This window comes from Brachyistius frenatus, unplaced genomic scaffold (genome assembly GCF_029030835.1).
Source record: "Brachyistius frenatus isolate BFR_SWC_R1_liver_20210118 unplaced genomic scaffold, ASM2903083v1 Contig_158, whole genome shotgun sequence".
Taxonomy (NCBI): domain Eukaryota; kingdom Metazoa; phylum Chordata; class Actinopteri; family Embiotocidae; genus Brachyistius; species Brachyistius frenatus.
Window position 1 is genome coordinate 500,109 of NW_027210757.1, and position 72,089 is coordinate 572,197.

A 72,089-nucleotide genomic window follows, 5' to 3' on the forward strand; every position below is an offset into this window, starting at 1 on the left:
TTGTCTTTGGCTTTCAGCCGTAATGATTAATGGCGCTCGGTGCGCCGGTGCGACCGCTCACCCCGAGCTCAAAGGATGCGGGAAACGTCTGGGTGTTTTGTCTCCGCCCCCCCCCCCCTCCCGGCCAGACGTTTTGACTTAAGATTTCCCCGTCAGGCGTGTTACTTATCCCGTTCGCTGTTTAGCGAAAGTGGAACACCTGTATGCATGCGGGGCCCACCGCGTCGGCTTTTCAAAGAAGAAAAAGGAGGTTTTTCCACAGAGAGACGACGATGAAAGCTTTTCATCTGTGCTGCTTGATGAGAGACTGCGGGGATTATGTAAACAGGCAACAAAGACGAATACAGTATGTCAGTAATCTCTCATTCTCCAGCTTTTGCCGGTCATGAGTTGCTGTATTGTTGTCGGGAGCGGAGGCTGCTTTCAGAGCTGCCTGTTTGTAGGCGCTGGCTTTTTTTTTTTTTTTTTTGTCCAAAATTTGAATTGAACTTTTCAGTCGATGCTGCATTGCGAGAGATAGAAGGGTATAATTTTTTTGTTTTTTTGTGTGAACTCTTTGAAATTCCTCCTTGTGTAAAACGTGCATTCATAAAAGTGCATTCACTGCTTTTGAGAGCTGTATATTGAATGTGTCCGTGCCCCTTTTTTTTTTTTTTTTTTTTGAAATGCTTAGTCCCTGAAAGGCCCATGAATGCCCCCACTCGCCCGCGTCGCCCCCGCCCACGTCCCCACCTGCTGCACTACACAAATCCAAACCTCCGCGGCCTTGTTCAACTCAAGTTGTGTTTGAACTGTTGCCAGTAGAGAGCATAAACTTCAACAGGCTGGCTGTCACAACATCATCTCAAACCAGCTTTGTGATTACTGCTTGTTGGCATTGTGGGAATCCAAAACTATATAGGAGCTATAACTAAGATTTATGCGGTGCCCCCCCCCTCCAAAAAAAAAAAAAAAAAAAAAAAAGCACAAAGTGATCATAATGTATCTGCTGGAGGATGATGGTGTTTTACATCAATACCAGTGGCTCAGTCAAACGCAGCTTGGGGGGGCCGTTGGAACTAAAAGGAAAGGTTACGACTGGAACTCCGGTTCTATGACTGATGTTGAGATCTATGTTGAGATTGTCATGAACACAGTTTTTAATGGATTAGACTTAAATTACCATTGATTGAGGCTTTTAGCAACCGGCCATTAAAGGGCGGGTAAACCTTTTTTTTTTTTTTTAACTGGTTTGTATTGCAGTAACTATATGCCATGTATTGTGTGTTGAGTGGTTGCTGTGATACGATGTTGTTAAAGCAATATTAGGCCCGCTAAATCAAGAAGGTTCTTGCCATAGTCGTGGTCCATTTAACGTGACATTCCTTCCACGTCAGCGTTTCCTATTGGCAGAAAGCCTTCGGAGGCAAGATAGGTAGCTAAACTATGTCAATAAATAGCAGTTACTGGACATAACTGCAGTTCTGAGTACGTTCATATTTTGCATCCCACCCAAGACATAGATGTCCGCTTGATCTGGCTAACTTCAAATGTTTCCTCATGTTCATTTCATTTCAGCCACGAAGGCTCTGAACAAAAGACTCGTGAAAATATTATTAACAGACTTTGCTTTTTAATCCGTCTGTTACCCGTGTTAATAAGTATAGTTCTTTAATGCACTCGGGTAACTAACTCCTATCTGTTGCAAAAGTATAATGTTATTTTGTTTGGATTACGGGTTCGCAGAAGTCTTTCCAAAGAACTATTGGTGTTCCTTCGACAACAAAAGATTTAAGTAACCGTTTGAAATAATGTGAATTGACTCAATCTGCAAAGGAAATCTCACGTAGTTCCAGGAAAAACCAAATATCAACAACTGTTCTGCATGTGGCAGTTTTTAGATAACTGTAAATGCTTGTAAAGAGTTTGAGTTCAACCTTTAATTGGAAGGAAATCAACGGGCATTTTCTTCCCTCGTACGTTATGCAGTGTCACCGTGAGGGCAGCTGCTTGGTGAAAGTTTGAAGGAGGGTTTTTCCGAAGAACCAAGATTGGCCAACAGAAGTCTCTCCTGGATAAAATTAGCATCTCTAAAGGAGCAGAACTTGTAGCTAAAAAAAAAAAACCAACAATATTCCACTGATAATGTAGCAGTAATCTCGCACAGCCAGACCGACCTCCACCGGGCTGTGCCAGCACCGGAGATTGGTCTGGCTGCTCCCATATGGCATTCTGGGGAGAATGTATTTCTTTGAACCAATCACAGTCCACTTGGGCGGGGCTAAACTTAAGTATGCAACAGAGATGAAAAAAAAAAAAAAAAAAAAAAAGCATTGAGGGCAACTTCTTTAGGTTGAATGTTTGGACGTGGGGAGGTGAGGCCTGTTGTTGGTATCACGGCAAAACGTGAAACTGTCACGCCTAGAGAGGCCAAAGCGTGGCTACCTCATGTTTCGCCGTAGCATATAGGCGTGTCTATTGTACGCTTCGCCGTGATACTGGGTTGGATCGCGGAGGGGGGGGGCGAGAGCGTCTGAAACAGTCGGGCAACGGCAGGTTTACGCCAACTTTTGAAGAACGTCTCTTCTGAATTGTCATGCTTTTTTTTTTTTCTCTTCCTGTTCCCAGTTTGAACAGCGCTCCTTGACTGTAGCAGCTCCAGTCAATCTAATTTGAAAGCCGGCGTGATGAAGAGCTCTGCGCGGCTGCACTAGTGTCATTATAAAAAAAAAAAAAAAAAAAAAAAAAGGATGGACAGATTTAAATACCCCTTTGTAAAAATTTCTCCGAGAGGCTGCCACTTGGCTGCCTCCGCACCCAATCACGGCTGGCACTGATCCCCAGAACTTGACTATTTATGCTTGTACCGACGCCAGTTTCCCAGAACAGCAATTAACATTTGGAGAATAAAAACATTCTGACAAGATCTGCTCTTAAAAAGTCTCACTCGGGCGCTCGATGAGAGCGAGTTAACGTGTCCAAATGCAGATTCGAGCTCATACAATCGGTCAAAGACTGTCAAACAAACTGTCAGGTGAGTCCATTACATAGAATTGAGGTGGTGTTTCCACTCTGCAATCAGATTATAATTAGGGAAGTAATCCATGAAGCAAAAAGTTGGCATTAAATTAATCTCTTTCCTACTGAAACAAGATTTTTTTTTCAGGCTTTGTTTTTGTTTTGTTGCCAAAGTCATATGATTGAGGATATTCAATTTAACTTTATTTATATAGCAATAAATCACAACACAAGTCATGCAAGGGTACTTTATACGAAAAAAGATTTTGAAAACGCACCTTTTTTTTTTTCTTCAGGTTTGTCCCACTAAACTGGCATTTTCAGCCATCACAAAGATTTTATCTTCAAAGTGGATATTTTTTGAAAATCTAAGTCTCGTACTAAAGTTGTAGAGCTCAGAGACTTGTCGACAAAAAAAAAAAAACCTAATGCAACACCGTCTTGGGATAACTTGGGATACTGTGATCGTTTAAAGCCCAACATATGTGATCAGAGAGGGAGTTGAAAGTAAGACGTCAGCTGCACAGCCCTGCCAGGCTTGCAAAATAAATCTGTTACGAGTCTTGCGAAGATCTTTCATCCCGGGACGAGCTGTGGGGAAAGAATCTGAATTACATTTTTTTATTTGACGAGCTGAAAAAAAAAATGGGCCGGTTTTCAGTGCATCCGAAACAACGAATCAGCTGATCGCTCGGTAGTTTCTGGCTGCCTTAGCCCTAATCACAGACATATTTTTGCTTTAAGTGTGTTTCTGGAATGAAAGCCGGCGAGCACGCTCGTGGCTCTCAGCCAATCGGGTTAAAAAAAAAGGAAAAAAAAAACCCTTCAGGAACAAGCTGGCCGCGACTGTCGCCGTGTTTGCGAATAACTTGTAGCGCGGTATCCAAAACAAGGACATGGGTGGAGGAGAAGAAGCAGATGTGGCCGCTGGCAGACGGTTCGCTGTCCGAGCTACGTGACATCAGCGCCATATGGTTTCCTCATTAACACCCTCCCTCCCTCTCTCCCTCTCTCTCTCTCCACACAGACAGAAAAGACTCAAAAAGCAGGTCCAAATGTTTTACTGCTCGATTGTGCATCTATTCCCTGAATGTTGGGCGACAGTAATTAGACCGAATTAGTCTCAGAAAACAACTTCGTCCAGACTTTACTCTTTGATCCGAAAGCTAAAATGCTGCTTGTTCGGTTAAATGTTGTTTTTTTTTTTGTGCAGTTTATTAAAATGCATTTTTTTTTAAAAAAATTTTTTTTTTTTATTGAAACGAGCATAATTCATCACTACAGGCCTTTTGCTGCAGCATTTGATCGTGAAACCATATCTAAGTTTGATCTTTTGCTCTTGCTTCCCACTCTCGAACTAAGTTGAACTGAGTGAACTGGAAAAGGGAAGAAGAGGGGTGTGTGTGTGTGTGTGTGTGTGGGGGGGGGGGGTGCGCTTGGCACACGTGTCTACTCCACTTCAGTTTGATCCATGTGTTGTGATGCCTGCAGTGTCCCGGTTTGGCCCTCAGCATGAAATGACCAACAGCAAAGTAGGTTGAACTGAGTGAAGGCTGCGGTTTTTAAAAAAAACAAAAAAACAACCAAAACACTGAAGTGAATTTTTTTTTTTTTTTTTTTTTTTTAAGAAAACAAGAAGAAACAGATATAAATGGATATCTGTGAGGACCAAAAAGAAATCTGTGTTAGTGCAGATTTTGTCGGTTTCTGGCAGTTTCACCGCCCCATCAATCACACATATTTCTTTTAATAGCCATTTTTGGTCTCCGTCTTCGGAAAGGACGCAGACGTCCCCGTTGCAAACGCGAGCTGACGGCCTGGAGTTTGGAGGATCTGGCACTTTGACCAGGAAAATATCTCTTCAGTATAATTTAACAGACATTAATTCAAATGTCCATCATAAGAAGGAACTTTGACGACTACAATATGAAGTTATCGCGCTCCTCAGTGAAAAAAAAAATGTATAAGATGTCTTTTTCAGCAGTAAAGCAAATATGTTTATTAAGCACTTTAATATACATCAGAAAAATTCCACTTCATATAATACAGGAATTTTTTTTTTTTTTTTTTTTTTTTTTTTAAATGAAAGTTGAATGTACATGGGAAGCTATTTACAATCCAATCACTGACAAATCAAACCAAAGAGATGACAGACGCAACACAGTCAAGACGAACGAAGAGAACTGCTTCATAAGACTATACAGTATGTTTTTTTTCTAGACCCGATCCTGCCTGCAATCCTTCCGCCGACCCGTCACCGGCACACCTTGGGAGCTACTGTAGTACTGAAGAGCTTGAGAGCTTTCACTGGGGCTTTTTTTTCTTTTTTTTTCCCATAAGTGTTTGTGCATGCGATAGCTTTCTACCCCCCCCCCTCCCTCCCTCCCCCGCCTCCCACCGATTCAGGGTTCTTGGCAAAAAATAGCTCACTGTTAACATTATGAAAAAGCCTGCACAAAATATGACACAGCCTTGTAAACGCTAACGCAGCTCTCCGCGCCGTTCATGAGAAACAGATGTTTCGGTTCCCTCGGTGTCACAGCCGGAGCACCTCCTCCTCCTCCTCCCTCTCCTCCTCCTCCTCCAACCGCTCCGTCTCCAGCGGGGGTTTAAGTCCCGTTGAACCGACACTCGGCTTCTCGCCGGGAGGAGGTGGGACAGAGTGTGCCGTTTCAACTTTGGCTTTCACAACTCTGCCTTTTCAAACAATATCGCAGCAACAGCTCAGAGTTGTCTTCAACGGCCGACCCCCCCCCCCTTTTTTTTTTTTTTTTTTTTTTTCCATGCCCCATGAAAAATCCAGCAGGAATAAGTGAAAACGAACCACATGACACTTAAGGAAACAAAGCTCGGATTTTTGTTTCTTGCACTGCAGAAGGTTATAACACTGCGGACATATGCGTGTTTTCTTTTTCTTTTTTTAAATCACCGCTTTCGCTTGAAAATTGCTGCGTTTTAGCACCGAACCTTTGCTTGATGTTACACGATGGGTGGTTTAAATATTCTTAATGCGCACACAAAAAACAGAACACACAACACAACAACTGAAAAATCCCATAGGGACAAAAATGAACTGGTTTTTTTGTTTTGTTTTTTTTTTACATTTTTTTGCATTAACTTCCCTCTTTCTGGATAGTTGTAATAATACACAAACGCACAAAGCCAACAAAATTGGGAGTCCAAAAATAAAAATAACTAACTGCAGGCAACTTCTGAACACAGCACCATGGTAGAATGAAATGCAACACAAAATGCAACGAAAGTGGCTTTTTTCCAAAAACAAAAATAAATACGCTCGTATATACCTGTGAAGTAAACTGCCATAGCTATTAACATATTACACACAACGTAGGTTTAGCACACTGATCGGAAGTCAACACAGATTATTTGGGGTCTCTAGAAAGAAAGACTATCAATGCGCTTGAATTCACACCATGGCATCAGTTACTGTTGTGTCCTCTGATTGGTGACAATGTACAGAGCGGTACATCGCTGTCAGTGTGCAAAAAAAAAAAAAAAAACGATAGAGAGAACAAACATAATATAAAATAATAATAATAATGAAAAAAAAAAAAGCATTGGTATGTTTCTCTCAAACAGTTACTTTGATAAAACATGGATGGGATACAAAGTGAATAGAACGAATGCGTGTCTGTCTTTTTTTTTTTTTTAAAAGTGCATACACTGTTTATTAAATAGCATTACATTAAATTAAAATGATAGTTGCATGAATAACATGAAGAAGGCTGTAACAGATGTAGGCACATCGAAGTATCAGTTCACGTAAGCCTTAGGCAGCGATCAACAATCTTCCCTAGGTATTATTATGAGGTCTCCCACCGATGGAAAAAAAAACAAAAAAATTGAGTATTTTTTTTTTTTTTTTTTTTAAATGCAGATGAAAACAGTTGCTTTGGCACATTTCCTCCAACGTCTGCATGACGAATGGCATTCAAGACATCTGAAACAGTACAGCAATGATTTTGGTTAATGTTTAGTTTTGGGTGGTGCTCATCCAGATTGAGGCATTCTTCATGCAGGTCCGATTAAACTCAACTCGTAATGGTTCTGTTGTTCTACAAACCCAGAATCAACTATGTGTCAAGTCATGTTGCCTCTCTGTATTAGTCACTGCAAAGGAAAAAGGCAAGACAGAAAGTGTGTGTCGTGTGCTGTCACGCTGGCCTTGATTTCAACTTCTAGACATACGCTTGATGCATTTCAACAAGAGCACACACTGAAGGATTATTTTGAAGTGTCTCTTACCAGCTATAATGGAGTCTCCTTTTTGTAGTTAAACCCGGGGTCTGATCCTTCAATCTGCAGTTTCAGGGCTTGTTTAAGGCTTAGCTCTGTTTCCCCTATGGGATAGTTCTCTAGCACATCCTGGTGCCCCCTGTTCTGCACAGTCCGAGGAACCGACACCCTACCCAAGAAAACTTGATTACCCTGTAGATGGTAGTTGGGGTTGGTCATGATACCGTTCCTCTTCTTCTCAGCGATGCTCTGCTGCTGGAGGAAGAACTGATCTTGGCATTGCCCCCTTTCCTGCTGAATTGAACCACCGATCATGATCTTACAGTGAGGATCCTTCACTGCGATGTTAGCTACTGATTTGTTGAGGGCGATTCTCTTGTCAAACTGGGTCATCTCGTACTCCAGAACCTGACCTTGGTTGGATCCGCTGTTCTTGGTTTTCTTCTTGTCTCCCAGTGCTCCTTTGCTATTCGACGTCCCATTTCCGGTCTTCGTTCCCTTTGTCGACTTCAGACCGGGTTTCAGCTGAGACCAGTCGAAGTCGTTGGATGGAGACGACGGCTGCTGACCGATGGACTTCGTCGTAGAGGAAGGGGACACGATAGACTGTCTGCTCCGGCTGCGAGGCAACGAGTGCTGCTGAATCTGCTCTGTGAACGTCAGCCCGTGAAAGCTGTCGATGGGCACGGTCTGCGCCGTGGCTGTAGACGACGTGGTTCTCAAGGACGAATTCTTCGAACTCTTGAGGGAGTTATTGGACAGGGAGGATTTCTGCCGATCTACAGTGGAATCGGGAGACTCTGACGGCGAGCTGAAAGCATGGACGGGCCCGTTGGGTAGACCGCGTCCAGACGACTGCACGTCTCCTGCCCCGGTGCTGCCAGAACTGCTTGACTTGATGGTGAGGGACTGCATTTTACCAGTCACCGCCAAAGGTTTTTTTTCTTCCATGGTGTGTACTGGGGAGGGGTTGCAGCCATTTAGGGTCGTGGCTCCATATTTGTCCAGAAGCTTTATGATCATCGAATGGCCGCCTTTTGCTGCCACTCTCATCGCTGTGCGTCCGAACTGGTCGGCGTGGTTGGGGTCGGCGCTGTTTTCGAGAAGTATTTGCACGACGTCGATGTGACCCTCCTGGGCGGCTATGCCGAGTCCTGTCGCTCCCTGGTTGCACGTATGATCCACGTGGGTGCCGTTCTCGATCAAAAACTGCACGACTTTTGTGTGGCCTTGCCACGCGGCAGACTGGAGGGCGGATCGCTTCTCATTGTCACAGGCGTTCACGTCAGCGTGATAGTTAATCAGCAGCCTCACCATTTCGACATGCCCTTGCCAGCAGGATACGTGGAGGGCCGTTCTGCCCTCGGTGTCGCAGGCTTCCACATTCGCTCCATTTTCAAGGAAATACTCTGTCATGGCCAGCTGGTTTTCAAGGGCCAATATGTAGAGTGTCGGGCGCCCGTCTGCATCTTTGTGATCTATGTCGGCGCCGTGGCTCAGCAGCAGTTCAACAATGTCCCTGTGACCTTCTAGTGCAGCTACCCTGAGAGCATTCCTGCCGTCGTATCCCCTCTCGTCAATGCATGACTTGTTTTCAAGAAGAATTTGCACACAGTCGTAATGTCCCTCTTGTGCAGCTAATATCAGCGGTATTCTACCATCGTTATCTACCTCCGTGCAACGAGCGCCTTGTTCGATGAGGGCGTCGCACACTTGCCGGTGGCCCTCGAACGAAGCCATGTGTAGCGGCGTCCAGCCTGCGTCGTCCCTGTGGTTCTCGTCCAGACCTCTGTCCAGCAGAGTTCGGACCACCTCCACGTTACCCTGAGCGGAGGCGATGCTCAGCACAGTCCTCCCCTCGCTGTCGATGCTGTCGACGGCGGCCCCCCAGAAAAGCAAAGTGTTGACAACGGATGCGTGGCCCATCGACGCGGCAGCCAGAAGAGGCGTGCGACCGTTGTTGTCCGTGTGATCCACGTCGGCTCCACCTTCCAAAAGCAGATCGACCACGTCCACGTGTCCTTCATAGCCCGCCACGAGGAGAGGAGTCATGCAGTCTTTGTCACAGTGGTCGACCTCCGCTCCCCGGTCGATCAAGAGGCTCACGACCGACGCGTGGCCTTTACTAGCGGGAACACAGAGAGCGGCGACCGACAGGGCAGTCCGTCCGTCCACGTCTTCATGATTAACTTCGGCTCCGTGGTCCAGCAGGTGCTCGACAATCTCCCTGTGCCCCATGTACGCTGCCGCGATGAGAGCCGTTCTTCCTTCATTGTCTGCCTTGTTGACTTCAGCCCCGTGCTGAAGAAGGTTCAACACGATGTCCTCGTGGCCTCCCCAGGCGGCAGCTCTCAGAGCCGTCCTGCCGTCCGCGTCGGCACAGTCCACTTTGGCGCCGGCGTAAAGCAGCGCGGACACCACCTCCGAATGTCCGCCCCAAGCGGCCGAGCGGAGGGCAGTCCATCCGTCGTGATCCGTGTGGTTTATGTTGGCCTCGCAGCCAATCAGGCAGTTGACCACTTTGGTGTGGCCCTGCCTCGCAGCAAGAGTAAGTGCCGTTTGTCCGTGGTTGTCTTCCAGCTCCATGTTTGCCCCTCTCGATATGAGCAAGTTCACCACGTCGAGGTTCCCACTGTAGGCGGCATTGCCCAGGAGAGTTCTTCCGCTGGAGTCGCACTGGTTCACAGACGCCCCGTTGTCTAGTAATGTCCGTATAGAGTCCTCTCGTTCTAGGGCCTGTTGTACAATACACGAAGCGTGGTCGTCCTCGTTGTTAACGTGAGCGCCAGCTTTGACCAGAAGCTGCAGAACCTCCTGTTCTCTCGGTATGGAGGTGCTCAGAGAGTCTTTAGCGGGGGTTCCGTTCCAAACCATCCAAAGAGCCAGATTAAAAGGCTCGATCTGCAGATTGGAATTGACGAGGTGCAGCGCAAACTCCTGCACTTCCAGCGGTTTGAGCTGCTTCGCCCGGCAAGTGTAGCTCATCGCCAACATCCGATGTCCTTCCGCTGCGTTGCACAAGTACTTCTGGGTACAGTGCTTAACGTCCAGTAGCCACTCTGCAAAACTGTAGTGAAAAAGGATCTTAGTACTCCCAAGGCCGTCGACCAACAACTTGGAGAGAATGTCCATCTTTTTCTGAAACTCCTCCATAGTCAGAGTCATATTTTTGGTCCACACTGCATGGTACAGTTCCTTGATTGTGAGTGGCCTGCAAGTTGCCAGGATTACATTAAGAATCGGTTGGACTTTGGCAAACTGTTTTCTGACAAATAGTCTCTGGCAGAGCCACAGGTAGAGGCCGTTGAGGGTGCCGGGGATGTCCCGGATCTCGCGAAGCATGATGAAGCTCTCCACCACGCCGTCCAGCACGCGCTCCAGGTAGAGGAAACAGCCGCTGCTTTTGATGTGAAGCTGGTTCAGCATCTCCGCCGTCTCCTTGGTCAGATGCTGCCTCAGGGCCTCCTCCTGGTCCAGCCTGTGAAGGATGTACTGTTGCACGTCCTTGACGATGTAGGCCTTGCGCAGATCATCCAGGCTGATTTTGCGGAATCCTGAAATCAAAGAAAAGGACGACAGATGAGTCTCGTGACAAATGGACAACATAAAGAGAAATAACTTAATACAAAGGGATAAACGTAACAAAGACGGTGGTTTTGTGTTACTCTCCTCCTCGTTGGCCACGTCCGACCTTGAGATCATACCTAATATTTATCCACTGATCATGTACTTTTGTATAATTAGTTTAAGCCAAGCCTTTAATTTCCTAAGGCATAAGATAATTAACAGTAAAGCCATGTTGTTAAGGAGAAAAGCCTTTCAGAGGAATTGAGAGCGTAACCTCTGTGGCTGCTGGAAGCAGACGAGATCAGCAGGTGTTTCGCTATCAGCCCATAAAAAATAGAACAAAAACAAGTTAGTGCACTACACTGTGTCTGATACGGAGGCAATTTCAGCTGTAATACTTTAGAGTGTGCCTGTGTCAGAAAACAAAAGCAAAAAAATAAGTACAAACAAATATGTCAATGCTGGTTTGTCCATGTACCACTAAACCCCAAAATCAAAATACTCAAAAATAGCAGAAAGCCTCCTAACTACAATCATATCATGGCAACCCCGAGAAAAAATATCATTTATTTCAACACTAAAGCCCGCTTCATTGGTCACTCAACCCATTCATTGACTGCGGAGGCTGATAATCAGCAGGAGCAGATCCGCTGAAGGGGCCGGGCAATCAAAATGGGGCAGAGCGAGGGGAGACATCATTTCCATGCCCCGTAACACATCAATGGCCTGTAAAACATTTCTCCAATGCCTCACTTATCGTGCTACACGCTCCCCACGCAGACCTTTAGAAATCCGACTGGAAAAAAAAAAAAAAACTTGTCACAGTGGGTCTTAATGAAGGATCTTTAATGGGAATTCCTCTCCGAGAGGTGGAAAAAAAAAAAAAAAAAGGCTCTGTAATGGCCTCGGCTAATGGGTATGAAGTGAACTTTCCTCCATGTTAAAACAATCTGTTCATGGTCTGTGCAGCCGGCAGCCCGAGGGCAAAGGGGAGCATTTCTGCATACTTTTATTTACAGTTCCCATGGTTCTCGAGGGTTACTGGGACAGGAAAAAAAATGTCACCGGAAGCTCTCTCGGAGTTGTTGATTTTTATTCAGTACCTAACAAGCCTCCCTACTGTGGGAAAACGCTGCACTTATATACCCCGACTGGAATAACTTAACATAAAGGTTATTTCAATTAAAGGTTTAAGTTTTGGGCATCTCGTAACTGACTGATCATTTCACGTACTGCCGGGAAAAAACTCTTAAAAACACTTTGCTGAAAATAATGTACGAACAGAACTTTTTTATCCCGAACAGTGAAATGAGACCGCTTTCATTATATAACATTCCCCTACACAATATGAATCCGCCTCTTGTCACCGAGCCTGAGGCAGTGCTTTGTTCCTCTGACTGCTATTGTGTGGGTAGGGGGAAAAAAAGGGCTGTGAAATCTTAGTCTGCAACAGGCCCAGTGGTAACCACACACCTGGAAGCGAGATAACAAACCTGATGAGCTTTAAACAAGAGTTCCCCGAGCAGGTACTGACAGTTTGCACAACAGATCCTGGCAAACAGAAAGGAGCCGTGGTTTTCCTCTATCACCTGGCTTCTGAGTTTGTTTTTACGATAAGCAAACCGACAGTTCCTCAACAGCAATAATCTCCTTTTACTTTGTCCTGGAGGCCTTCGTTATATTTCAAACTGCGATAAAACAAGATGAAGTCGGTGCCGAGATGCAATTAGAGCAGTCGCGCCTCAGGTTGCGACTAGATTTAATTTTTAAACTTTGATGCACGGGGAAGAAGAAAAGTACTGCTTTTGGAATAATTCTAATAAATCACTTTATAATAACTAACACAACACAGGATTTCAATCTACTTATGTTGTATGAAAATCAGGTTGCAATGTGCTTTTACATTCCTAACAGTAGCTTTTATTTTCTACATTCTTTCATACATTTTGTGATGCAGAGCAACAGCACAGTTATATCCATGTGACCGCAAATGTTATTTCACTGCGTAGTTAGAATAAGAGACTGCTGACGTGCAATGTCTGCTGTTACAGTCGCGATGAGCTTAAGATTTTGCACTGTAACTGCTGTCTTTGATGTTACTGAAAAGCAGATGGCTCCCTGAGTGTTTCCTAATCTTGAAATGTTGTTTACACTCTCGACAAACTCCACCAGCTTCAGAAACATGTCAGACAAAACACAAAGCAGCAAATCACAGTTGTTGTCTCAACATTTCATCTTTGTCTGCGTGTAATCTCTGTAAATATCCAGTTTCGGTTCGACAGTGTGAGAATGAAACCCTGAGAATTTTTTTTTTTTTTTTTTTAAACAAATAACTTCTCATTAAAGAAATCTATATTTATCACGACTGATTTAAGTTAATGTTTGACAAAGACACGGTTTAAATTTGTGAAGCTCTCGTACCACTCTCTAACATCATACCATATAATTGCCTTGCGAATACAGAAACTCAATGACCCTAACCCCGATGTCAGTCTCATTGTTTTCAGTGGCTGTGAACTTTCCGACACTCCCTTAGAGCCTGTTTCCCTCAGCAGAAAATGACATTGATTTGAATTGTTCAACATTCACTGAGAACTATTTGACCACTATTCAAAAACTGTTCCCCCCTCACCCCCATCCCACACACACACACACACACACACACACAAAGAGAGAGAGGCATCCACGCAGTGAACTGAGACTCAACAAATGGCATCAAACTGATGGGAAGCATGTCTTTAGCTGCAATCTTTGAGATCAGAGGAGTTGTTTTGCTCGGCACGTCCAACATCAAACCGACTTCGTCCCGTGACGAAGCCAATCACTGATTGTTAACTTGTGGGATCGTCCGTCTGCTCCAGTGCTTCACTCTCCAATGACTGTGCATAGCTGTGACGTGCTCGCTTTATACCTGCAGGAGTTTTCATTGGTTTCTTTTAAGTAGCTCCATTCAACATTTTGACGGTCGTAGTCATCCTTTCATTTTTCCACTTGTTTTTGTACTGCGGCATCTAATTTCACGGTCGGCTGGCAAACAGCTTTTAGGCACATTGCCGCCACCCTCTGGCGGTAGAAATGCGTTACTACCAAGCGCCAGTAAACAAAAGGAAAAACGTATTTTAAGGTATAGTTGCATAGACCATTTGATTTCTTTTTATTTATTGACCATTAGGAAATTGTGAAAATCATGAGTAGAGACCGTGAAGATTTTCGGAATATTTCCAACCTTCTCTTCAAAACCCTGAGTGATTACTCACTTTCACAGCCGTCTTGGAAGAACTGTAAAAAGTTATTATGACTCTGGGGTTACCTTAAGTTTTATATCAAAAGATACAGCAGCGATTGAAGGTACCACATTGATGCTAATGTGAATTCCTGTTCTCTGTGTGCTCCCTATTCCTCTGCTTTAAACTTCAAGCATTACAGATCAAATTTCAGGCTTTCTTCCGCTCTTCATTTTCTCCAGTTGCTTGAAGGCGAAACTAGCTGATGTACGTCCCCTTCCTTCCCCCTTTATTGGCATTTTTTTTATTTATCTCTACTCGACAGTAGATTTAGCATTTACAGTTTAATTTGAAAGATACGCTGAAGCTCAGCCCGACGTGTGACTTTTCGATGCTCTGACGTCAGTGGCCGCTCCTCCTACTTCTTCAGGACCTAATCCTTCTTTGGACAATCTGGGTTTGCTCCAGCTGGGACAGGAAACCCACAAGCTGAGAAGGGGCAAAGAGGCCACTAAAGGGAAAACCCAAAACAAAACAAAAAAAGACTTCAGGGTTTTTTTAGAGGGACCTTTTAAAAAAAAAAAAAAGAGAGAAGAACAATTTTTCACCCAGCCAGTGACTTCAGCAAAGTGTGACATGTAATATTTGGTCTGGATGTTGATTCTGTTTCTATTCACAGTGGGACTAAGAAAAACATTGCGTATGCATTACAGCCCAATTCTGGAGATGCTACTCGATCATGAATATTTTTCTCCGGGGAACAGAAGAAAAATGCGTCTGCGCTGTAGTTTATGATAAACAGTTTCTCCTACATTCCACGGTCGCTGACACACCAATTATGAAGATACAGTGAAAAGGGAAAGCTGGAGGAGAGGACGAAGAGAGAGAGAGAGAGAGAAATTTTACTGCTGCCACCAAGAAATGAAACACTTGTCTCGATTTTTTTTTTTTTTTTAAGCTTTTTTTCTTCAATATATTTCTAAGAAATAAAAGAATAGACCGATCAGGGGCCTTCACTCACAACAAGACTTTTTTTTTTCCCTTGTGTTGCCGTACATGCTGGGAGATGGCCTACAATTTCCACTCGCAGCAAACCGTGAAGTCATTGGCAATACGCGCTGCCGATAAAGCGCGAAAAGAACCGCAGAGGGGAAAGTCATCCAATCTGCTTCTGATGACTGCGGTGTAACAGGAACTACTATTAAGCACTACGCAAGAATGAAACGGACTCTCGACGGCTACGAATGTTCAGACGCCTTCCAAGAACCGTTTTCTTTTCCAAAGATCAAGCAGTCGTAAAAGACCTCGATTTTTGCAGCATTAAAAAAAAAGAAAAGTAGGCTACACAAACTGTAGCTGAGTATTTATGTGTGTGTGTGTGTGTGTGTGTGTGTGTGTGTGTGTGTGTGTGTGTGTGTGTGATGATGATGATGATGATGGTTTGGACCCATGAACAAAAGCGACTGCTAAACAAGCAACAAATGACACATTCATCAGGGCGAGGGATGCAGCTCCCGAGTACAGGCCTCTGAGCCAGCTGCTGCTCGTTACAGAACTGGATACCAGCCACCAGAGACAGAGACCCGCATACAAAAGAGGGACTGTTTGCTTTCTAGATTAATTTTTACAGATGACAAACGAGACGGCGCTCGCGCGTCGAGAAAACTTAAGGTCCGAGCTCATTGGCCGGGATTTTTTTTTTTTTTTTTTTTTAAAGAACGGCAGCTTTTAGGGATTCGGCACGTTCGTTTTTTTCTTTTTTTTCCTTTTTTTTCTTTTTGTGAGACACCCATCTTAAGTCACTGGATCCATAAAGAAAACAGAAACCCAAAGCCTCGCTGCCCTCTCCTCAGGCTCTCCAGTAAAAAAAAAAAAAAAAAAAAAAACCCTGCGCTCAACAAAAACGTCTGTTCGACAGCTGCGGCGTTCCCGACTCCAAAAAAACACAAGAGTGCCAAACCTCCTAAACACAAGTATGTGGGATGAGAGTTAGCTCCAATGGTCTGCAAACAACAGCCCCCTTTTCAAGAGCACGCTGCTATTGAATCTTTAAAAAAAAAAAAAAACACTTAGATTATATGCACACTCATTTTTTTTTTTTATTATTATTATTATTATTATATTCAAACAGAGACACCGCACTTTTCTACTTTATCTGGGACAAGTGTGGCGACAAGGCAAAGTCAAGAAGTGAGAAGAGTCTAACTGGGCTCCTCATTTTAAACCGTGCAAAGAAGAAAATCATTTTTTTAACCGCGTACTGTATATTTTCACTTAACGACCACCAGGCGAGACGCTGGAATGATTACACTATAACAATTAATTTATGCGTTCGCTCGAAGGCAGAGCGCATGAAAACACTCCTGCCCCAACACGCCTCACGCTGACTTTCAGACGGGGATGTGGAAAAGGGTTTTCCAGTCAAACCAGTTGTAGGGCAACTGAAAAAGAGCTGATGTGGTGGTGGAGGGTGGGGGTGGGCTTAACAGGAATACATAAAACACACACACACACACACACACACACACACACACACACACACACACACACACACACACACACACACACACACACACACACACACACACACACACACACAGCATGGCTCAGCTGTAAGGGTGCCGTCTGATGAAGCTATCAAACCCACCTGGAGTGGAGAATAAAACGTCAATCATACGATCATCTGTGCAAATCACGGCAGAAAGGAGTCCTTTTTCTTTTCTAACCACCAAAGAGCTTCGCTTCTTCTTTTTGAATGACAGAAGCTCATTAAAGATGGTGACAAGAGACTGAGTCAAAGGCAGTGCACCTGGTCACATGCGCATGCCTTCACTCACTGTATCCCATAATGGATATCTGCTCCGGGAGAGCTGTCACCGTATATCACGGGGAGCTTCTCGCCAGCTGCACAGATGACTGGAAACTTTATCCAAGTGAAAAAGAATTGCAGAAGAGAATATGAGGTAACGGGAGTGTTAAGTTTGGAATTCACACATCAAACGGAAGCAAAAAAAAAGCTCATAAATAGTAGGAACTAAAGTCAAACTGCGCGTTTACCAATGTCGGTAGTCAGAAAAAGACTTGTACGCCAAACAATCCCTCTATTCATGTCTCGATCCTTTTATGAGCTAAATAGGTTTTGTTATTGTCATGGACTCAATTCCAAACAAAATGTTATTTTAAAAAATGTTTTCACTTGGCCATATTTCAAAATAACCAAATTCTTTCTGAGGATACAGGTTTTTAGGCTTCTAAGCTCTTGTAGCGCTGCGAGTTTCCCTCGCCCCACCAACGGATCAAATTTCCACATTTTCTGCCCGTGTTTTTGTTCATCATTACACGGGCTGACCTCCCCGCGACCTCATTTAGCCCCGCCGCCACATGTTTCCATTCACCTGCATGAGAAAAACCCACTCAGCCCCGCTCGTGTTTTTCTTAGCCATCAAATCAAACAGGCCATCATCTGCTATCGACGAGCAGCGCCAGGAAGGTCTGGAAGCGCTTTTGGAATAGATTTCACATGGAAATGTTCAGACTACAGAGTCAGCACGAGGAGAAAAAAAAAAAGCCGGTGACAGCTCGCTGTGGAATCAGGTACTTGCAAAGTCATCCATGGCATGCGGGTCAAGAAGCGTCTCGGTATTTTAAAAAAAACGCCTTTATCTTCGAGGACGATTCCCCCCTGCAGCGAAACCAGACGAAAAACTTCCCAGGAATTCTGCACTGCACTTATTCCAGCTAGAGTTCAATTAAGACTTAATTAAAACACCCTTCAATTAAATCAAAAACCGACATGTCTTGGTCTGTCCTCGAAAAGCCTTGGAAAAAAAAATAATAATCATAAGTTCATAGAAAAATGCGGGAGAGGCATGCCACATAGCGACGGGCATCGCCTCGCCTCGGGTCGAGGCCAGCCGGGTTGGCTGGCCATGTTCAGAGTCATGTTACTGCCGTGCAGCACCCAAAGGTGTTACAGAAACAGACACGGTAGACCTGTAATTTGCCCGGCTGTCAGACTGCACGGTGGTAAATTACAGTATTCAGCGGGGGGATTATGGTCTTCCAGCTCCTCCAAAGGGAGGCTCAACATGCAGCCTCGCAGACGACAAGTCATACATGAATACAGACATAAATCAGCTTGTCTGTGTAAGCCAATTCAAAGAAAGGGAGGGGAGGGGGGTGGAGGCTAATTAAAAAATATCATCCTTGCTGTTGTTAAGATAGGAATCATGGCAGAGATGATCAATACTGAAAACTAAAGAGAGAGGACAGAAAGGGCTTCGTCACGTTTTTAGTACTAAGAGGAGTTTTAATCGACTGAGCTCTTTGGTTGAGTTCCGACGCAGCAAAGTCAAAACGTGTTGGAGTTGTTTTTTTTTTTTTAAAGTTTTGTAGTTTCTTTCTTTATTGTTTTTACATTTAAATGAGCGTCCGTTAAGCACTAGCACCGGACCTCGGCCGGCCAAGTCGGCTAACTTCCCTTCAGCCCTACGCTAACTTGAATACGGTTTAAAAAATAATTCAACTCGTGCAAACTCCTACAAACTTTTACACGTTGTCGGCCAAAATGGATCAAATGGAGGGAAACCAGTGAGTCGTGACGCCGTTTCCTTTCATTCAGCGTGGATTTATCCAGTTGTAGCCCTTAAGCTACCGTGAATGGAGATTAAAAAAAAAGATTTGAAATTCAAATGGATTCAATTTCAGATCAACTCCAAGAAAAACAGCTGTGACACCTTTTCTTAAATTCAAACGTTGATTCATCGACAGTTTTACAGCTGGAGGAGGAGGCAGCAGAGATTTCAGGTGCTAACCCTCCGGTTCGCCCTAAATTGGGATAAAATATTTCAAATTCAAGGCGTATCAAATTGGAATTAAATTCAGATCGTGAAACAAGTCATTTTATTTCACCTATCCTCCATTTATCCACCGTTTCACGTGGCGCAACGCTGAAGGTGGGGACGAAAGGTTAAATAAAGGCTGTTTTCATTTTCCAGTAAACGACTGCCTTTCTTCTCTCAGTGCTGAAAAATAGTTCTCGGTATCTAACCTCTCATAATACTTACAATTCTATTATACACTTCAGTTTCACATTCATCTGTTGCGGTCGCGCGACTCCAGTCGTCCAAACGATGCCGCAAAATGTCATTTACTGGGGGAGTCCGTAAGCGGAGCCCTCTTTGTCTCTCTTCGGGGAGCATTCCACAGCCGAGAAAGAAATAAACCGTCCTCGCTCGCTTTACGACTGTGTTTGTGTTGTCAGGCGGCCAGGAGATCCAGAGAGGGGCTTAGATTTGACCCCAAAAAAAAGAAAGTGTACCACAAACAAAAAACCCACCGCACACCTAAGGAGATGTTAAAGAGTTTAGTTCACCTTTTTTTTTTTTTTTTTTTTTTCTTTAAAGCCTTTGGAAAAAGAAACAAAAACACAGACCCACCCCCACACTCACAATTTCCTGAAAGTGTAGCTTTGAGCAGTGAAAATTTGTAATGACTTATCTACGTGGTATGTACACAGACATACTGATTATTTTGTGTCATCTTAGAAGGGAATGAGTAAAAACCCACCACCCCCCACCGTCCAAATGCCTCACAGGACGACCTGTAACATTCCTCCGACTGAGCCGGGAATACAACCGTGTTAATTCAAGCTGTGATTCATAACCTGAGAGGGGCTTTTCATGTGTGGTTCTGTGTGTGGCTTTTTCTTCCTCCGAGGTTTAAGGCCTCCTTAACGCTGGCCAAGCGGTCGCTGTCGCCAACCAGAAGAAACTCCAGAGTGAAACCGGGGAAATGAATTTAACTCGTGATGTATTTTAATGACGGAGGAAATCAATCTAATTGAAGTTGCTGTAACACTGCACAGCAGGAAACTGTGGTTGTTTTTTTTTTTTTTTTTTAGAGGAGCTATTCTCTTTTCGCAGATGCAGTAGCACACTGGATGCGATATTATTACATCATACCGGCACTGCGTTTAACGTATCCGTGCCTTTTTCTCTCCGGCCGGCCGTCCTCATCCCTCGCTCATGCTGGCTTTTCCTTCCAAAAATCCTAAGTGCAGCTCCGCACAGGGTTTTGTGTTTTGCTTCCTTTGAAACTGGGCTGTATCGTTGTCATCTACCTCCCCCTGTATTCGAGGATTAGTCATGAGATGCTTCCACGCGGGAGGAGAGATTTGAGTATCGCAGTATTCTGCTCACTCGGACTATCTAAGATCGTAACACGTGCATTTATATCTCGTGTAGGTATGTTTTCTGACTCCTGTTAGTATCTGGATCCAGTTTGAGATGCAGAAATTGATATCTCTTTTTTTTGGTAAATAGAAAAGGATTTAGTTCTTAAATATCATAATTACTTAAAACTTTAGCTACTAAACAAAAGCAAAAGACAAAGAAAGACCTGATTTTGCCAAATGGGTTACATATTAAAAAAAAAAAAAACATTATATAAATATAAAATTTAGTTCCAATTTGACATTTGCCAAGGAGATGGTGGGGTAATAATAGGATTGCAATCAGTATCTTTATTTCTACATCTTAGCATCTGTTGTCCGGATGTTAAGGTTGTGACCTCGGATGACTTTTATTAGCTGGATATCAATAATTTCAAAGGAACAAAAGCAGGTTATTTCTGCCTCTGTAGTTATTTAAATCTGCTGGTCACAAGCATCATTTAAAGATCTAGAATATCAAAGCGAAGGCTGAGAAATATCTGTAAGTATACTTAAGAAAAACACAAAGAATGGATAGGTATACCTTTGCCAAAAGTAAATATCAATAAATTACATATTTAATTAGAGTTGAGGTCAATTCATATTTTTTTTTTTTTTACAATTGGTTCAATCATTGCAGCTCTAAATCTTGTGCTTCAACAACCGTCGCCATCATCCCTCCCTCGTCAAAAAAACAAAATGATTATCAACATGTGATCGGCGACTCTCCTGTCTTCCTCCGCAGTACTCCTCTGCGCCTCTAGGGGAGTTCCTACACATATTTACTACTTGAGAAACAGTGAGTTTGACAGGCATGAATCATAACCAATAACGGGCAGATGGTAGCCGTTACAGTTCAGCGAAGCCTCCGCACTGTAAAAACCATCACACACTAAGAGGCTGGATCAAAACGCTGTGAGGGGGATTATGAACGAGATTATCCTGTAATTATTTGCAGTGAGACCGGAGGAAAAGTGATTTTATTTGAATAACAATGCCAAAATACACCCCTCCCCCCCCCCACAATTTTTTTTTTTTAATAAATAGATAATATGAAAAATCTGCTTCGTAAGGAGAATAACCTTGGGATCTGAGAAGATACGTGTCGGGCTGAGGCAGCACATTATAAGTCCTGTTAAGATTATAAGAAATTAAATCTTTCACAAAGATGATGAGGGATGGAGGTATGAGCTGCCGAATAAAACTACACGTCTACGATGCTGCTTCTATTTAAACGCCCCGACCCCTCCACCTCACCCCTCCACCCCCCTACCACCACCACCATCTCCCACCTCCACCCTCCCTTCCCCCTTTCCTCTCTGCTCTCCCGTCTGCCGGAGGCCTTGTTAAATTGGCACAGATTCTACGCCGGCTCCCAACCAAAATCGCTGCCTAAGTGTTTCCACTCTGCTACCCCGATCATGCCCTTACAGTAGCACGGCTCATGGAGGGGGTAAGGCTCTGGAAAAAATAAAGGCAAGTTAGCTTCTCCACAAAGGCCTGACGTAAAGAAGCCCCAGAAAAAGACACCCACTTCAGGTTTTAAAGTACGACTTAAGAGAGACTTAAATCTGAGGCTTAATCAAACCTTGGGTGATCTTATAATGCGAGTCAGCCAGGAGGAGATACCGGGCAACGTGGTCCTCCTCACAGACAGACCGGCCTTTGTTTTGTGAGGCAACTCGCAGAGCGGATGCGAGCGAGAGGGATTCTGCTACACGAGTTCATTCGTTTGGCTCCTTCTTCTTCTTCCTGCTCGGTCTCAGAGGTGTTGAAAACTTCCCAAAGCAACATTCCAGACACGGAGATAGACACCAGGAATAACAAGTCGAGCAAAAAAAATTAAAATAAAAAGGAATGAGGAATTCAGAGGTTGTTGGGGTTTTTTTTGCTCCTGGGAGGAAAAAAAAAGAGTCATTTCTTTTAAGGAAAATTAAAATGAAATAAAAAAAACACTCCAGTCGATGTAATTACAAAGTGTCAGACTGGAGTGAGTTGAAATCAAAGATGGACAGAAAGACCTTCAGCTTCTCTCTTCAAAAAGGAGCTTAAAAGTACCGGTCCTCTGAGTTTCCTACAAAAAAATGACCGGGCGGTTTAAAGGTCGTTCCTCGAACTTTATCGACACTGCATTCACAAAACCACAAAGTTCCCATCACCACAGAGTATACAGGGAAACCCACACAACCTCCACCCCAGACCAAATAGGCCGCTCGTATAAAATCAGGAGTTGGCTTCGCGCGGAGCATGAAAGTGGAGTCTTTGGCAGGTCACCGCCATCTTTTGACTTGTAAACAATATGGAGGTTTATTTTTAGGGGACACTTGGCCTCAATTTGATACTCCGAAGCCCTTTGGTCTATTTTAAGGTGCGGCGCTGCATGAATAAGGCACATTCGCACTGCCGCACTCATAATAAGACACAAAAGCCACGCTAAGTGGGCGCGTGTCGCTCGAGCCGACATCCGTCTGTGTGCGAGGAGGGAAGGAAAAGAAAAAGAAGAAAGGAAACAAAAAAAAACAAAAAAGCCAGTCTTGCAGAAGAATTTCCAAAAGCCGAACTAAAAGCGGAAGACTGGATGTAGACAAAACAAAGAGGCTGCTAAAAGCATTAGGAAAAGGGGAAAGAGGTCGAGGCTCAACGTGGGGCTGTCGGTGCACAAACTCAATGACACACTGAAGCAAAGGCGGCGTTGAATCTAGAACAGCATGATGGTACGAACCAGAGACTCTATATAAAAGTGCACGTAGCTTCCGGCTCTGAAAAACGAGGCCGATGCAGAAGCGCCTTAAACTGCAATACCGCCGAGGGCCACCAGAGGTCGGCACCAAAAAGCCTCCGGCTCCATAGACTCCCATTGAACTAGTCTCATAAAGTTCTCAGTCAATAAAATTTCTCCACGAGTCGTCTCTGTGTTCGATAGCTGGAGTCGCTCCTTTTTATTCATTTTCTGGCGGTCCATTTGAAAATAATCCCGCCATTAACTGGAAAATAACCTTAAAGAATCTGTGTTTTGGGAGCAACGCAGGCAAGTCGAAAAGAGAAGAAAAAAACCCGACATGACATATGTTCAGAGCGTCAAATCTGATGAGAGTTTGGCTCTGTTCCTCTTTTTCAAAGGGAGACTGACCTTTTCTTTTTTTTTTCCAAACCAATTGCTGGGCCCTCGGAATAAGAGCTTGGCCATCATCGAAGAGGCAGTAAAAAAAAAAGGAACTGAACCAGTCCCAAAAATAAAAAAAAAACAAAAGAAGATAATTGCTATTTATCAGATTGCACTGAGATGAAATTCCATTCAAATCGTATCAAAAACAAAAAGAGCAGACAGCTCATCAAACACAAGAAGGAGCGAAAGCAAACAGGCAGTCCCACAACTCACAGATACTCCGAGATAGTCACAGATAACAACCTCCCATTAGCATTTTACATCTGTGTGTGTGTATATATATATATATATATATATTCCCCTGTTGACTCCCCTGTCAACTTTACCCAAAATAACATCTGCCAATTGGAATCAATGGTCGGGGGGGGGCAGACAAGCACTCAGGATAAAACCAGAAAATGAGATTTAATGCAAATTGCTGCTGAAAAAAGGGGAAATCGAATGTAAAACTTCTTCCATCTGTGTCGTTCTGCGGGGCTCTAAAGTTTTTATTGTGAGGATGCTTTCCTACTGCACAACTGTGACACCACATCCAGAATCTAATCTAGCACGGGCACCTGCGTAAGACGCTTTGATGTTGGAGTGTTGAGGGGGGGGGGGGGCATGTCGCTGCGATTTATAAAGTGTGCAGCTTGAGTCACAGTTGCTCTGTTGAATTAGACGTGTGACGCCCACACGGACGACTCAAATGGAGTTTCTGATGTCCTAAACCCCCCCCCCTCCCTCCTCTTTGACTGCCACTGCCAGCCGCTGATCAGACCTCCAGTACACTCATCTAAGCTGCACTTACACCAGTCTGACACCTACACTTCACATTTGCACTTTTTAACAGCTGCAGCCAACGGTTACTGAAGAATATACGCATTCGTTTCACGGTTATTTCTTTTATCAATAAAATGTCAGATGATATTATTCTAATTTCGCACATTTCTTCAGATTCTGCATTTTGTGCAGCTTAACGGTCAAGAAGCTGGACGATCCCTCAACGATGAGGAAGCTGGAACCGGCCGACATCTGGCTTCAATGTGACTTGAATGATTTATTGATTATCAAAAGAGTTGCGTCTTCTGGTGGTCGATTGTTTCGGCTCTAACCTACATGCAGAGCGTATTTTATGAGAGAAACACTCAGAGAGACACTTTAACTGTAGACGGCTGAAACTACAGTTTGCGTGGGCCTTCTATGTGTTGGTAGAAGTACAGTATCTGTGTTGTTTTCCATTGAAATCGCACATGCCGACACACTTTGCCGCCTGACTACCGCCGCAGTTAATCTGATATCAGTCACTAATTTGGGCTTCTAAAAATGAATAAATAAATGAGCATTAAACTGTCTAGAGCAGAAGACGGAGCGGGGAACTCATGAATAAGAGAAACTTGGTTTTAAGGCTTCTTTCGAGGCAAAAGACATAACAGGAGATCAGCTGCTTTGCTTGTTTAAATGTTGTTTGTCCACTAAAATCGATGAATAAATCGTGATAAATAATCTTGATCTCCATACTGATGAAAATGATCACGATTATTATTGCAAAGCTGTAAAATCTCACCGCAATCTACTGAGCCAGAACCCAAATACACCACCGACTAAATGAGGGTCAAACTTCATGTTGTGGCTAAAATATCCGAGACGGATGGCTGTCGCGCGGACACAAATCGCCGCGGTGACAGTCCGTTTTAACGCGAGCGTCGGGAGGAAGGTGGCGGCTCGCTCGGGAGCCGCGCATCTCGTCGAAGGCAGTCGGGATATTACGTAACGGCAGAGAAGGTGAGCCGAGGGCAACGGAGAAGCTCCGGTGGCTTTTGGAAAGGTAGAGCGGGGGTGCACGCGGCAGTGTGGAGGAGACTTCCTCCCACGCAGACAGGTTTGCTTGATTAATGCTACGCCAGCGCATCACCACAGAGGAGGAGGCTGCTGCTGCTGCTGCTGCGGCCTGACAAGGAGATAACAGCAGCTGGTGTAGTGGAGTGTCAGAGGATCATGAAGCCGCTGCAACTCTTCCAGAGAGGTCTGCGGCGGTGACCCTAATCTCTTCGGGCATGTCGTGCCGTTACAAAGCCCTTTTTTTTAATTTTTTTTTTACATCTGTATAACTCAAAAAGCCGTGACAGAAAAAGGCCCCGCAGGCTTTTTTGTTTGGAGCTGCATTTTTTTTATTGGGGGGGTAGGGGGGGATGTTTGATATGTATCATATCAAGACTGCAAGAAATTGTTTCCAGCGAGCAGAAACGAGCGCAGAGCGGTACTGACAAGTGCAAATACTTTCTCATACATCAAACTGCCCGGCTCAGTTGCGTTTAAGCTATCGGGCGGCTGCTGGACGACGATGTATTGATTTTCAAAATGCTACGTACAACACTTTAAAGCACTTCTGAAAAAAATTCGCCCGCTCAAAATGACGAGCTCAATCGAGTCGAAGCCCGGCGCTCGTTTACCTGTGAAGAGTTTGGTGATGGCCTTGTTCTGTCTCCGCGCAGAGCAGATGAGCAGCAGCCAGGGAGGCAGGAACTCGTGATGACTGGCCAGGAGCTCGGCGATGGTCCTGGGGGAGCCGGGGGAGGACCTCTGCTCGCCCTCGCCCAGCTGACAGCCTTCGTCGATGGAGTCCACCAGCAGGATGAGGGCCTGCTGGGGGGGCTTCGCACTCAGGAGAGGTAAGAGCACGCACCTGAGGGAAAAGAAGGACGAAGCAAGGTCAGACGGTTTCCAATGGTTTCATCTTTGTGAAGTGTGACTTGTACGACAAAAGTAGTTGCGAGCCAGAGATCTGATTGGTCGACTGTGCATTTGGAACAAATCAGCATGACATCACACCCTGCTCGTCACTGGTGAATAGCACTTCGCCGTCTCAATGGGGAAATATAATTGGAATTGAATTTGATATAATATGCAATATAATGTTGTTTTTTTAATTCAACTAGGCCTATTAAATGTGACCCGTTTGGCTAAATTGGGTCTTTCGGTCGCGCACTTAAAAGCCAAGCGGCCGCCAGCTTGGCCGGTTTTTAACACATCATGAGCGCTACTACCTTCAAAAATACACAAGTGTCCACGGATTTCTTTTTCAGCAGATATCTTGTATACAACAAGATTGAGCCAAAAAAAAAGCAGTGTTGTGTTTACAATGTGTGGAATTAATTCAGTTTAAGAAATCCCACGGTCTTTAGAAAGCAATAAAACGGACTAGAAATGCCCTCTGTTGCTAGGGTCGTTGCTGAGGGTCAGCCTGCTTCCTGGAGTAGTAAACATTGCATACGTTACATAAGAGTCTACTGACGCGACCGATTGTTTTCCAGTTCTTTTTCATACCCCGTGTTTCCATGGAAACGGAGATCACACTGACAAAAAGTTGTATATTTTGAGAGTGAATTGCCCCGAGATATGAATACACATTTTGATCACACATTTTCTTCAGTTGGTAACTTTTTGTACAACCTGTTGATACTTACAGACCGACTGCATCACTGTCGTGCCAATAATGACGTTAAAGTAAAACCCTCTTGTGTAATATTACTCAAATATAATTGCACTGGTTGAAATAATTCCCATTTGCCTTCCTTGTAGGGCTCAAGGTTTAATTATCCTTATTTGTTTATCCTGTAAAGTCCCTCTCTACATATCCACGCCTTTTTTTTTTTTTTTTTTTTTTAAATAAATAAATCCACTAAGGTTTAAATGCAACTCCACACCTTTGCCCTTTTTTTTTTTTTTTTTTTTTTTTAATACGCTTGTATCTATGAATATACAAATAGTCATGTCCTCTCTCTCCACCCACACCTGCGGTTCAGCTCCGTTACGTTACGGCATCACTACGTCGACAGGTTGAAATATCTGCATTTTCACGCTATGAATTTTTGTCATCGTGCTATAACTCACAGTGATATTATTGTGAAAGGCAAGGTACGAAACACCCAAATAACAATAACAAGCAGTTACTATGAAAACAAAGGTAACCGATCTCAGTTCACACAGTCTCATCTGGGAGACGGCGTAGGCGTCTAAATACGTCTCCATCCAACCCAACCTGGACGCATTAACAGCCCCGCTGCTGATGAGCCGAGCTCAAAGAAACACACAGAGCAGATGCAACCTTTATAATTCAGTGGGCTTTTTTTTAATTTTTTAATTTTATTTTTTTATGGAAAAAGGAAAAAAAACCAAAAAACAACATGTTTGCCCGGGAGCTAAATGCTCAGCCTTGGAGATGATATCAAAGATGTGGAGAGGAATGTGTTTGGCAACATCCATGACAACTAAACATGTAGGATATTCTTCCGAGTCACATCTCGACAAAATCTCCCCGCAACATTAATATTGATGCCCGACTATGAATACCCATTAAAACCAGCCCTGTGGCATCCAGCGGAAAAAGCAAACACGATGCGTGGCATTCTCTATCACATCAATACTCAGCCGAGTGCGACGTTTTAAACGCCACATTAACCTTTTATCAACGCGAACCTGCGAGCCGACTTGCTCCGGCGCTAATGTGTACCTTCACACGGCAACGCTTTTTTTTTTTTTTTTTTTTCCTCCGTTCTGTTGTGTGTAGGTCGCGTTCGTGCCGTTCCGCTGCGACCGCCGCCGACAGTTTGAAGTCTGCCACGAGACGTCCGTTTGGGGAAATGTCATTTATCGAGCCTCGTGAAATTACTTCCAGCTCCACTGGCTGCCATAAAGGGGGTCTGAGGATTTCATATTAGGGACATTTTAATCTGGGTCTGGGTTAATTAAACATTTAAAAGGGGTTGAACAAATCAATTAATCGACATTAAAAAAGAACTTGATTGGTGGGTGCCGGTGGGGGGAGGGAGGGAGGGAGGGAGGGAGGGGGGGGGGGCGTTTGAGGCTCCTTACAGGTAGCTGTCACACAGATAAAAATCAGCCGCCTTCCGGACGATGGGACGGCCGCTTTAACTACCACTCTTCCTTAATGGAACTGACGTTGCTTGTAAGCTTTGTCATAAAACACTAAAATGCAGCGTTAACGAGACTTCATTTGGATGCTCAACAGCCTGTCACTAACCTCGTGGCTCCAAAGTCGTTTCCTTTTTAAGCAGCTACCCTTTCAGTTATATTTTACCCCGAGTTAATTATCCTTAAGCACATTGGAAGGACAAGTGGCTTAGGTGAAGGTCTCTTTAGACTTTGACTCTTTAGACTAAAATACTGAAGGAGGACTTCCCCCTTCGTTTACTGGGAATGCGACTGATAACATTTCATGGTACGTATGATTTGGAGTACATGCTACGTTCAAACGTGGGTGGTATTTAAACGTGAGAAGAGTCCATACGAACCGGCGCCGTCTTGTGCTATTCACCACGTTGCCAACATTTACGTTAGCAAAATCATGCGGCAAAAATTACACACAAAAGGAAAACCACACCGGATTGGAAACTTTGTCAAACTGTCTGGCACGCATTCGTTTCAGCAAGTGCACGACTTTTAAATTATTCTGGAAATTAGCATTGGTAACGATTTACCTTGTGGTCTTTATTTCCATTAATTTATTATCGCTGTTATGTAGAATCGTCTGAGAATAGCAAGAAAATTATCCACAAATGACATCGCCCGAGGAAAAGTCTCCAAATTATTCGTTTTGTCGACAAACAGCCTCAAACCCTGATAATAAAATAAGAAAACCAGCAAACAATCACAGTTTAGAAGCTAGAATTAAAATGTTTGTTGTCGTCGGCTGACTTGTTTATTATTTCGTCATTTATCGGATAGTTAAACCTTTTTTTTTTTTTTTTTTTTTTGGCGAGGCTTCTACAATCCTGCATCGAAAAAGTTTCTCCAAACAGTCCGAACTCTCAGCGGGAAAAGAAAAGCAGCGCAAAGGTCTTCTAACCTTCGCTCTCCACCGGTGATGTGGCCTCAACCTCTTCACAAACCCAGTCAATCACTCCTTCTTACGGCCGCAGCGCCATCTGGGAGCTCCGCCAACAGGAATGTCCGTCCACAGGGGTGACTGTGTGCGAGTGTGTGCGTGTGTGCATGCGTGTGAGTGTGTGCGTGTGTGAGTGTGTGTGAGGCCATGTTGCCTACTGAGACAATCAAATCCACAGTGACAGCAAGTGGGCAAAACAAAGAGCCTTTCTTCTCTCACAATTCAGCTACTTTTCGGGCTGTCAAAGAGTCAAAAGACGAGGACTGCAGACAAAAGAAAACTCAGCGGGATACGGGAGATGGAGAGAAAATAAGCTCGGGGAAAAGCCGATTTAGTTTAGACCAACCTGCAGCATACCTGGGCCAAACACAGGAATTCGGGGCAGACATGGTGGTCTTGGACTTTTGTACCAATTAATTTTGTTTTTCGCTCCAGTCCTCAACATATGCTCGACTTGATGCCAGTTGCTATTTAAGACACGGAAAAAAAAAAAAAAAACTAAAAGACGAGTAAGTGGGGAGGGGGTGAAATGCATCTAATGCGCTCACCATCTGTCAGGTCGTGTTCGCGACCGTCGCTCCCACCGCAACGCGCAAAGTGGAGCTTTCGGTGTGCGACGTTCAGTGAAGATGTCGGGGAGGCGGGTGGAGGGGGGGGGGGTGGCGGCGGCGGCACCGACGGCGCAGCAGCGCCGGGCAGCGAGCCAGCGCCTTACAAATTTACACAGCTCATTTTTATGGAGCGGGCGCGGAGCCCTGAAATCCATGCCACATACCCAAACACAGCAGCCATGCACTCGCACACATAAACACTGACCAGGACCAGGACACGGGGAAAAGCTCACAAACGGTGAATCATAAAATCCACGTCTGGCCTCGACTACTCCGCTCTATTAATACAAGAATGGTAAGCAGGTGCTTCAGATAGATCGCAGCACGGAGCGGTAGCGACAAAGCGTTCTTCCGTAATCAGCGACAGAGGCTTTTTTTTGGTTTTGTTTTATTAGAAGAACTCCCATCTCTTCATTTAGCTTTCGAGTCAATTTGGAGGAAGCGTGCTCGGCGTCTTTGCAAAGTCAAGAAGAGCTTAGTGCCACGGAGCCGAACAGCTGACTCATGCGCCTGGCTCATCCAAACCGAAAGAGACAACTTATCCTACAGAGCGTTTCCTCCCCACTTTTCCTATGCGACTCTTACATTATGCACAGCGTTGCTGCAAATCATCCCGTTCGGAGTAATCACGCTGATGAGAACAATGAGAAGAGCGACCGGTGCTCCGCACAGCCCAGCTCGCGCACTTTAACTGTATTCTCCTCGTTACGTCGGCCATATGCTGCCCTTTCCTCCTCGGCCTGTTATCATTTCACTCCACTTCCGTCTGATTGGACGTAAACCCCCAATTCAAAGGCTTCATTAGTGTTTTGGGTGTGTGTGTGTGTTTTTTTTTTGTGTGTGCAAAATATGTTGAAGAAAGCTTGTTTTTCCCTTTTCTTTTTTTTTTTTTAAAAAGCTTTTTACAAATCAAAGGTTTGATGCAGAGTGGTTACACAGGAGCCCGAGTGCAGTTATGTAAGCTGCGGACCCACATATTTACATTCATTTGTGCCGAGAGCCTTTCATTACACAGATAATCCTCCGTGGATGTCAAGGTCGCAGCAGTAAATGAGTTACTTTTCAAAAATAGTGAAATGGCCATTATTATAATTTTTGTTCAGAATGACTGAGTAGAGAATTGGGCAGCGTTTAATATATATATAAAAAAAATTAAAAAAAAATCCTTATTAAGCTCAAACAAATATATCGTGTCCAGACGCAAATGAGATTAAAAAAACATGTCGACATTTTCTTGATTACATGCGGAGTTTGTTAACGTCTCCCCTGACAGGACGCTACTCTGCATATTTCATTAAGTTGTTTGCTACACGGTAGGGCCGCACGATTAATCATATTAAAAATGGCATTCGTACCTCGATGCAATCTCATGTCCATTAGGTATATCGAAACAAATACTAAGTTACACCACGTGATGCAGAGCAACACAAAATCGTGCAGTAAAGTAAATGAAACCCAGCGAGAGTGAGCCGGCGAAAATACACGGAAAAATATATGTTTTTTTAAATGTCGTATAAGTACGAGAGGATAAGAGACTGAATATGATTGTTTCTATTTCCAGTGTCAGATTTATGAGGCTAAAAATAAGAGGCTTCGCTTCCTGTTAGCCAAAGGTGATTTGCTGGTTCTTTATCAGGCGCCCTCATATTTTTTGTTGTGTTTCTTTCTGTATCAGGTAAAAAAATATATATATAAAGTGCGATAAACATTTATACTCAACAAAAGAAAATCATGAGAGAGAAATAGGATCTTTTTAAAGAGCTCCTTTTCAGCAGTTTTTAAATTTTAGTTCCGATTGTGAGCTGATTTTGTGTCTGAATTTTAACTCCAACCTTTAACAAACATCAGAGTGCCGGGTCACATCCCAGAAATTGGTTCATTTCAAAGCCTTTCCTTTTTCTATAAAAATGTATTTCCTAATCTTATTACGGACTCATTTGCGATAGTAAATATTTATCCCATGCGACGTCTTCTTTTTGTAATCGAGAGATCAATTCATTACTACAGTTACATCCCTTTAAAGTAAGACATCCAAAATGTAGCACGTTGGTATAGGTGCAAAAACAAAGTCAGGATGATGTCCCCTCCTTCATGTCCCACCTTTTGTCCATATTCGGTCAAAGGCAGAGGACGTCACGCAACGACATAAAACATCAGCAAAAATAACCCCAAAAACGTTCCAATTGGTCTTGTCAGTATTTCAAAGGTGCTCGTTTCTGACGTTCTTTAAACATGCTGGAAATTGCGAGAATTTGATCTCGGCTTAATGGATTTGCACAATCGATGCTGTGCTGGATCTCTAAGCAGACGGATGCCTGCGGCCGTCTGAGGAAACAATGTCCTGGAGATTGCTTGGTCGGAGGGGGGGATGAGGAGCCGTGAGGTGGAGCTTACATAAACAATAAAACAATGATTTCTTTAAAAAAAAAAAAAAAAAAAAAAAAAGCCCTAAAGGTTCCCCTATAATCAAAGTGGAAAACTTAAGATAATATCTTCGAGTCTTATGACACTTTCAAAGGACTACCATGGGACTGGGCAGAGTGATCACAGTGATCGCATTGTTTTGTAGAGACTGAAAGCAGGGGGTTGAATCTGCGAGCGCTGTCAGTCAAAATAGAACCATCTTCTTTTTTAGATCACTCCAACAATTTAAAAAATTTTTTTTAAAAAATCGACCAAATTCGTATTAAGAGTAATAAAAAATACGCTCACCTCATTCAACATCATACTTGTTTTCCCCTCTCATGCTGCCTATTAATGATTTGCCAAACGTGTAAACACACTGCGCACTTCTCTTCTGGCCAGCACAACATACCTCCTCATACCAGAACTAGTCCAAGTCCCCGAAGCTCTTTCCAACCCAGACGAGGTGTGCATTCCTGGCCAGCTATCCAATACTGTCAAAGGAATCTGAAATTTCATCCCCCCGTGTCCCCATCCAGCGCTCTTGCTCCGGCCCTGCTATCCTCACGCTCCCGTGTATAGGCGAGCGTCGGGCTCGGCACACGCGTCTCGGGAAGTGATTTCGACACCAACAGGTAAAACCTTTGAGCTGTCCGGCGCCGGCCAAGACGGGATTTTGTGCACAGCTTTACCTCATTTGGACAGATTTGCGGTGACAAAAAGGGGTCAGCAGCGGGGGAGCTCGCTGGCACAAAAAGAGAAGAACGTGCCGGCCGCTGAAGCTTTTAGCCGATTTATCTGAAAACAATCTTCAATGCAATCAAAAATTGGATTAAAAGCACTGAAGACATTTTTTATATTTTTGCAATGAGCATTACGGTTCTAGATGGAACCAAAGCAAGTTCCATTTATTTCCCATTTCTCCCATTGCTGTCCTTGGGTTTCTCACAGCTTTTAAGTGGGGGTGGGAATATCAGGTCCTAAAATATTTACTGGGAACTAGTTTGAATTTGATTCAAACACCTGCCCACACAGAAAGAGAGCGACTCCTTCAAATGCCGTCAAGCTTGGAAAACCTTCTGCCTTTGACAGGTCTGTTGGGAAGCGTGTCTTTAGCTGTCGTCTTTGAGACGAGGGCTGATGTTTGTTCTGCGATCGCTGTGCGTTGTGGTAGAATTATGACGTACAAGCTTCACCTGGCACAGTTTTCTCTGCAACTCTTTGTCACTTTCTGACGGGTGAAGTCGTCTTTGTTTGTATCGTAGCATCAAATCTCACGTTTTGACCGGAGCCTGGTAGTTTGTAGCTTAATGGCGTTTGGCAAACAGCTTGTCGGTATATTACCGCCACCTTCTGGCAGTAGTAACACATCACTACCATGCGCCAGTAAAAAAACAAAACAAGAGAAGTAACGCAGTACGATGGTTTATGAGATAAACTTTTACGTTTTGAGGAATCTTCAAATACTCGAAAAATCATGAAACTCATCCCCGGTTTGAAGTTCGGAGGTCTCATCGTGGAAAAGCTTGACGGCATATTTATGTGATGCAATCAAGCGTTTAAATAGGTTTTATAGTATTTGAATGAAAATGTGATGACAGCTGTGAGGGTGTTTGCTCATGTTGCCAGGCTACCATAAATCAAAGGCGATCCAAACACCAACACAAGCCTGATGAAGCCGAGTCGGTCAGTAATTGATTTTTAAACGTTATATGATTACAGAATGCTTTTTCAGACTTTTCTGATTCTACTTGTTCAGTCATAGAGACTGAGTTACAATTTGAAAACGTTTAAATCCAATTTGATTTACATTTTCAGTGTTAACCTTTAATATGCCAAGCAAAAACTGGTAAACATTCCCTCGTCGTCTTTTCAAACGGTTGGGATTAGCCTTCGTTTCTACAAACGCACGATGGACAGTCCTCACAAATTTCTGTTAGTCTGTAGACTGAATGAATATTCAGAAAGTTTGAAAATCCGGTTCGAGCCCTCCTCTGCCTTCAGTATGAATTTGCAGCAGTGCTCACTATGAGCTTCTGAGTTTATTTATTGAGTGGGATAACAATTACATGAATGAGTTATGTATGCCCGCACAAGCACGTAGGCAGACACATCCACATCCACACAAACAAACCCTCACAGAAAACACACACACACACACACACACACACACAAACACACACACACACCGCCGGTGGTGCGGAGACAGACGCTGGCATCAGATTGCTGAGTCATCGTTGCAGCCGCACCAGTGCTGCTGTTTCTCCTCATCTGCTCAAATGGAGTTGATGCGTCACAGTGAGAGCTCTTTTTTTTTTTTTTTTTTTTTTTTTTTGTGGTGGTGGTGGTGGGGGGTTTCTAAAATGTGGCCCTAATCTCCAGCAAGTTTTCCACAGCCGCGCACCACATGAAAGCCATCGAGCTGCTTTCATTTATCGTCCCTTAACCCCCAATAAGAGGGGCCGCCCAACGTGCAACAGTCAAAAAGTCAACACAGAAAAAAACAAAGCTGCCGCACGAACTTAATGAAAAATGTCTTCGTTGGTTTTTACTTACGTCTACCAATTTGAACTCCGGAGCTCAAAATGAGATTTCAAAAAAAAAAAAAAAAAAAAGGAGACGCTGACACTGTCACTAAATTTACATAATTTGGGGGTTTTATCTCGCAGGACGTTAAGTCAGCTTTGCAAACACCTTATTTATTTATTTATGGCTCTCACTTTGTACTTCATTGTCTCCGACATCTCCCAGAGCTAATAACTGGACTTTGCTTGTCACGATGTTGTAAAAGAAACGTCTGCTGTGAGCCTGTAATGCCAAGGCTGTCTTCAAAAAGTCCAACAATATTCATATTCAGTGGAAGCAACCACATACGCGCTAATCGTGCTTCTTTTTTTGATTAATGGGCCAAATTTTCTGACTCATCGACAGTTTTGTGTAACAAAGCGACAAGGAAAGCTTTACGAGGAACATTTCGGTGTCGCTTCCAGGAAATTAACATTTTTAGCCATCTTTTACCAAAAAAAAAAGATCTCCAAAGTGCAGCATCGGTTTGTTCCACAGATACAATCAGGGAACAAAAAAAACGTGGCCAAGAACAAATTCAAGCCGTGGTTATTTCCTCCTTTCTGATGTCTGTGGCCTTTACAAAGAGGTAGAAACTCATCCAGCTGCAATTCAAACTCGCTCGGTGGAAAACAGCCCCGACAACAGAACCACATACAGTCACACCTACACTAAAAGGCAGCTTTGTCTCATCAGCAAAAAAACAACAACCCCGTTGCCTGTAGTTTGACCCACATGACTGGGTTAATTCCACCTATTCAAAAGCCGGCTCTTTTGACCTGAAGGGAGAAAAGTGAGGCACGTTGGATGACAGGACGCTGACTGGGTTGTTAAAAAAAAAAAAAATCCCAAACCGATTGGAAAATGGAGGACTGCAGTCAAAACAAAGGCAAGCGGCCTTGGATAGCGACGAAGACGAAGACTGATGCAGACACGATGAAGACGGGAGGAATGCGCTTCGGCTTTGTCTGGAAGTGATATCCTTGGACGGTACAATCAGACAACGAGAGTCGAAGCCTTCAGATAGCGCCGATTGCGATGAATTTGACCGGTCCGAGCATGTGGATGGACCAGAAGTATCGAGTTTATCGTCTGAACGAGACGGCAGCGAAATACTTGGCGTACTGCAAGCAGAAGAAAAGCAAACTGAAAGGTGAAACTGCCTTTTATCTGAAGAGCTGCGGCTCGTGACCTTTGCCGGCAGGCATTTGTCCTGCTAATGCGTCACGTTACTTCTTGTAGAACATGAATTAAAAAAAAAGAAGAAAGAAAGGCTTTAAAGACTGGAGGAGCGTGGGGGGCGGAGGGGTTATCATGTAATGCATTTATTATGAAGAACTAGAAAACAGATTTATCGCCAAGTACATTTTCACCGAGAAGGAATTTGTCTCTGTGTAAGATTAAAATGTTGGAGAAATAACAAGTAACAAAAAAAATAACTCGCACAAAAGACAAGTGGTGTATAAAATAGAATAAAACAGTCAAATAGTTCAAATTTGAGAAGCTCGACTCGAGTGAACTGTTTCTTTACAGAGCCGTTGCCAGTATAACTCGTATATAACTGGCTTGGATCTGTTCACTCGGCCAACAGAAGTTTCTTCAACGCTACGTTACAAGAGGAAAGATAAAGGTTGATCGATTAGCTCGTCAGTTTGTACAAGCTTCAGATACTGAAGCTAATTTCATGTATCGTTGCTGTATTTTGCTTCTTACTAATTCAACTATGACTATTACAAGTAAACACAAGTAAAAGTCTTTTCAGGTTTGTGCTGTAATCCTGTTTATTCACTCGGGTATTTACATTTTTTTTTGCTCATTTGACGACAGCCCCGGAGATCTCAGAGGGAAATATTGTACTGTTTATCTGACAGCTATAGGAACCGGATACTTTAAACTGCAGATATAAAAAAAAAAAAAGTGTATTAATCAGCTTACACTACAGTGTCATATTATGCCTTGTTATTACGGGCTGCCCCCCTGAAAGTCAACTCGTCAAATCATCTGTTGGAGACCTCTCAGTCAGCTGAGATTCTTCCAATCCACGAGTGTTGTTGTTGTTGTTGTTGTTGTTTTTTTATGGTTATTTGACATTCAGATATTGAATGGTGCCAATGGAGGCGACGAGGCCGGCGCTCGACCACCGGAGACTTGCACTTGGACTTTCAGCAATACGGAGATAAAATAGCGCGCTATGGATTTTCTGTTGCCAGACAGTCTTTATGTAACAAAGTGAATAAATAGTGGAGTCTTTGTATTGAACAACCAGATCCAATCCTCCCGAGAATAACGGGTAGAGAACCTATAATAGTTAAAAATGTAACTACCAAACAGTTTAAAGCCATTTGCGCGATTTAATGAGCACTTTTTTTTTTTTGACTTAACTAAGTTATACTTTACAACTCATGGCACAGCTGTTTTCATTTACAGTGAAAAAAAAAACACAGAACTGAAGTAGTAAAAACGCAATAAAAATGTGAGGGGGAAAAGAAAAAAAAAACCCTGCAATTACATTATATTGAGATGGAAATTTATCGATCCAAAATTGAAGCTTTCCAAATGTCCAGAAATCTGGTTGATCGTGGCTGCAGATTGTTCTGGGGGAAAAGAGGAAACCGAGCGAGGTTGCACGGAGCGGACGTAAACCCGTGTCGAAACCGGTTTTCGATGTTATTAACACATGACTGGTGATTACTACCAACAAACACACTTGTTTGTCTTTGACTCGGCCAAAGAATTCGGCGGGGCCTCTTTGCACTCACTCACTAGCTAATGTTTAAAATCACAGCTGGAGGAGGAGGGAGGTGGTCAAAAGCTCCTCAAAAATCACTGTTAAACAAGAGCCTAAATGAAACTCGTATAACTTTTTATTGAGTGTAAGCCTGAATCGGTTAAACAAGGTATGCAACCCTCTGAATGTTTATATTCCTGATATAAATTAGTGGTCATAATGCTGGAATAACACTTGAGTTTTTTGGGGGTTTTTTTGTGGTTGTTTTTGTTTGTTTTACACGTCTCCGCTCTGTGTTTTTTATTTCTTTTAAAACGACACCGCCAGATACGACTGACAATCTGAAAGCAGATAGCATCTCCAACGGCGGGGGAGCCGTTAAGATTATTTGTGCACAAGCGCCTGGGATGCTTTTCCCTTTCTTTTTCTTTTTTTTTCTTCACACCTGAGATAAGGCGATAAGGCCGTTTCGCAGAAGAGCTTATTTGGCTGACAAACAAAGCAGGCGGTGATAATAAGCTTTCGGTGTCTTTTGTCGTCTTTGCAGATTAGGACCCCGAGGTCTCGACTGCAACTGAATATTTGGCCTTTTTTTTTCCCTTTCTTTTTTCTCCCCGTGTGCGACGTCCGGCGTGACAGAGCAGAGCCAGATAAGTGTCCGTCCGTCCGTCCATCCGTCCGTCCGTCCGTCCCCGCGGGGCTTTCATGTCTGTGTTTATGTCCCGGGCGTATCTGCGAGGGTCAAACTGAAGTCAGGAGTCGTCGGTTGAGGCCGCGTGATTACGAGCAGATGACAAGAGGAGCGACTCGCTTCCTCGGGGATGAGTGTGTTCAAAAAAGAAAGAAGAAGCAGCAGCGTCGGGTGAGCCATTGACTCTGGTGAGCATTTTAAAAAATGATTTACCTTGCTGAACGTTTGACCTAATTCCCCCCTGCTCCGCTCCCCACCCCCAACCCTCCTCCACTCTCCATGTGTGATGTTGAGATGGTGCAATAAGTGTCACCAGATGGCTGCAGCAGAAGCGTGAGTGTGCGTGTTCAGCGCTGCATTCCTGCCTGTGTTGTATAGACGGTCTGACCTATACTGTGTAGACAAAGTCGTGCGAGTAACACACACACACACACACACACACACACACACACACACACACACACACACCTTTTTTTTTTTTTTGTAAAGCCTCTGCCTACAAAAACAGTCCATCTTGATCGAGTTACATGCCCGGGCAGGGCGCTGGAAGTCCACAAGCCTCTACTGTACCTCGCCTCTACACGTGCGCTTCAACTTCTTTTTCCTTTTCGTTTTTTTTTTTTTTTTTCTTTTGCGGCGCAGTCGCTCGGGTCAAGTGAGTCAGTCGCAGTTCAAAGCTCCTTCCCCCTCGCGAGTCTCCGGCCACCTGAGACTTTAAAAATATCTGACCTTTTCTTTAAAAACTAGAAGCCAAGCAAGGGGAGGGGTCCCACCCAACGTGCCACAACGGGGGGTCACAAAACCGTGACATCGAATAAGTGGAAAGGCTGCCGAGGCGGAGCTATGTGATGAGCGTGAGCAGCAAAAAAAAAAAAAAAAAAATATATATATATATATATATATATGGGGGAGGGGTGCGTCAGGGTCAGGAGGTGGAGGAGGGGATGGGGGGAGGGGCTGGTTTTGCATTTTTCCATTTCCAGGCAAGCCAAATTCCTAGATTTCCTAGAGGTGACGAATAGTCCTTTAAAAACTGAAAGGAGGTCTCCGAGCTGACGGGTTGGTAGAGAGAGATAATACACCAGCTGGTTCAGTGTAGGGATGCAAAAAGCAGTTATTTACCTGTTTTAAATGAATCATTTGATTTAGAAAATGTTAGAAATGACTGAAAAAGACCTTGTTTTGACCGACCATTAATTAGTCCAATATTCGATGGTATTTAATAGATAAGGATGTGAAACTGAGAAAAGCATCAAATCATCACATTGAGAGAGCTGCCAACTAGTAAATGTTTGCTTTTTTTTGGGCTGATAATTCATAAAACAACAGAATGACGAGCTGTCGACATGAATTAAGTTGTTTCTTCTCCATCTAAAAGAGTGCTAATCTTTCAAATAATTGTTATTTCAGTCGCCTTTAGAGCCGGCGACAACGTCAGGCGGTCGTGTTGACGTGTTTGTGCGCGGCTGTGTGTGTGTGTGTGTGTGTGTGTGTGTGTGTGTGTGTGTGTGTGTGTGCGTGTGCGTGTGTGTGTGCGCGCCGCCTCACCTCTTGAACGCCTCCGTGGGGTTCCTCTCGCACTCCCCGGGCTGCAAAGAGCTCTGCACGGCCGGGTCGCGCACCTTCTCCTCGTATCCCGACACCAGCCCGCCGCGGCAAATCTGAGCCACCAGACCTCGGATGAAACCGCCGACGCACAGCGTGTCCGAGTCGTCCGCCCGGCAGAAGTGGAACGCCAGGCTCTGCTGGTGCAGCCCGCGGTGGGTCCCCTGGGCCGACGAGGGCCACAACAGCTCCGTGCACAGCGCAGTTTTCCCGCTTCCCGGTCCTCCCACCAGCAGCACTCCCCAGGAGCTACCCGACTTGGCGGATCCCGCCGTGAGGCCGCCGGGGTTGGACGCCCCTCCGCCGGGCGCCGGCGGCGGGGGCTGCTTACTGGGAGTGCTGGTCACTCCGCTGAGGTTGTTTGTTTTCTCCTGGAGGCAATGCTGGATCTTGTGGAAGACCCACTCCCGGCAGTAAAAGCGCTTCCCCTGCAGCAAACTGGTTTGGGCCATTTTGATCTCGTGCCGCTGGTTCCAGCTATTCCTCCTCTTCACAGGGGTCCCGTCATTCTGCCCCCCCTCCCCCTCACATTTTCAGCTCCAACAAAGGCCGGCTGTAAACTCGAACATCCATTTTTGTCAGCTCTGGAAATGTACCTCTCGGAAAAGGAAAAAGAAAAAGAAAGAAAGAAAGAAAAAAAAGAAGAAGCAGGGTGCAGTTCAGCCGTCCGTCGGTGCTGATGTTTGCGAACACGTGAATGCAACCGGAGTGAAAAGTAGAGGAAGAAGCAGAGCTGCTTCTGCAAACGGCAGGAAAAAAGGCAGCCGTGCGTTACAGAATATCTAGGTCAAAATAAAAAAATAAAAAAATGAAATAAAAAAAAAAAAAAAAAAGAGGAAATCAAAATCGAGGCTCGAACCATAGATTTTCCACCAACTTTTTCCACAGCTTCCCCACCGGTTGAACTGAGTGCTCCTTGTTATTAGGAACGTGTCGCCTTAGCATGGCGCTGCTGGGCATGGCAGGGCACCCGGCTCTTGAGTGCATCCACTGGCGAACTCCAGCCACCACCACCACTTGATACAATTAGCCATGGGAGCTGCTGATGTATTTCCGCTGATGCATTTCAGATGCTGCCGACCCAAAGCGCGTTTCCATTACATTAACATGGAGGGAGGCTGCCAGCGCACAGTCAATTCCTCCAATAACATACAAAAAAAAAAAAAAGAAAAAAAAAAGCCTGGCTCCTTCCCCTGGAAAAGACAAGAGACATAAATTATGAACAAAAAAAATAGCAACTAAAATCTACTTTGAAACTGAAACTTTATGATCTATGCTAATACACAACTAAGCTTCTTAATTACTCAAGTAGGTGTTTGCCGAGACTCGATTTTCCCGTATTACGGCACGGAAAACACAAAATACGGGTACTTTTGAACAGAAATCAGAACACGCGCTGGCTTTGAAAGCACATCTGCATTTCAGCTGTTTTGACACCAGTTATCATCGTGCACATTACTGTTACGGATCCATTCCCAGCCTCCGAAAGTGGAGTAAACTGTGACTCCTGCAGCTATGAGAGGGTGGGCAAGCTGCTTTTTTAAAGGTGCTTTCATCCTCCGCAACCCACATCACTGCTCTCTGCCTGCCCTGCAACTAAATTCTTGGCAGGGGTTCGTCCAGTTTTCTCTAGTCTATCCACTGATCCACCCCCCCCTCCTCCTCCCCACCCCCCCACCCACTTTCACACACACACACACACACACACACACACACACACACACACACACACACACACACACACACACACACACACACACACTCCTTCCTTCCTATGTGGCTTTAAATCCCAAACACTCCACATCCGTCCTGAACTGTGAGGAGGAAAAGGGGGAGGTAGGGAGGGGGGGGGGCAAGTCCAAACCCCTCTTACCCTGCACTTATAGGGGTCTTTTACCTAAAAAATAAATGGGTTTAACAGGGTTTTTTTTTTTTGTGACCCAAAAATATATTACAGGGATGTTGTTTAAGTGCAGAAAAAAAAGAAAAAAGGGGGGGGGGGGGGTAAAAAGGCATCAAATTAAAGCTCCTATTGATTCGATTTTTTTTTTTTTTTTTTTTTTCCCCTGCTAACGACACTTTAACTACCTTGTTATTAAGCCGTTCATCACGGCTCTTCTATTATGGAGCAAATGCAAATACCCCCCCCCCCCCCAGCCAAGAAAACACACACACACACACACACACACACACACACACACACACACACACACACGCACGCACGCAGTCTTACTTTGTAACGCTACCAAATAACAAGGCTTTTAAACGGGCAACGATACATTTCCACCTTTACTGTTCCGCTCCCCTGCCTCCGACACAAAGCTTTCCCAAATGACCTCAAATGTTCAACATGCGAGGGCTCAGTTGTGTTTCTGAGAGACGGAAGGCGACACGCACACACGCACACGCACACGCACACACAATCAAATCTATCAAAACGACACGAATTCACTTCAGTTTGACCGAAAAGGCAGCGCCAGCCTCTTTTGTATGACCAGACAAACCTCACCCATTTCAGATGGGATACAATGTACACCTATAGGAGGGGGGGGGGGGGCTTAAAAAAAAAAACAACACAACACAACACACACACACACACACACCGACCACAGTAGCTCACAAACTGCACGCTTTAAGGAGAAGAAACAACACAATGTAATTGTTCCGATGAAAGGCTGTCTGTCGCGTTATTGCAGCTCCACCGCAACTGTTTCCTTCAACTTCCATTTAACCAATTGTGGAGCGTTTCACTGTTTTCACTCCACTTTAAAATGCCTCGCGCAGCCACGGACGGGGTTTCCTCTCACCTCTTTGCCGATTCCTTTTGTTTTTGTTGCTGTTGTTGTTGTTTTTTTTTCTAATTTTTTTTTTTTTTTTTTTTGTGTGGACGGGTTGGTGGTGGAGTGGAGGGGGTTGGAGGGGGTGGTGTAGGTTGCCGTGTCCGCGGTCAACACCCTCTCTCTTGTGCACGTTAATAAATCCCAAACGCTTCACAGAAAAAAAACAACAAAATAACCCTTTCGACCGTTTCTCCCGGCGCAAATTCAAAAAGCCAGTTTTGTGCATCTGGGCAGCAGCTTCGCCGTCTTTCTTTTGAATCGCGGTCTCTTTTTCTGTCGGTGTCGGCTCCTCCTGCTGCCCGACACAAGCTCTCTCTCTCCACAGCGAGCCGACTGACTCTCTCCGCCTCCCAAACACTGCTCCCCACTGCATGCAGAGCACACGCCGCGGCGCAAGGCCTTCTGGGATGTGGAGTTTTTTTTTAATTTTTTTTTTTTTTTTTTTTTAATTTTATTTATTTAACTCCTTGTCGCCGGCAGCGAAGAAGGGAACAGGTGATCCAGTATTTAAAAGTTTAACAACATTATTATCATTTTATCATAAGACTGTCATATAATGACAAATACGACCGGGAGATTCAGACTTTAGAAATGTAAGCCATTCAGCAGTAAAAATAATAATGATAATACTAATATAGTAATAAACTTTATTTATATACCACTTTTTCTTCCAAATCTTGCAAAGTATTTTACTATAAGGAAAAACAGACAAGGCAGGTCAAATAAGAAAAAGGTCAAAGGTCATGAGCACCGCGAACGCAAGACGACAAAATAAATTATATATATATATAAAAAAGAAAACATTTCCAAAAGAATCCACAAAGAAAACAGTTTTGAGAAGATATTTAAACAGAGTTGGAGACTTTTGAGTAAAGTCAATCAATTAAAACCAACACGGAAATAACTGCCACTGTCTTTACATTTTTAATACTGACCTGGATGTGTGACACCAAAAGCTGATTTGAGATACAGCTTAGATAACTCAGGTCTCCAGGTTTGTTTTTCAGATACTTTGAGACCGATCACGTTCATACTTGTAGCTGACTACATGCTTCTCCAATCTGGTGTTGGCAAAGTTTCTGTCTTCAAAAGATGAAACGGCATGTGGAAAAAAAATCCACCCCGTTTTCATTCTGCAGAGAGATTTTCATTCGAGGGCATTTCAACATTTGCACAAGTTTAATTGATGAATGTGTTCAGACGCCGATGTCGGGAAATAGATTCAGAACCAATCAACGATTTCTGGCACTCAGCGGAATTACAGCTTTTATAGTCGAGAGGTTCCCCCCCCCCCTCCCCACCCGCTGCATCTATAACTACCTTTTACGATTATATCAGATCGTCTATTTTTAAATTGATATGTGTGTGTTTATGGATGCGCTGAAGAAAATATTGAACAAAGTTTTTAATAGGAAATAAAAACCCTCCCCGGGTGGTTTCCTTCCACAAGATCAGATTGTTTGGAGATTTTAGAAATAAAAGCGGGGAGGGAAAAAAAATAATAGAGATGCTTTGTGACGTCATGTCACGGCATACTTCTTTTTAAAAAAAATAAAAAAAAAAAAATTCTGTGTTGTGTTGCAGTGACACCACCTGTGATTCAAAAAAAAAAAAAAAAATCCAGTTTCTCTGATTTGTGGTTGTGCTGTGCGTTTCAACCAAAGACTTTATATCCGTTACATAAGCCACTGTAGAAATGAAATAGTGCAAGTCGTGCACCGAAAAAGTGTTTCCCCAAGTTTTTCTCTCCCTTCCAGCAGTGAATCACATGGGGCTTTCAGGTTGATGCGTTTTGATCTAAGTGGAGCCTGCTGATCGTACAACTTATTTACCGCTCCCTGAAGAATTGCTTCGGGGACTGTGAGGTGTATCTGCAGTAGAGCTTGCCTCCGTTCACATGAAGGTAATTCGGTCTTGTGCTGAAGTCGGGTTCCTCTTCAGTTCTGTTTGTCTATAAGAGCCTTATTTAGATCATGTTTATGGATATTATCGCTCAGAGACGTTGCAGAGACAGACAAGGTTTGGTTTATACAGACACAAACACCAGAACACAGAGACAGAGAGCGAAAGCATTGAAGAGTTTTGGAGACGTAAACCTTACGACTACACCTTCACTTAAGAAAGTAGCTGCAAGCGAACTGTCAAACTGAGAAAGTGTGGCGAAGCTGATTGATGAAGCAGATTAACTGGAGACTCAGTCCAGAAGTTTGTCCGTGACAGAACTTGAAAGCATCACGGTGGGTTTGCAGAAGGAAATGTTGTGGAACTGCAGTAACTTTTCGATCTAATTGAAGCATAATGATGAATCAAAGTGTTCGAAGGTTGGATACAGTATGTATGCACATATGTGGAATAATGTATGTTAATTATTTTTTTTTTTTTTTTTTTTTTTTTTTTTTAGCATCAGGCTCTAACTTGACCAAAAAGAAAAAAAATGTTTCTCTATTTTTATGTTTTGTAAGATGTGGACAACATCTGAGAAAGTACCAAAAAAAAATCACAGAAAAGCCAAAAACTACACATCTGAAAACAGTATTAAACCTACCTCTGATACAGCCCCTATAAATACACCCACCGCTGAGCTCCACACAGAATATGATGGGAAAATATAGAGATCTGTTTGATAGCTTTATCAAAGAGCAAAACAACCCTTCCGTTCGAGATAATAACAGCGCCGGAAAAAAAAAACAACACTCTGCCACCGTAGGAAACCTGCTGATCCGGGGCGAGGGGGGTGGGGGGAGAAAACACTGGCTCTGCACTCACCAGCTGTTTCAGTCTTTGCTCTGTCAGATGCCCAACCTGTTGGTGTTACCATGCAGAGCAGGAAACGTGGAAGAGAGGGCCGCCCTGTGTGGATGCAGAGAGGAGATAAACAAATCCATATATTGATCTCCCCCTCCGGAGTAATCCAAAAAACACCGATCAAGCTTACACGATACTAAATCCGCTCCCGCCTGCCCTTCACTAAAACAAGTACGAGGAAGACGGGAGGAAGATGGACACCTCGGGTCTTGAAATTTTACCTCTTACTGCAGTTAAGAGTAGGGCTCTCACTAATGATTATTTTCACCCTTGATTAAACCTTTAAGGACTTTCTTGATTAAAGGTAACAGCCTTAATTAGTTTGCTTTCCTGAAGCAGTGGAGTTAAATGCAACAATATTCAATTATACACTGAGATATAACGTAAAAAGGTAAATAAATAAATGACATTATTTGTTAAATCGTTCTATAGTTTCAGCACTATTTCTAAGGTAATAATTAATAATTTAAAAAAAAAAGGAAGCTCCCTTTGTTATTGTGCAAAAGCTATATTTTTCCAGCTATTGCCAGCTTAGCGTTTATTTGTGCGCACTATTGTTCACCACGCGTGTCTGGTCTCTATTTCCAGGGAGAAATAATTTGCTGCATAAAGTAAATGAAGCTCATTACATCTTCCACTTTATTTGGAATCACGCTGCATGCGGTTGCAGGATATTGTACACAACTGCAGCTCCCACCATAAATTTTAAGATAATTTGGCCTCTCACAGTCATCGGTAAATAATAGTATAGTTCCAAAACATTTTTGAATAAGCTAAGTGATTAATCACACAGTATTTAACTTCCCACCTCCTTTAAAAAAATAAAAATCAATTTTCGTCTCCATGTTGTTCATTTTTAGTTCCAATCATACAAGCTCAGATATTAACCAAAGAAATGCTCTTGCTTATTATTTTTTGTAATTTCTTTCTTCTTTTATTACTCAGTCTTTATTGTCTTAAATGTTTCCAGCCTTTTGTTTGATGCTGTGCAGCCCTTTGGGCAACTCTTGTTGTATTTGAAAGTGTGCCGTGTAAATAAAATTGACTTGACAAAGTCCCTCCAAAGGAAATTGTCCTCCCATAAAAAGTGACCCCATGAGCAGCTTTTTACGGGCAATCGTTTCCCCTTTGTCGTGACAGCGTCCTCTAGTGGCTGTGTTACGTGGAGCAAAGAGGAGGTCTGGCTACTCGGGGAGGATGTCGGGGTGGATGGATGAGTCAACAAAACATTGAGCTTTCACACGACGGACTGATGTTTCTCGTTTCAAACTAAAAGTCGGCGTATCTTTCAAACGTGAATGTTCCGTAACCTCGACTACGTATTTCAGCCCGATCTGGCACTATACCTGACCAAGGAGGCGGAGCATTCCTCTGGATAGTATTTGGAGGGTAGGGATAAATAAATGTGGTCCTAAAAGCTGGAGTTAAATTAATTAATAAATAAATACCACCACAGTTTCAAGATTTATATTCATAGATTTAGGTGTAGCGCCACAATCTTGGATTTTCAGGTTAAGGTTGGTGATGAGGTTCCCCCGGGTCAGAAATAAATTTCCAAATGGGAACTTGAAACTGAACGCACCATTGGCTACAGCCTCACAGCGGCTGCTTTCACGGCTGCAGACTCTCCGTCTTGTCGATGTCAAAATCCCCCAGCACTAGAATCTCTTACCTTTTAATTAAAAAATGGATCTTATATAATTAAGAATGAACCCTGGACCTACCAGAGTGTAGGTACTACATGTTTGGTTTTTGTTTTGCCCCATTGGCGCACATTGTGTGGCAGCTCTTAAGAGAGTGCTCAGGAAAACACTATAGTGCTGTCCAATCTGCCTGCCATCCCACTGTCAGCAGGAGCCAAGTTAAGAGCTCAATCCTCCCCGCAGGAAAACTGCAAACCGGCATGCTGCTGTTTATTCATTCTTTTCACACTGTGCTTTATGCATAGATCCATTCCCAGCCCCAATCACCAATCTGCCAAAGTCGCATAATTACAGCAATTTATTGGTCTTTGTATCAATTTAACTACCCACCGGTCCAAGTCGTAGTGCTCGGGAGGCTGGGTCAGCTTGAGCTGCCGTTATTGTTCCCTCTTTTTGTGAATATTCAGAAAAATTCTCCACCTCGGTATTAAGAACCTGATGACGCACATTTGGTGATTGGGGTTTGGCTAGAGATCAGTAGGTTTGCTTTAGAAAATTGAGTTGGACGGTTTCATGTCTTCTGTGTTTTGTCTCCTCTCTCAGGGTCGGCGGCTGCTCGTGGTGAGACAAGTCGGCCAGTTATTGTGGTTGTTTTGAAGGTTTGACCGAAACTACAGATGAAATTAAAGGTGGGCTTTTAGCTCACGGATTTACATCAATAAGCTGTTTAGTGTTGACGTGTGGCTGTCATGTATCTGTTTGGTTTGTTGTTATTTGTTTGGCATTCATAATGTGGGCTAAAATTTGGGGAAAATGTATGGTCTTTAGTGTATTATTTTTAAAGTAGTATCCGTGTCTTCATGAAAATCACATTTTATTTGACATGAGATTGGGTATAAACATGTTTTTGAGTCAAAATAATCTCTCTTTCATCCAAGAAAAGTAGTCAAAACTTAAAAGTAAAACTTTGTCTGAATAAAATGCATATAGACTGAAATAGTTGAAATTATGAGTCAACTATGCAGCATCAATAAAGTCTGGTAAGAATTTCAGCGAGCAAAGCTTTAAATCTTTAGACTGGGCTGTTTTCACTTCTTTATTAATCATTTCTATAAATGAATTATATAAGATATAAAAGACTAAAGCAAAGATTAGTCAAGACTGGCAAGGCAAAAATAATCATTAACAGTGAAGAGCAGTGAATCAAGCAGGATAAATACTGGCATCAAATGTTATGATCAACCCGTCAAGCAAAACATTTCACTTTTAATAAGATAAGTCAAGATGTAAGATACAATAAACACTGCAATGAATGACATCAGGGGTCTCCAACCTGTAGATTGTGACCCGGTTCTAAGCAGATGTAAACAACGATCCCGCGTCACATGACATTTCCGTGCGTGAAAGTTTCAGACGTTCCAAAACGTGTAACTTTCACGCCTAGGTGGCCCAAAGCGTGGCTGTTTCATGCTTTGCCGTGATACCGGGTTGATGCGAGTGTGTGCGCGCGCACTTGCATACGTATGACAGACGAGCGTGCGACATGAAAAGGTGAGCAGACTGGAGGATAGGGGCCCTTTTTTAAAAATTCAGCCACCGCCTCTCAAAATATCCGCAGCCGTCCCTGTACAACGAAATCTGTGAAATATCTATGGGGCAAGATTTTCTACCCAACAAGCAAAATCAATATTTCACCACCCAGAATGATAATGTGGAAATAATGAACAATGAGGATGCTGACCGTGATAACTCATGCAACAGCACTTCACTCAGTTTCTGAATAGAGGCTGAGTAAAACATAATTGGCAATCATGGAACCCGAAGCTACAGGCCTGTAAGCACTAATTTGCAATCACAGGATGGGGCAATGCTGGTACTCCAAGACTTTTCTGTGTGTGTGTGTGTGTGTGCCTGTGTGTGTGTGTGTGTGTGTACGTGTGTGAGCTCGTACGTCACAAAGTGCAGAAATAATTCGGATGCATGATCAATTTCTGTTACCGTGAGAGACGATAAATTGTGCGAAAACAGATTAAACCTGGCATGTACCTTGGTCGCATTCGCGGCCAATTAGCGCGTCCATTTATTCATTGAATAGTATTTCACTGAAATGATTCGTGGTGGCACACACTCCATTCATAAACCGGTGTTTGGCTTTTCTTCAATGCAACGCTGCGCACATCAGATGGCAAGAAAAATTCACCGTAAGAAAAAAAAAAATCAATCTCACTTAAAGCTACAGTGCAGAACTTTGACATTTAAATTGACGGTCCGTTACGTTCGAACCTTCAAAGCCAGATGATTTTCCACAGTGCTGATTAATCGTATCGCTACCTGGTAAATCTCTGCGTTACACGATGTGCAGAGGTTTTGTAGGTTGTGTCTGGTGAGACATTCCCGCACCGGCCGGCGACCGAGTGATCGAACTTCCCGTTTAGCCGTTAGTTAGCACTTTGAATGGTGCTAAAATAATTCAACTGTTTAGCTCCTTTAGATTTTTCAGAATGTTATCAGACCGCATGGATCAAACTCGCATCATGTCAAGTCATGTATATGTTATAAAGCACATGACGACAGGGTTTTTGTAATTACTCTCTCCGCCAGAAGGGGGAGGCAAAAGTTCCACAGGTTCAAATCGTACTCGCTGCTAATTTAGTGCTTAAAAATGTGTTTTTCTTCAAATTAATTTAAAAACCTACCAGTGCGTTCAGTGTATGAATTAATCTCGAATACCAACACTCATATTCAGAAAACTCTTACGGAGCCTCACCAGCGTCATTGACGATGAGTTTTTATGCATTAAATTAATGATTGCGTTTAGGATTTTATGTGGTTGTTGTTTTTTTTTTTCAATTAAACAGCATCATGACATCTGAAATGTGACCTCAAAAATATGAAAAGGAACCTTTTCCACGGTTTGTTCTGTAAATTCAGGCACATGTTTCATTTAATCTGACACGTTTTGCTGAAGGAAAAAAACAAAACGGGTCCCCTATGACACCTGCCAGACTAAATAGAGGTTCGCTCAGTGAAGCATGAAGTAAGCACAAGTGGGCAGGAAAAATCCTCAGACTCGTCCTGAATAAAACATCTCAAACGTTATTGAATGACATGAAAAGTCCTCCTCAGATGATGAATCGTGCCGGAGACTCGACGGATCCGTCTTAAAATTCTGATATTCATCACTGGATGAACTGAGGTCGCTCTCTCGGCGACGCGTCAAACGCTTCAAATGTTCAGTCGTCGTGCATTAAAATCCCGACGAAACGGACGTGCTTACCACCCTCGCCTTTACCTAGTGCCAATTAAAAACAAACAAAAAAACGTTTTAACCAAGTCAGTTAACGTTGGTATTAGCAGCATCACTGTGGAGCTCGCCGTTCCTGCAGAAATGACTTAACGTGGAGATGCTGTGTTTAGTGAGGAAATAGATCTGTGGATTTAGCACACAGTTTGGATTTTTTTTCAGCATTTGCGCCCGAGATGAATCCAACGTGTAACTTTTGTGAAAGATGTCGTTTTAGATACCACTGTGCTCTGACAGGTGTTTTTATTAGGCCGGTTTTTTCCTTGTCGGATGAAGCCTCTCGTACAACGCATCTTATTTGCGTTGCGCTGTTTGCTCCTTTGGAGTAAACAGAGATTTTCTTTTTTCTGTCAGATCGGACAAGTCTTCCCTGTCCTCAGGCTCGTGCGCCAAGAGTTTTACAGGCAAAACAAACAAACAAAAAAAAAGCGCGATTCAGATGAGCGACCCGTCAGAAAATGAGGGAGCGCGCTCGGCAGTTTCAAGGCCGCCGGGCGGCACGGCGGCCGAAAAGCACAGGAATCGTGTTTGCGTTTTCACGGCGCGACGGTAAATACGTCGGGAGTTTGGACGCATATTTTAGGTGGGGGAAGGAGGAGGAAATTAACACGTCGTATTTCCCAATTATCTTCTGAACGTTTGACAAATGGCGCTGCAGAAACATCCATCGATCTAGTTTTTTTTTTTTTAATACCTCGATTCATATTCAATATATATATATATATATTCATAATCAATATGACGTTAGTAGGATACAGACTTAAGCGGCGTTAATACAAAATTTGAGATCGACGAGTTTGGTATTAAGTCTTAAAACCTCGGACACACGAGATATATTTTTTTGATTGTTCTGTTATCTTCCGGTCGATTTAAAAACAACTGCAGGGAAGCACGCGTTGATATCTGGAAATGAATCCACGCTGAAGCTGTTGTGATTGAACGGAATCGGATCCGAGACAAAACACCTGACAGCACAGAGAAAGACAACGACCTGTTGTGATCTCTTCAAATGATTTTTAATTGTTTTTTTGTTTTTATATATATATTTTATTTTTTATTTTTTACTCTCACCACTGAGGATTTCATCCAGATCCGACAAAACATGAAATCATGGAGTCAGATTGCTTTTATCGACTTCATTTCGTCTCAGTGGGTCATGAACTCGTGTCCCTTCAGAAACCGTTGCGTTTCCTGTACGGGCTCGTCGAGCCCAGCAGACTGAAACTAACAACAACTCCCTGAAATATTTATGTCTCTGGAGAGAATCTGTGTGTGTGAGTGCGAGGAAGAAGCAAAAACATAACATCCAAGCTAATGTGCACACTGCATTAAAGCAGAGGTTTCTCCCCGTGTGCCTCCAGGCTGTTTCCCTTCTCTGTCACCATCAACTAATACTGTGACTTCCTTTTAAGTATTAGGTTTTGTCAGGTGCTCAAATACGGATTCCTTTTCTTATTTGTCACCAGATGCTCGCAAATATAGAATATTTACTTTGCAGCGTTGCGTCCCGAGTTGATCTCTTTTGACTTTTGACATTTCGAGTTTCAGAGGTCATTTTGATAAAAAAAAAAAAAAAAAAAACAACAACAGACAAATCAGAACAGACCATTTTTGTTTTTCCTATCTTAAAGTATAACACCGAGGTAGTACGGCATGGTTTTAATAACTATAATCAGTTAATCAGTAACCTCGTGCTCTCCAAAATAATGGCTGCGATCTGAACGGAGTCGAGCACAACCGGGACAGAAACGCCAGCGGTTTGTTCGGACGACCCTCCGTCAGCTTCGCTTGAAGGTGAAACCAAAAAGTGAAAGATGATAATAATCCCTTGGACAAAGAATCTGAACACGTACCACTGAGGTTAGTACAGAAACACAGAGGTGAATCTGCAAATTGTGATCGGATGTTTTTAATGACGAAAATTAAGTCTCCGGATGTGGAATCTCATTATAAAACCTGTTTTTTAGCTGCCGATCGCAGTCGAAAATACCGTCGCGTTAAAAAGAAAATCCGCATCGCAGCGGGACAAGAAGAAGAAGAAGAAGAAGAAGAAGAAGAAAGCTCCTGAGCAGCAACCTGCGCGCTGAAAATGGCAGTTTGCCAAAGCTTTGGATCGTAGCGTGAGCCGGTTCGGTTCTTTTTCGGTCTTTTTTATTTTGTAATACCAAGGCTCCCTCCCTTCCTCACCGCCGATTACAGGTTCCAGCCCCGACACCGTTTCGCAAACGCACCGCTGCTGCTTCCTCCGATTGGCGGCGCCCGGGTCGATCGGCGATCGGTTTAAAGAAGTGCAACAGACCCGCTTCCCTTCCCCGTAAGCACAGTTATATGTGGGTGCAGTCAAACCATTCTGCAAACGCCATTCAGCACGAGGAGGAAAGTCAAAGACGAGGTCGACTGTTTACGACACAAAGTGATCGTTAGGAATAATCGAATTACGCCGTAATTGCTCAAAAGCACACATTTTTCAAATACTGAAATAAACGCATGCTTCCTTTCTACTTTTAATTTGTAGGCGCACTAACATCGTGGCTCCACTTTGGTGCAGACATTTACGAAGGCCTGAATTTTTTTTGGTGAAAAATATGGAATGGATTAGTCCAAAATGAGTTGCAGACATTCACTGCTCCCAGATCATCTGCTGGTTGCAGTGACCTCGGTGATCCCCTGACCTCCAGCACCACGAGCAGGTTGACTTGTTTGATTCAGAGGAAAATATCTCGACAGCAACATCACATTTCCCAACAGATTAATACCTGTTGGGAGATTCTCTCCTTTTTTATTCCAGCGTCATCATAAATTGGTTCGGCGCTTTGATTTTACGACCGAGCACCTCATCCGTCTTTTTCAATTCGCCAAAAGCACCTCGAGCTGCTGCGAGCTAACAATGTTACTACACTTCCTGTTGTAAAAAAAATCAACAAAAACTCTCATTGTAAATTCATGAAGCGCCTTAAATAATTGATCGCAAGCAACAGGAAGCGGTGTCTCCGTGTCATCTCCGGAAATCTGGGACGTGAACAAAATAACAAAACGACCGGTAAACGCTGTCAAACGTACAGTTTTGTGCATCAGTCTGCAGGAGGAAGTGGAAATGGAGGTGGAGGTGGAGGTGAGCGAGGTGTGTGTGTGTGTGTGTGTGTGTGTGTGTGTGTGTGTGTGTGTGTGTGTGTGTGTGTGTGTTCCTCTACCTCTGCACAGGACCCAGTTTAAAAATACCATCCGGTTTGTTGTTTGTTACATAACCGGCACCGCAGAACGAGTTCCAAGGCGTCGTTCCTCGTCTCTCTTCTGAAGGCCGAAGGTTCGGTGTCGGAAACCTGCTTTTCTTTTCTTTTTTATTTATTTACTTCAAAATGCTTTTTAGTGCGTTCCTCAAAAGGTTTGACCCGCTGAGCGCTCGCCGAAAGAAAAATGACAGTTTTCTTTGTGTGCAACGATACCAGACAGATATAACGGCGGCTTTCACGGCGTGCGTCCTGTTTTAGTTTTTTTTTAGCTCCTTAAATGTGACTTTAAACGCAGATGCAGGTTTCGGATGCGCAGATTGAGTGAATGCATGTTTTTTTTGTTGTACGGTCATTCATTAAAACGATGATGTTTTTGTCTGAAGCAACACCATAAAAAAACAAAAAAAAATGATAAAGAAAGTAATTAACGAATTAATAAACAGACATTTCGTCGGATCGGCTTTGCAGTCGTGACGCGAAAAAAAAAAGACTGCGTGAAAATCACGACGGGAAGAGTCACTTTGTTAATTTGTAACGCGATCTTCCTGTTGATTATTCATCTTTTAACTTTATTCCTTTTTTTTTTTAAATGCACTGGGATCGCCAACATATACCGTATTTACAGAAAGAAGACGGCTGAGGGAACACGGCTCGCGACAGCAGCGAAACGCAGCCGGCATGAACGTTCAGACAAAGAACTTCTACGGGCGACTTTTCCTGCCGCTTTCTTCACATCTGGTGTCCACGGTGTATCGGAGCGCGATGGCAGCTCTTTGCTGCTTTGTGGATGTGTTGTTGCTGCAGTTGTTGCAAACAAACACCTGCAAAGGAGACCGTGACCTTTATAAAGACCCAAAGTAATCAAATAGATTCATGAACAGAAGTTCAGACCGAGAGAGAGAGAGAGAGAGGAGATCTCCGTCAAGGCCAGTCCACTCTTTTGTGATATGTAAATCTGCTGCTGCAATGTCCATCCATCAGCCACTGACGGGTAATACAACAGCCCGGCGGTTCGATCTGATGGAGAGAGGCGTGGATTTATTCTCTCGGTCAGTTTGGAGACTACGATTTGTGGGTCTGCTGAAGCGCGCCGGGTTCCAGAGGTGTTCCTAATAATTTAGTCCAAAGTGAACGAAGTGACAAAAACACGAGGGCCACCTCTCGGACTGCCCGCCGCATATAAACCTTGAGCAAGCGCGTACATAATCCCAGATGGACACGTTGCAGTTATAATTTACAATTTCATGGGACGGCGTGAAATGAAACAAACGATTCTCTCTCTTTGATGTCTGGGACTTGTTGACCTCCAATCGGCGTCTCCCCCACTGTGTTTTAGAGAGGAGCTGGGCTGTGATTTTTTATGAGCGAGGGGTTGTTTGACGGGGACACACACCCTCAGCTGAAAACTTGCACGCTTGTTGTGTGAGGAGGCCGTAAAGTCAATTACAGCGAGGTTTCACCGGGCTTCTTCCTCTTTTATACGACTTCCTCCTTTTAGAAAAAGAAGAGTTGAGGCCGATCGGGACAGAACAGATATTCATCGGTAATCGTCGTCGTGAGTGTTGGGCGGTTATATTTTTGACGGGAAGAAAATCTTTTGTTCACGTGTCGTTTGGTCTTGAATTGGGCCCACTAAAAGTATCTAAAAGTGCACGTGGCTTTGAGGTCGGGGCGATGCGGAAGTGCTGCAATACCGCCGAGTGCCACAAGAGGCACTCCAAAAATCCCCCGACTCCACAGACTCCCATTCAACTAGTCTCATAAAATTCTCTGTCAATAAAATTTCTGTACGAGTTATCTCAGTGTCGCTCGCTAGAGTCACTCCAACATGGCACCAGCGCAGTTTTTACATGTTTGGAAGACGTTCTAAAAATGAAAACCGAAAACGTGAAATTAATGCAAATGAACAAAAAGTAAGAAAGTGACGTAACGTGTCTTTACGTGGGATCATTTAAATTGGAGACAAGTATACGATTTGAAAAAAAAAGTAACTATCTCAACAATAAATGAAAAAGTGTTTTAAAATCCAATGTGGATAAAATTAATTTAAAAAAAAAAAGTGCATAGACAAGTACAGTAAAATATCCTACCCTAATATTTCTTCACAAATAAATATTTGGTTGCTATGTTTTTAATTCACCAGTAAGCCTTTTTTTGTCTTATGTTTTTCAATCCGGTCGTTTTTGTCACTTAAAATCTTCCACTGCAAATGAATTCATCGCTGTATGAAACACTAAAAACGACTAAAACAAGTCCTTTGCAAATTACTATCTTTGCAACACATGCTACGAAACGCTGACTCCGTTGCTTCGGTCGGGACGGGTGATTACACAAGGGTTTGGAGGGAAGAGGGGAGGGGGGGGGGGGAGGCGAGTTTGCTCTGCAGTGACCTTGCAACAAATGGCTTAATTATCCAAGGTACCAGCCGACTTCATGCTCTCTCCAGTTAACCCCGCGCTGTCACACACGGTCACACTCACTGAAGTGTGCACCGGCCGAGGAGGTCAGAGGTCACTGCACTCTTGAGTTTTTTTGTTTTTGTTTTTTTTCTCCCCTCTCTCTCTCTCTCTCTCTTCCGCATGGTCTAATTTGGTGACTTAATGACCGAAGCCTCGCAGACTATAGTTGACTCGCACAAAGTTGTAAGAGGGGAGCAGCTGAAGTCACACGCAGTAAAAAAAAAAAAAAACTCTAATAAACGAATCAGTGTATAGAAGCCATAAAATACACCATAAATGCTGTTTGCAGTGGGGGGGGAGTGTGTGTGTGTGGGGTGGCGGAGGGGTGGGGGGAAGTTGGATTAAAACAAGGACTTCTTTATAACACAGAGGCTGGTGGTGGTAATGTCACAGTCATGGACGGTCAGTGAAAACCGAAATCTGGTTCACTGGTTCTGAAGCCTTTAAATAAAAAAACACTCAGCCGTGTTTCACACACTGTAAGAAGAGTGCGCGAGATGAAATGTGAAATGGAAATCAATCAGAAATGCAGCTTCGCCCCAGTCTGGTTCTTTCACGCCGCTTTGATCACTGCACTGCGGCTTTCGCCACGTGTTTTATTTTTGTGGCGTAACTCTGATAATGTAATCTTGGTTATCTTTAAATCATGAAAGGGATCGACGCAAAAAAAAAAAAAAGCCTATTTAAAAGTGTTTTGATTAGTGTTAAAGGAAGGAAAGTAAAAAGCCCTTTTATTTTTTGAAGGACGGTAAACGTGCAACATGTAGGAACCACAACTGGAAAAGTGACATTGAACTCATCCCGTTCTTCACGGAGCTCAACTTTTAATGCTGAGATTATAGGATGTTTTTTTTATTTTTTTGAAGTCAGGTTTACGACCCGCCCATGAGCTGTGGAACTTTTGAAAGTGCTGCCAGGAGGTCACAGAGAAGAAGAAAAAAAGAATTAAATTATTAACCAAATGTCTCTCATTAAAATCCCTGAACCCCCACCCCACCCCTGCTGACCACAATTTTAACTTCTGCTATTAAAAACTCTTTTAGTCTGTGTTACGTAAATGAAGCTACAGCCGTGATAAAAATCCAGTCCATGAATATCATAGAATAGACCTCTGAAATAAAGGGAGCCCTATATACCCATTTGTTTTATCACTTATATTATATTTGTGCAGGATTGTGCTGCATCACCAGAGTACCTAATGATTTCTAGAACTCCTCAGCAGTACAGCACTTTCTTTTCTTTCTTTTTACCAATTTCCCCATATCTTGCCTCATTTATACTTAAACACTGTAGACGTTTTTATCGGATCGCTCCTCGGGCGGTGAAATGTTGGATCAAAGGCGTCATTAATGTCAAAGAATCTGCAGTCTCGCTGGCCGATTCTTTTCACTGTGCACGAAAACAAAACTAAAAAAAAAAACAACATCTGCAGACTTCCCCACTGGCAGCTCTAATAAGCGTCGGCGAAAGATCATTTAAAGACTCGGCGGGCAGAGCGAGGGACTAATGACGGGCTGGAGAGCTGAAGCTGTATTTGACTTGGAGTTGTTAAGTGAAAGCTGATTTCGTGTTTTGACGGGGTAAACTAAATTCGAGTGGCCTTCTGTATGTTTGAATGGTTATGTTATTTTTAGGTCGATGCGTTTGAAGACTCGGGAGCCTGTTCGCAACCGGGACGCATCGAGATCCGATCTGTTTGAAGGTGGTTTAGGGTGCGTACGTATTCCTCCAGAAGTCTGCACCCAAATGCATCCTGGGTCAAATTGAAGGACCGCCTAATCGAGTGACGTCCTTTGATTAAGCAACAGAAATATCCTGTAGAAAGAACAGGAAAAAAAAGAAGAAAGAGATTTACTTGTAAACTGAACTGGTTTTTCTTTTTCTTTTTTTTTTTTATTCTTTAAGTTGAACCACATCTGTAATTTCAAACAGGAATCAGACCCACAGCTGTGGAAGAGCCACCGCCGCCTCCGCACAGTTCATTTGTCCACCGCGGCGCAGTACCCAACCCTCTCAAACCTGCTGTAACAATTCAATAATTTAACGCTGAAGCGATGTGATCGGGTCATTTGCCTGATGGTCTTACATTGTGAATTACACACTCAAGTCTCCAGACAAGTCCTTGTGTTTTTTTTTGTCATGTTTATTTACTTGTTTACGTATTTAATCGTTTGCGTATGGAGCGGAGAAGCAAGATCCGATCATAAGTGGTCCCTCGAGACACATGTAAAGACATGATAATGCCGGGCGTGAACAGGCTCGTACTCTCGGCTATTTACAAAATAATATTTGCACATATCAAAATGTTAAATGCTCCAATATCATCATCAGTTCCAAATGGTCAACATTCAGAAAATCAGCATTTCCACTTGTAGTTAGACAAAAACAAAAACAAAAATCTAAAACACACTGCACACTAAAAGCTCACGTTCGCCGAGTCAGCAAGTCTGTGATGCTTTAATCTAAAGGTTGAAGAGGTCGTTTCTCTGGTGCTCCGTCCTGCCGTCTAACGGTTCCAGACTTCAGACTCGGGCGGTGGATCTAAAAAGATGCATGTTCTTGCTTTCCCATCGGATCTCTCGAAGAAACTTGGGCCTCGTTTCCATCCATTTAAACCAAGGTGTTTTTTTTTTGTTTTTCTTGAGATCTTCTTCGCTGCAGCTTTTAAAAGTCAAGATTCGTCCACAAAAATGTAATTCTTCCGAGTGCGGCGCGGCGTTTTTCTGTCGCAGCAATAAGAAAGCATTATGGAAAACGTTTCACCAAAAAAAAAAAAAAAAAGCAAAACCTGGAAGCGCAATAAATACGAAGACAACGGGGACTTCAATGCCGCGAGGAATATACAAATGATCTGCAACATTCGCAAGCTGTTCTCTCTTCTTTCCATCTCTCTCTCACTTCACCCTCCCCCCCCCCACCTCTGTCTCTCTTTGATCGTGCTTCAGCACTCATCCAATGCATTTCAGAGAAGATTGCTCTGTCAACCTCTTTAAAGGTGGCGATTCACAGCGTGCCCCCCCTCCCCCACCCCCTCCACCCTCTCTCTACAACCAATATGCAATTATTGCCTAAAGTGGCCTCTATGCCGTAGCAGGTGCCGGAGATTTCGTAGGAATGCTATCCAGTCAGGGTGTATTGACATTAACTTCTATATGCTATGATGGGCCTTTTATGGGAACCCTGTGCAGGTTCTGAAAAATGAAACGGATTTAAAAGCACGTGAATCGGCATTGTCCATGACTTTTTTTTTTTTTTTTTTTTTTTTGCGGGGGTCTTTGGTGTGGGGGTGGTGGTGGTGGTGCTCTTCCTTCTGTTCCTCCATCGTTGTCGGTGAGATATAAGGAATTTATGGAAGGAGGCAGGAGACGCACAGTCGACACTGTGTCGGTACAACGCGGGCCCACAGCAGCCTACGCCCAGCTTTATATCCAAAGTGTTACTGCTTTTTATTTTTATAACCCAAATATAACACCACAGAGTTTCTGTAAATGTTTCAGTTTTGTGGAAAAAAAAAAAAAGAAAAGAGTGGGTGTGTTTACAGCTCAAAGAGGCCCGCGGCTCAGTTCTTCCCTTCTTCCTTTGTTTGGGTCGGTCCATCAGCTTGTTTTTTGAAGCTACGTCAGTGGATATTTTTTTTTTTTCCTCAAATTTTGGGGCACACGTCGTCTCTGAACTACAGACACAACAATGCTTTTGATGCCGGTCTGGATTTGACATTGTGGTCCTACTTTCTGATAAAGCAACCTTTATAGATTGTAACTAAGTGGCTTTATTAGACCGGTTATAACTAAACTTTTGCATAACAAATGTAAAACAAACACAAGAAAAAAAAAATCTGCCCCGATATCCATTTAATAACAACTTCGGCGTAGTTCCCGAAGGGCTAACGTCCGCTGAGAGGAATTTGTTCCATTGTGGTAACAGTTAATTTTACAGCTATGGATGAACCTTTACTTTTATTTTTTTCCCCCCCACTGGCGCCGTCAGGTCAGTTTAATTTGTCCATGTTAGCACATTTAGCTATCGATTAGCCTAAAACACTGCTGTACCCCCGACTGAACTTCAGGCCTGTTGAGCATGTTTTCAATTTCCTGCAGTTTTGAGGCATGCGCGTCAATACGTGACTTCAGACAGAAAGAGAAAGACGTATAAAGTGACATCTTACTGCGTTGGAATCGCCTTGCAAGTCCTTTCAGTATCGTCTGAAGTATATTCCAGTCTCTTCAGGAAATTGCGATTTCTGCGGTCGCAATAAATGACGCAAACTCAGGCAAGCTTCACAATTTTTATTTCGATTTTTGTTTGTTAACAGAAGCTGTGCTGAAAGTACTAACGCCACAAAGTAAATCTTTTCAAACAAAACTCGTTTTATTAACAAAAACAACTCATTTACAATCAGAAAGACCGGTTTTCTCATCACCAAATAAAACTCGGAAACCGGAATGAGCGGAAAAACGGAGAAGTGACGAGCTTTGTGGGAAATGTGGCCTTCACAATAAAATGTTCAAATGAAGTGCTTATTATCGATGGAAGTGATTTCACAATACTGTATCCTAAAATGATTTTATACACACTTCAGGTTGTAAGAGACTGCACTTTGTTTTTGTGCATACAGTCAGCCTATGTGTTGAATGTACATTAATCAAACTGTATCTGAAGCTCTTATTTTGACAGCTTGCAATTTTTGGGGGGAATTCCCGCAATTATATGCAAAAAAACTCCACAAATTTTGAGAAAATCAAAAAAATTTTAATCCCAACAATCACAAAAAAAAAACACTAAATCCCGTAAAGACTGATATTCCAGAGACTCATGTTGAATGCGGGGCACTATTGTAGTCCAACATACAGCCATTAACATTTTACCCGTCGGACTCTTGTACAATGCCGTTCCTTTGTGTGGTCTTTGAGACAACAACGGTTGTGTTCAGAGATACCGAGTTGTCTGCAGGGGCTTTTTTCTATCACATGTTTATTTTCTCTGGGACAGCGGCACCGGCCACCAACACTGGCATTTTGTGTCGCGGATACACAGCGCCATTGAGCCGCTTCTCACACGGAGATTGCTTCTCGTTAAAGTTGTGAAAAGACGCGTCTTATTGTCGGAGAGAAAAAGCTTCCCTCGAGCTGCAGTGAAGAGCGCTCGCAGAGTGCCCAGATGGCAGAGCCTGTGTGAATGTTGAGCGGTGGAAAGGGCTGAAAAAATGCCAAGTGAGCTGTGAATTGGAGTGATGGATGTTTTTTCATTATGAGTTCAGCCGGTGGAAGGACTTAATATCTTCAACGTAATAGAAGGAGGTTAATGTCCAATGCTGAGCGCTTTCGGGTTTGGCTGCAGTTCCTTTTGAGATGTGACAACGAGTCCAAGCAGACCGAATGTATAACGAGGCTGGAATTTAGTTGTTCGGTATGACAAGACCCCAATAGATGAATATATTGAACCGGATATGCTCCACTGGGTGTACGTTTGCAGTTATTGCATCTTAATGGGTGTAAATATCAAGTGAATTTTGAATCTACTGGAGCGACCGACCCACCCAAGCAAGGAATTTAGCACTCGATTAATAATGTTGAATGTAATTCAACTAATGATTCATTTTGTGTCTCCTTTTAGGGGCCACAATCTACAAGTTATTCCCTCACTGAGATTATTACGTCCCTGCGAATAGTGCACCTTAAAGATGGCTTTTTCAGTTTTTTACCACTAGTAGTGCTGTCGAGCAACATGTTGGATCATTTGCTCCTTTTTGATTGTACAAATGCCCATTTTGGATGTAACTATAACGTCTGAATAATTTCAAATGCACACATAGATACATGTGTACACTATTTAGATTTAAATAGTGTGAAACAAAAGCTAAATACAGACTAAACCTTTCTCTCACTGTTGTGTTTCAATTCCAAATTTGATTGCCTAAAGTAGCAAAAACATGAATTTCATTTGATCTGTACCAGCATGTCCATCAGGATGGATGTGCATACCAGTACGTGCAATGTAACTGACACAATCCACATTTCTGCAACTGCAGTGTCTTTTTTTTTTTAAATTCCAGTCTTAAAATATGAAATATCATTATTAATAAATTGAATGAGTAATGAGTAATACGCTGCTGCTTAGCCTGTTCTTTGTAGATATTAAAATGTTTTTGTGAGTAATGTTGAACGCGAACAAATCTATGTTTGTTTACAAGAAGACCCCTTCGGGCACCTTGAATCTCAGGCACTTTAACAAATTAGAAAGATGAGCATCCATAATTCAAAACTTTTAAGACTGTTTATCTAATTGAACATATATATGAATTTAATTCAATCACCTTAATGAGTCTCATCCATTCATTTAATTTAATTAGACCAATATTTTGATGAGCGGGGACACATTAATTTGATGACTTTTGATGCAGAATAATTAGTTGATTACATTTCACTTAAGGTAAAAAAATCTTTTTTTTAAAACCTGGATGAGGCGTCGTGATATAAACTGGCAGCGATTAAAGCTTTTACTGTTCCAGGGAAACTCAGAGCATAAGAGGCTTTACGAGCATCCTGCACCAACGGAAATATAGATGTCTGTTGTGCAACTTGAGGGCGTATTTAATACATTTAACACACACCACACTTAAAACTGCTTCCATATAGTACAACTGCTAGTCTGGCGTACTTTTATAAATTACAATAAAGGTACGATAAGATATGATACGATATGTAAGCTAAGATACGATGCGATACAATACGTAAGATACAAGATACAATAAGATAAGATATGTAAACTAAGATAAGAAAAGAAATGACACAACTTTATTAACCCTGCAGTGGGGAAATGTAGTTGTCACAACAGTTTAGGAATAAAGGCAGGAAAGAAGTACACCGAAAGCAAAAAAATTACGAATACACAAAGAATAAAAAAAGAATAGATTCAAGAGAAAATTGTATCGAAAAATGTAAAAACAAAATCAAAACCAATGTACTGTCTAAAAACACACACAAGCAAGCTATATAAAGACCGCCACAGTGAAATGTAAAGAAAATACAGATAATATTGCAACGAGAAGGATTATATATTCCTCAAATAGAACAATTATGCTCAATTTAAGGTAAAAGTACACCACGTTCAGTCCATCAATTTGTCGGGTTTGTTCCATTAAATATCACCTTCCTTTATTTGAGAAGAATTCAGGAGACTGTAACAAATCTAGCAAAAGCAAAAGTTTGAACCTGAACGGGTTTGAACCTGCTCGGATGGAAAAAGGCTGGAATACTGATAGAAAAACCAAAAAAAAAACAGGGAAGCCGGAGTCTGTGAGCTTTTTCTGAGGAGTCCACATCCTGCGTGTTCCTCGCACCATCTGCTGATGTATTCTGGAGACCTACGGGGTGGTATGTACGAGGCCGGGTGTGTGCGTGAGTGTCAATGTGAATCCTTGCGTGTGTCGAAGTGTGAGGAAGTGTGAGGTTATGTGTTTGTGCAGGAAGCGGAAAAAAAAACATGGCATATGGCCTGGTGAACCTTATACTCTGAATAGATGTAACAGGAGGGGTTGAGAGGATGTAAAGCTGTTGAACTGCTCACATCGCCAGTTAAAAAAAATAAAAATAAAAACTCCTGAAAGAGAAAATGAGATCGACGGGATGTTTCTCACATCGTCGCGGCCTCGGTTTCTTCTTGTTCTTCTTCTTCGGGGCTGATAGAGGAGACTTTTAATTTGGTTTATTTAGCTTTTACATACTTGAAACGAATATATTCTAACAAGCACAGACATTAATATTGACACAAACATATTTTAATGTGAAATTCAGTCGTATTTCGCAGAAAACTTTGACCTAACCGACACCCTTTCTGACTCATGAGACACCCTCGGGCAGTAAATGTGGTATAAATGTGGTTTAAATGCTACTTGACCAAACACTTTTCATTTAAAATGGATCGCAGACGTTCAAGAATTAATGAGGCATTTAGTGAATCACACTCTCATTCCTTCCCACGTAAAATACCTCTGTAATAAGGAACGAGTGTGAAGTGGGAGTAGTCTGTGTTGAAAATCTAATTTTATAAAAAAATGTATCCGTTGTGTGCAAAAGTGCTTTCATCACCCCGTTATTTGACAAATCAGCCGGCGCTCTGCTTTAATTATCCGGATGACTCACCTCTATTGTAAACGGGATTCTTTTTCTATTTGTGAAACGCACAGAACCGAAATAACTGTTGATGTTCCCGCTGTGGCTGAAGGAGGTCAATGAAAATGAGTTCCATTCAATTAAAAACAAATCTAACGAGAAACAATTTAGACAATTAATTAAGTATTAATCAAACAAAAATGTCAAGGCTTTTCTGTTTTCTCAATTGTGAGAATTTGCTACTTTCATATTTTAACTAGTTCATATTGGAAACTGAATCTATCTGCGATCTGTTGATGGAGAAAACAAGACATTTACAAGTGATTTCAATTAGGATTAAATTGTGCATCTCTTGCGGTTTTTTTCTAATATTTAATAGAGAAAATGTTTAATTGATCAGTACAAAAAATAAAGACACATATAATAGTTAAAATATCCTTTTTTGTTTTTTTACATATTAAAGTAGATGAAAAGAGAGTCCTGCCAATCAGAAAGATGGCTTCTGCTCAAAAAAGAGTAGTTTTATTGTTATTGTCCTCACAGGTGACCCTTACGCGTGATGTTTTTGTGTTTATTATGGATTTATAAATACACCATGAAGTGGATTTCAGAGTAAAATGTCCCAAAGCCTCTTTCGCTCTGCGTCTGGTCTGGTAGCAGCGTGTCACATGAGAGCGGAGTGAGAGGTCATCTGACTGTAGGAGTCCTCCGTCACAAGCGCTGAATACTGATAGAAAACAAATGAGGCCGACATTTGGCGAGCACTCGGCGGCATGTGAAGTATGCGTGACGGTTTCAGAAGGCGGCCATTGTCCGCCTGCAGCGCGAGAGGCCAAAACCATGTCAGCGTTACAGTATACGAGCGGTCACCAATCTGTGACTCTCTCCGAGCCGTCAACAAACAAAGAGGCTGAATGTCTCGTGTCTCTTTTTGACTTCCAAAACTTAAGTTGGAAGACAAATCAGTTGCCAGTTTGTTTAAACTTAACGACGGCTCTAAAAAAAAAAAAAAAAAAAATGCAGGATTTATGAATCCGACGCTTTTATAGTTGAAGAGATGCTCGTGAAACGGGCCGGGGTCGTGCTGACCAATCGTGTTTGAGCAGGCTTTGGTTGCATGTAGGTCAAACAGCACTGGTTTGAATCGCAATCTTGGAGCCCGTCGGCTATTATTATTAATATTATTAATATTATTATTATCGTCTGACAATGATTTAGATTTTTTTTTTTTTTGGTGAACTTTATCGTGGTGATTTTATACTGTTGAGTGTAAACTGGCTACTTGTGAAAGTCCCGTTGTAAACGTCGTCTCTTAACCGGGCCTCAAGTCCCTCGTCCCAGCTGCGTTTCAAACGACACACTTCCCTTAATTGTCCCTTGATTGTCAAACGGCATTTTAACCGCCTCTTTGCACTCTCGCAGAATTAGATTGGGGCACTTTATTTTACCATTTTTGTACCTTTTGAACCCACACCGTTGTGGTTACCACCCATTTTTTACGACCTGAGGATCTCTTAGATATATATCGTTTGTTGCACTATAGGACGCGTATATTTGTAAAGGAGGAGCCCGGCCTATAACCGCAGCTCTTACACTCAATCACAAAGTGTTTTTATTGTATTTTTCTTTGGCGAGATACAAAAGCCATTTGACATCCGAGTTTTTAACACCGAGATGCAAATTTTTTCTCGCTTTTCTATTTTTGCGATACAATCCACAGATGTTAAATATTCATTGCAGCGGGTAGAACGTGATAATTAAACTGCCACGTAAAAGAGGCGTAGCTCTCCTGTCAAATGCAAATGAATGCAAAAATAAATAAATAATATAACGACGCCGTGTGCCATTTTTGCACTCGCCGAACAAAAAAAAAAAAAACACATGAAAATGTCTCTTTTCTGCAGACAAATAATCACAAAATGTCACGAGCTGTCATATTTCATACGACATTCAGCGGGCGTGTTCGGTGTGTTTGCTGCGGGCCGCCATTAATCAGTCCGTCCTCCGCTGTTTGAAGGAGGGAGGGTTGTCTGAGAATGTCAAGTATTTTCGGTGGGAGAGCCGAGTGATTGGCAGATAGGAACCGCTGAGAAATGCAGCGCTGGTTAATCCGAAGTGGGGAATCAAAAAAGGTGACAATTTTTTTTATGAAAAACGTCTTTCTTTTGAGGCGTGAACACACACGTACACACACACACACACACACACACACACACACACACACACACACACACACACACACACACACACACACACACACCGTCTTTGTGCAAAAAAACAGCCGCCAGGAATGACCTGTACAATCAGGTCATTCCCAAACTCGAGCGGTCCGGGTGGAAACGCGTGCGGAGAGCTGTGGACTCCCAGACAGCATGCAGCAATTAATGCGCCGCACCGACGCACTACTGAGACGTGAACAACTTGTTTTCTCTATTATTTGATTTTTTTTTATTTTTTTACACAGCGCAGATGGCCGGTGCTGCCCTGAGCAGCAAGAGGAGCTGGCAAGAGACGGAGGAAAGAAAAAAAAAAAAAATCCATGTTATTTTTTTTTTTTTTTACATTTATTTAACCGTTCACTTAAGAAAGGACAAATTCTTGTTTACTGGAATGACCTGTCGGAGTAGCTGCAGGGAGACGGAGAGCTCATACAAAACACAGCAGGCTGAGGAGCGGCCGTCTGCTGCCCGATACCGAGCTGCACCGCCGGAGCATTTAGAGTGGCTAATGGTTTGCTCAAGAGCAGCTGGGCAGAGGAGTGTTACTCACTTATTCATCTGATCTGATCTGATCTGCAGGGAATTTAAACTGCTGAGTTTGTGACTTCGCCTCATTGAGCGAAAGTGGGTTTGTTGGATGCTAAACCTTCTACGAATGCTTGTTAATGACATGGCAACGAAACTAAAGTAGATATATCACTGTATTATTTTGTTATTTTAAAGACGTAAAAATAAACAGAATAGGGCACCGTGTGTATGCTTCTTTCAACAATAAGAAAATTCTGCCGGCGGACAGCACAGGTTGGTATTCAACAGTCACACAAAGGACCTGCGATGTGTGAACGAGGAGAGTAAAATGTGTCCAAGCTGCAGCGGACCCGAAGGTACACCGGTTCTGAGAGGTTTTCAAAGAGGCGCCGCCAATTTACAGAAATCTCTTGTTCGAACGCTGGAGTGGTTTTGTCCAATTTTAGACAAGACACGATGTCCGCTATCTGTTGTGTGTGTGAGCGGGCAGGGACGGCGTCCGTCCATGTAAGCGGGTAGCTCGTCCGGCCAGGAGAGAAATGATAATGTGTGTTTTTTTTCTACATTCGAGTGCACCTCGTCACTCCAAATAGAGCAACGGAAGGATTTGCTTCCAGCCTTTAATAAATGAATAGAAATTTATTTCAGTTGCTTTTAAAGTAATAATTTGAACATCCCTGTGGTTGTAGAGTCTACGGTGGCACCGAAGTGCAAAACACAACACCAAAAAGAAAACGCAGAACAACTCCCGAAAAGTGTTCTTCGCGGATGCAAAATTTGAAAACATAAAGTTGCGGTCCTGAAGTGCAAAAACAAAAGAAAAGACAAAAACAAGATGTGAAGTGCTCTGGCATTTTCAGGGGGCGGGGAATGAGGGTGTTTATTGGCTTCTTTCACTTTATGGCGATTGTACATGTGGGCTCGCTGCATGGTAGAGACACATTTCAATTCATACTAAAGTGATTTTTTTTTTTTTTTTGCCACTTAAGCTGCAAAACTGTATAGATATTATTTTAAAAATGAACCTATTAAACCAACTATTGTCAATTCACACATCCAGTAATGTAACTTTCTTTTTAGGCCCTGTTTCAACATTCACACTTTGTTCACCTGCTAAATTCTCCATTATTTTCCGCAGGTAGTCCGAAACTTTGTCTGTTTACAGAGTTTTTTGTTGTTGTTGTTTTTTCCCTGAAAGGTTGAAAACAGGTTGATGAGAAATTTGAGACCGTAAAAATGAAATGGTCTTGTTGACGCACGACGGTCGTCGGTGTGAACCGGGTCGCGGCGACAGCTCTAATGTACCGAACAGGAGCATCGTGGTTGGTAAAGAGTCCCCCACCCCCCACCCCACCCCTCCGGCCCCTCAGCCACCCGCGGACAGCAAGTCAACTGTGTCATTGGCCCCGCTAATGGGGAGGGATCACGCATGGCTGTATAACAAGAGCACGACAAGCTGTCAGCGGTACTCTTGACAGGTGCTGCCGTCCCAGAATGCCTTGCGGCCGTGCCGCAGAGCGCCGTCGAAGCCCCCTAAATCTCCGGCTGCTCTCTGCTGACGAGCCAAACGCGTCCATCTCCCACAGACACAAGTAATTAGGTTTTCACCGAGGGCCTTACACAGCAAACTGGGAGGATACTCTGCTGCTGCTGCTGCTTCGCCCCGGACGGCTCATACTCTTTTTGTTTTTCTTTCACCTCCAATCACAACCGACTCCAGCTTCCACAGCGGACGGAGGGTTGTGTGCGAGTCTGTTTTGCGAGACACGAGGGAAAACGAGAGCAGAAAGAAAGGGAAAAAAGCAAAAACAAAGAAAAGAAGTGAGACGGAAAGCCTGAGAGAATGAATGACGACGATGCACGCAAACTCCCAACGGCTGATAATGATTTGTTACAATAACTGCCAAAACATCTCATCCAGTAAAGCGAGTGTGGGAGCGGAGGCCCTTGTCATTCTGTCAAACCCCTGTGAGCAAACAGATCATCACACCAACTGCTATTTATTCACATAATACAGTTATATAATGGATATAAATGCCTAATGCGCCACTACGAGGCTGGCGTTAATCAGACCCCCCGGAGGAAGAACACTTGAGTAATCAGTCTGGAATTTTGTGTAATGGAGATGAAGTTCGGTGCTTCTGTGCATTTTTAAATGAAGATATATTTCATCTTCCGTGAATGAGTTGGGATTAGCATCAAGAGTTATTTTTGGGCGAAAAAAAATTGATGGGACTTTTTTTTCCCCCACAGCTTCAGGCGCAGAGTGACCAGTTTACATCTTATCCCTGTTGTAGCTCCCGAACACTGTCTGTTAACGTTTGCTTTGCTCAGTAAATAGGGAAATACAGGGAAAGACGTTTTTTAGTTGGACTGCGCAGAAGACAAAAGAAAAGGCGCAAAGCACAGGAACCGAATAAGTGTTATGTGTAGTTCGGTTCAGGCAACCCAACAATCACGGCTGGGATGAGGGAACCATTTCTGGCGAGATGAAGCTAAGCTGTAAACATGTCTCGAGTTTCAGATCAATCTTGACTTCTTTAATATTTAACCAAGACGATGACGTTTTTTTTTCCAACCGATCTGCGTCTTACCTCGAGTTCATCGCGGAGGTCTGCGGAGAGGTCCTCGGACTTAATGGCTTTTGCAGGACGTTGGATAGGCAGATGTGTACCTCTCTGAACTATCAATTCTCCGCTCCTTTTGGGGTTCTAGACGCAGCTCAATGATAATCAAAACAAACAGGATGTACCTGACCACAGCGTGGCGGGACGTGGGAATTTTATCAATTAAAAAGTTAAACATGCACAGTAAGGTGCACAAAAAGTGAAGGAATCTGATTATTTTCTGAATCCGCTGCATATTAAAGTGACAGAAAGTTTACCTTTCAAACCCGGCAGCTCACTTAACACTGTTTGAGGACATTTTCTGAAAAGTCCTCCGAGTATCTTCTGCAAATAAAACACTCACCTCCTGTAAACTTGAAAGGCGGCTCCTTCGCATACTGAGTGTAAAGATCAACGGTAGTAAAGTGTCGAATGTCTTCGGACGAGTTCCTACGGACTTTTTGATTTGTTTTCTTGCAGTGACTTTGGGTCGTCTTTAACAACGGTGTTTGTCTTCATTTTTTAAATTGAAGACAGAAATGCAAATATCTATGATGGAGACATGAACATTAGATCGCGACAAAGTTCCACGTTCAGTTTTATTCTGTCCCGGTTTGTGTTCTTTTTCTATATTTAGCTCTTAACTTTGCAAATTCATGGATATCTCTTCCACAGTCTGACATCATTTTGAGCCGTTTGCTTTGTTGAATCTTTGCAGGAAAACGGTCAACGTGGATCCTGGAAAGCTGTTTATATTCCGACACACTTTTGTTCTTTTTAAAGCCTGGCTGGAGAAAGCGAGCGGTAAACTGTGCTCAGCCCACTTTGCTTTTTTTTTTTTTTTTTTTTTAAAGGCCATTTGACAAATAGGGCAACAGGAAGAGACACGGCATTTTTCAAAAAAGGATGTTTGGAACACACGCACGCTTACAAGGCCAGAAGTAATGTTTTCATTTGTGTCGCTGAAAAATGTGAAAAGATGCATCTCGCCGTATGTGTTTTGTGGGCCAGGACTGTACGCCAGATTCACAGCGAGTCCCACCACGAAGCGGGAACAAATTTATCTTGGCACTCACTTCCCCCGCTCGAACAGAACAAGTCGTCACTGCTTCCTCTAGCTGTCGAGGAGTCTCTGCACTATGACGGGAAAAAAAAAGTGATTTTATCTAGCATGGAGTTACACAGTCTGTTTTCTTGTTTGTGTGTGTGTGTGTGTGTGTGTGTGTGTGTGTGTGTGTGTGTGTTGCTGCGAAGTCAATAAAAAAAAGAAAAAAGAAGTGCTGTCAGTTGGCTGAGGTTGTTGTCCTGCCAAAACCTGTGAGCAAACTTCTTTACCCATCAAAAGTGTCTTAAAAAGTTTCCATTGACTCAAATATGGAGCAAGAAGATCCTCCAAAGTCTGAAAGTTAAAACACGATGTCAGTGTCCAGTGAAAACTTTGGGAAACTTTCCAGGAAGAAAACAACATCTTTGTTTAGCTGCACGCAGTTTATGTGGTGGGTTTTGAGGGGTTGTCAAGAGTCCAGGGAAGTCGGAAGATTCTCAAACTGTGCCAGAAAAAAAAATCTCAACCGGTGAATTCAGCAAAGATAAAAATGATCTCACCCTTCATCCTACAGTCTATAAAGCTCGTTGTATATTTTCAAAACTGCAGCGTCATTAATCACAAGACGAGTCTGTTGCTCCTAAATCCCGGAAAGCTGACAGTGTGGAGATGTAATGGTTTTTCCACAGACACCGGAGTGTGTGCAGGAATAATTCGTGGGGAGGAAGGTGTGGTGCCGAGAAACAGGCCCGATCTGACAGCTGACAGCCTCCATTATAGAGAGGGGGGATAACTCATGCAGATCAAGCTGATACGGCACACCAGCAGCTGCTTTCTCATCCGCTGTCTGCTCTGTGCAGCGAGGCTGAACCACAATCTTTACTGTTGCAGCGTGAGATTAAGCAGGTGGAAAAAGGGAACTGTTAGGATTACTGTTGTTTCTATTTTGTCTGTTGTGATGTGTCGGCAGGTTCAGGGGAAATTCAGCCGCCGGTTTTGTAACACGTCTTTGGTGCCCTTCCATTACTCATTGTGCTTATGTTTAGATGTGCACAACATGAGTGAATATATCGGACACTTCTGCAAAAGTAAAGCGTGAAGCAGCGTTTGCATCAACTACTTTAATGTAAATGTATGAAAGAGGATGTCTCAAGATCGCATTGCACGCATCGCATATGGTTTAGCCCGATGCTAACACGAATAGGGAGAAAATAATTCAACTGTGCGGCTTCCCGAGACTTTCCAAATGTTATTAGACTGAATGGAACAAATCCTGATGGAGAATTGAGTCACTTCGCTGGGTGGAGTGGAACATTTCTTAAACAGTGTTTTAGCTTAGTTACAGCTATAATACTGCAATACCACCGAGGGCCACTAGGGGCGGGCT

The 72,089-nt window shown here is 43.2% G+C and overlaps 1 protein-coding gene across 2 annotated transcripts; it reads right to left on the bottom strand.

Moving 5' to 3' along the window:
* Window positions 1-4,970: 4,970 nt before the first annotated feature.
* Window positions 4,971-43,085, bottom strand: ankrd50 (ankyrin repeat domain 50). 2 transcript variants are annotated; one of them, XM_069716500.1, is made up of 5 exons: window positions 42,720-43,085; window positions 39,856-41,105; window positions 25,855-26,087; window positions 7,264-10,808; window positions 4,971-6,958 (listed from the first exon to the last, which is right to left on the bottom strand). In XM_069716500.1, exons 2-4 carry the CDS (start codon window positions 40,362-40,364, stop codon window positions 7,267-7,269), a joined length of 4,284 nt encoding a protein of 1,427 aa, XP_069572601.1. In that variant the 5' UTR covers window positions 40,365-41,105; window positions 42,720-43,085; the 3' UTR covers window positions 4,971-6,958; window positions 7,264-7,266. The 2 variants fall into 2 exon arrangements, with proteins under 2 accessions (XP_069572601.1, XP_069572600.1); XM_069716499.1 differs by having other exon boundaries at window positions 4,971-10,808.
* Window positions 43,086-72,089: the final 29,004 nt, after the last annotated feature.

Bases quoted from the DNA above. Each gene is read 5' to 3' on its own strand.
- ankrd50 (XM_069716500.1), bottom strand. From the start codon at position 40,364: ATGGCCCAAACCAGTTTGCTGCAGGGGAAGCGCTTTTACTGCCGGGAG. The intron at 26,088-39,855 runs GTGAGGCGGCGC...CTTTTCCCTCAG, and splicing joins CCCACGGAGGCGTTCAAGAG to GTGCGTGCTCTTACCTCTCC. The intron at 10,809-25,854 runs GTAAACGAGCGC...CTTTGATTTCAG, and splicing joins CATCACCAAACTCTTCACAG to GATTCCGCAAAATCAGCCTG.